Here is a 70913-nt window from a genome sequence, read left to right on the forward strand (position 1 = left end):
TTCTGTGAGGTGGGGAGTAGGGCTGGCCTGGTGTGTGTTGGGGGGGTGCTGCCGGGAACCTCTGTCCTGTCCAGGAAGGGGAGAAATCTTTCAGTGTCCTACTTTTACAGCTTTGGGGTTTTGCTTTCCCCAAGGGTGGGAGGTGGGAGAAGTGGCAGTGGGAGAACCTGGACCTTCGAGACATTTCCGTGCCACAGTTTTAGCTTTTAGCTTCCATTCACACACTTTCCCTGCTGAGGGGGCCCCTCCTTTAAGTGTGTCCCCCCAAACAGCTAAGACAGTCTGGGCCCCCTGGACAGCTCTGGAGGCAGATGGGGAACTGCTTCTGGGGGAGGTTGTTTCCCAGCCATATTGGCTAGCAGCCCTGATTGTCTTAAAAGGCTGCCTGGGTGAGCGCTGGAGTCCCAAGGTCTAGGAAAGGCTGGGCGCTGTGTGTGGTGCAGGAGGAGCCCCTCCGAAGCCCCTGGGCCACACTCCAAGGCTGGGTTTTCCCTGCTTGCCTGGGCAGCCTCAGCACTCTGGGTGCCTCTCTGCCCAAGGCGTTCCTGGGGCCCAGCCCCTCCCTGGGCTGCTCCAGCGCTCTGGTGACTTGACACTACCCTTTCTGCCGCTGCTCCTTTAACCTCCTAAAGCTCCCCTCCCCCGCCTGAATTGGGAATGAGGCTTTGTTCAGGGGTGAACTCAGCATTTCTCGAGAACCTACTGTGTGCATATCCCGGGCTTAGTGAAGTGAAGTCCTAGGCGGGCTCTGGCACCACCAGGTGCCCAAGACACAGCTCCTTCCCGCACCTAACAGGGACTTCCCATCTCTCTCTGTGCCCTCAGCCCGCTGTGCCCACCCACCCCACTGACCCCGCGAGCGTGCTCGGGCTTGGGAGGGCACGTCTGTGGGGGTGAGAGACGGAGCCACAGCATTTGGTGACTAGGGGGAAGCCAGGTAAGTGTCTACACTTGGTTCTCCCGTAGCTTGGGGACGCGAGGGAGGGAGTCCAGCCGCTCCTGTCAGGCTGCCCGCCCCTTTCTCCCTCCCCCGGAGAGCTCTGATGTTCCCCGCGGTGGTGGAAGAGGGTGTGTGGGTGTCAAGGACTCACAGACCAGGCTCTGCTGTCAGCTGGAAATGGATGAGGGCTCCACACTCTGCTTCTGAAGAGGGTGAATTAGGAGCTGGGGTTGGGGGCGGTAGGTGAAGGGCAGAAAGAGGAAAAAGAGATGCGGGTGAGGGGTTACCGAGCCAGGACCGACCTTGCTGGAAAGGAAAGGAGACGTGGCAGGCAGGGAAGTCGGAAAGATGAGGCAAGGGCGGGAGGGGCTTCTCAGCAGTCGGGGCCCTTTTGCAGGAGTCTGGGGCCCTTTCTGCAGGAAAGGGGGGTTGTTCTCGCTTGATTTTCGGCTGGTCTTCCCGAAGCTTTGCCCTGGGGGCAGCAGCCTCCGGCGAGGATGGGGTGTTCCTCGGCCTGCAGTTTTCTCCAGCGCGTGCTGGGGAGGATTTGGGGGAAAGGGGATGCGGAGGGGTGATGGCCAGGGCGGGGGGAGATAAGATTTTTCCGGGGGGGCTAGCAGCTGGGGGATTGGGGTCGAGTCACCGTGGGATACGGGCTCAGGTTCTGAAGACGAAGAGAAAAATCCAAGAAGCCGGCAAAGAAAATCACCCCTTGCCACCACCCTTGGCACCGCACCCCTCCCCCAAGGCCCCACCACTCCCCGCACCGCCTCCCCCGGCCGCCTCGTGCTGCCCCCTGCGTTGGGACGACCGACCCACGGTTCTGATTGGTCAGAGACCGGGAGGGGGAGCCGAGGGCCGGATTGGCTGGCGGAGCCAGCGCAGGGCGGGGCGGCTGATTGGCGGAGCTGGCCGAGGGGCGCGCTGCTGATTGGCTGGGGACGAGGAAGCAGGAAGGAGGGCGGCGGAGGCTCCGCTCTCGGGGAGTTTGTGGGGGAACCGCGAGCGGCGTAGCGGATCCCGGAGCCCGGCCCCCGCCGCCCGCCCGTCCGGCTGCCTGCCCCGCCCGTCCGGCCCCCGCCGTCCGCCCGCCCCGGCCAGGCGCGCCCGCCCCCCCCGACGGCCCCGCCCGGCCGCGGTCCCCGCTCCGCCCGCCCGGCCCCGGCCCCCAGGAGGAGGCGCTGACGCAGCAGCGTGGAGCCCGGGAATTGAGCGCCCCCGGGGGGTTCCAGCCGCCGGATTCCAGCCCGGCCGGGGCCTGCGGGCGCCCAGAGCCGCGCCGTCCGCGCCGCCCGTTCTGGTGAGTCAGGAGCCGGGGTCGAGGAGGGGGAAGGGGCGAGCTGGAGGGAGGGAGCGAGCGAGGTAGGCAGAAGAGCGAAGGGGGAGAGCACCGGCCGCCCGTCAGCGCGCCCCACCGAGCGCGCCGCGCCACCGCCCCCGCCAGCCCGGGAAGGGACGGACGGACGGACGACGCGAAGCAGGTGCGGCCGCCCGCCCGCTCGCGCCACCTCCCTCCCCTGGGTCCAGCACCACGGTCCCGCCATCGGGGAACGCGGCGCGCCTCGAGGTGACAGCCCCCGGGGGCCGCCCGCCTTGCAGGCCGGGGGCGGGGTGGGTGGCGGCCGCAGGGTGGCAGCTCGGCCGGGCGGCGGCGGCGCGGGCGTCCCGAGCTGCGGAGGGCGGGAGGACGCCGGTCTTTCCTCGCCGCGGCGGAGCCGGCTCGCCTCCGAGTGCGCGGGCGGCGAGGCCCCCGCCGCGCCCCCTCCCCCATCGCGGTCCCCGAGGCAAGGGGCCGCGGCCGGGGGCGGCGCCGCGGGATCGCCCGCTCAGGGTGGGGGGCGCCCTCCCGCGCTGGGAGCTGACCGGTTATTGCTGGATGGGGGGCAGGGGATGAGGGCCGCGCCGGGCCGGGGGCGGCAGGGGGGAGTAGTGTAGACCCGACTCGATCGGGCTGAGAGGAAGGGAGGCGCCGAAGACGGAAGGGGACCGGTTCGAAAAGCGAGTGTGGGCCGCGGGAGGCCCTGCGGGGACCTTGCGGGGCGGCGGCCGAGTCCGAGGTGTGGCGGGGGGAATCGAAGTTGTCAGACCGCCTCCAAGTGACAGCGGGACCCTGTGCTCGCGGCCCGGCCTGGTCTTGCCCTGCTCGCTCCGCCGCCTCTCTTCTGGGGCTGGGGGCCGGGTCAGGTCGGGCCCGAGGGGCTCGCTTGGCGGTGAAGCGCCGGACAAAGGCGGCGCCGGAGCGGGCGCAGGTGGTGGCGTCGGGGAGGGGAGCGGGTCCGAGGCACCCACTCCGAGGGGCGGGCGACGGGGCCGGACTCTGCCCCGGGGACTGCGGGGGCCGGGGCGCCCGCCGGGAGGAGCTGCGGCACTGGCTTGCCGCTCTAGCCGCTCGCTGTTGGCCTCGAGGCTCTGGGAAGTGGGGTCTACTTGCCGGGGGCCGAGGGGCCGGGGTGGGGGTGTATGCTTATGATGTGCCTTGGCTGGTGGCGACGGAGCTGCTACTCACCGAGGCGACAGACCCAGTGAGCCGCTGTAGAGCCTGTCAAGAATGAGGGGTTTTTCTACAGGCAGAAGTCTAACCCCACCTGGGACATCTCCTAGTCGCCCATTGTCGACAGTGTTAGAAGTGCAGAAGACTAGTTTGATTAGGACAAGAGACACCCCACCCCATGGGCTCCCGCCAGCCCTCCGCAGCTGCCTCCAGCACTTTTCCTTAGCCACAAAGGTACCCACTTAGAAAAATGAGAAGCTGAGTTTATAAATCCAGGCAGGAATTTAATAATGAAATAAAAAGCTTTCCAGTCCTTTTACTTTGTGCCACCTGAGACTTTCCTCCCTACTCTCTTCACCTCGCTATCTTCCACAAAAAAAAAGAAAAAGGGCCCAGAGGGACCACATGTCTTGGAGGGGCACCACTGTCCTTGGCCAGCTTGGAGGATGCTTAGGAACCACTGGCTTAAGCTGTGAGTGCCTCCATCTCCACCGGTGACCAGCTGTGAGCTGGATGTTGTTTACCTGCTTGGAAAAACTCATTCAGAGCTCCCATGCCCTCCATGTGAACCCCACACCCAAAAGAAGAGTTGGGATCATAAGGACAGGGAAACTCAGGCTGTTTTAGAATGTGGATTTTGCTGAGAATCTGAGTTCGAGTCCCACCTCAGGTAGGGCTGGTTAGAAGCCGCTCTCAACTGTGGTTGGCTGTAATCCCACCTGGGAAAGCTGCTTGTCTGCCACTTCAGAGGGTAGCATGGGCATGGGAGTTTATTCATGGCCACCCCCCCATGGACCTCCCTGGAATGATCTAGACCCCAGCCTGGATGGAGCTGAGGCTTGTGAGAAAGGGAGGTATTACCTCACTCAGGAGGCTAAAGTTTGTTCTGAGATAATTTAATTGCATGTCTAAAATCCAGAGAGTGATGATGAATCTCAAGGCCTTTGTGCCTTCTGTGAGGCTACACGGCATGTGATTTCTTTTGGTGGCAATCAGAAGGGGATGACGTGGTCTGGCCACTGGAATATGAAGGGGAGTTGCCCAAATAGCATTTCCCTCTTTGGTAGGGCTCTTACCTGGCAGGAGACTCATGCCGGTCGGATCTGGTGTTAAGGAGGGTTTGCTCTGGAGAGTTTAGCCAGTGATTAGGTTCTTTTTGATATCTCCCTCTCTTTCTTCCTTTCTGTTGCCCTGCTGTCCCCATGTCAGGCCTGTGTTGTTGTTACAGCCTCCCTTTCCCTCCTGCTTCCTTTGGCCTTTCTGATCCAGTCTGTATGCAGCTACCAGGTCATTCTTCCTAAAACACCCCTTCCCGGTGTCACTCCCTTTCTCACAGACTTGCAATGGCTCCCCATTCCCTGCAGTCTGACCCTAGACAGTGTCCCCTCCAGCTCTTCCCTAGCCATACCATGCACATTTTTTCTTCCTGCATCTTCACTGCTGCCGCTCCCCTTCCTTTACTCCCACTTGAATCCCACTTGTCCTTAGTCTGGTTGTTGCTCAGACCACTCCAGGCCAACATAGTCATCCCCGCCTGAGCTCATGACTCTGGATTTTCTAACGTGGTATCCTCTTGAGTGGTTTTGTAGGTTGGAAATTTCTTAAGGACAGGAACAATATGAGTGTTAAACCTCTGTGTGTGTGTGTGTGTGTGAATATTCTGGTATTTCTTGTACAGTGCTGTGCACATCATTTTTGTTGAGTGAATAAATGTGGTTGGTTGCTGAGTTAGGCAGGAACAAGGGGGAGACCTTCCTTTCAGCTTCTCCAGAAATGCTCATATTGGAGTCCTTGGAGATTTCCAGCCCTTTCTGTCAAAGGCATATGGATAGGGCATGTTTGGGGTGCTGTAAATGGGAAATTTAACTGCTGTTTCTGATATTTCTGCTGGTGAAGAGTCCTATGGATTGCTTATGTGATACCATATAGACATTGGAAAAGGGCTGTAATCCTGTTTTCCTCCTACCTCACCGGACCACCATTCTTTCTACCCAGCTTTGCTGCTCTTACGCAGTTTTCCTTGTTGTTCATGCTAAATGAATCCATATGTTTTATCTCTTCTCAAACCGGGTGCAAATGAGGGAGAAAACACAAAAAGAAAAATACTCCTGGGTCTGGCCCATAGATGGGACTTTTGGGGCTGGTTTGGAAGAGGTGTTTATGGGGGCATCACCAACATAAGAGGCACAATCAGCCCCACATTGGACCCCTCATAAAGGAAAGCTACAATCCCTGCTCTCTCAGGCTTCTGTTTTGGTTCACCATCAACCCTGGACCATGGGGGAAATGGGAAAGAGGACTGGTGACTGGTTAGAGGCTAGATAGTGAAAAAATATATTCTGCATCCATCCCCTTTCCCCCAAACCTCCCTTTTGTGCCCCAGTTTGATGATTAATGGACCAGCATTTCCCTTCTACGCGGGAAGGCCACCCCTCACAGTTGCCATGGCAATGCAGACCGCTCCCCCGTCAATTAAAAAAAAAAATCCCTACTACTTCTCTCCTCCTTCTACTGTAGCAGGAGAAAAGCTACCTCAGAATGCATCTCCTGGGCTCTCTTCTCAGCTCCTTTAGCTGTGTTTGCTGTGTGTCCTAGAACACAGTCCTTCCTCTCTTTCTGGGGATTGCCTGAGTTTCTTCACTCTGAGCAAATTGTGCCCCTTCTGGAGCCAGCAGCCCCTGGAACACTTCTATCAAGAAACAGAGAAAATTTCTGTTTATTTATTCATCCCCGGTGCAAATTAAAAACTAGAGAGAGCTCCTTTTGGGTAAAAAAAAAAAAAAAAAAAAAAAAACCCTTTCACACCTTCTCTGGTTAGAGGTATAAGTTGGGGCGCATTTGACATCCAGAAAGGAAGTTTTAGTAAACCTGGAAGGAATTCAGCCTCCTAGCATACATACTTCAAATTGGAGTTCTATGGGGAATTCTCAAAATTATTTTCATTCCTCCTCACCTCTCTGTTCCAGCATCCAGGAGGACTTGTGTGTTTTCATTTTATCTGTTCTTATTCCTCTTGGCCTTGCTCCGGCAACATCTGGCCTCAGCACCCTGTCGCAAGGTGAGTCATTAAGGAGAATAAAAACCTTAAGGAAAAAAAGTCTCTGGAGTTGAGAAGTAGCCTGTGTTGAACTAAGGCTGCCAGGCGAAGCTGCCGAGTTTATGGAGCATTATACGAACAGCCCCGACATTAAAGGGCCTCCTTTTTATGAATGGGTTGTGAAGAATGTAAATAAAGCAGCATCTCTCAATGGGGAAGCATTTTACATAAGCAGTACTACCCCGACCCAAGTATTTATGGGAATTTGCTAGCACAGTCTGGCAAGGCTCACTTCCTTTGTGAACTTGCCATTGTGCTGGGGACTTTGGAGGGACAAGGAGAGTGTGCTTCGGTTCTGAGGGCAGCCCCAGCACTCCCACTCTGCAGGTTTCCTGGCCTTGACTTGATGGGCCAGCTCATGGCTGGAAATGCCTGTTAACCCTGAAGTGACAGAAAATACCATGCGCAGTCAAGAGCTCATGATAATTAGAGATAGAGGCTCCTGATCCTGGGGTCTGGAGATGGTGTAACTCCTGACCCCTCAGGCTGCTTAGACCTCCACAGGACAGAGGACAGGGAGTTCTTGGATGATGAAATCTTGCCCGGTTTTATGGGAGGCACCTAAGTGGTGTAAAATGGGCTGGTTTGAATTTCAGCTCCTTTATGTTCCCCTGCCCACCTCCTGGTACTGCCACTAATGAGCAGTAAAATGGCTAAAAAGGAGGAGGAGAAAGAGCACCAGCAGCAGTGAGGCTGCACGTGGTCTGCTCAGGGCCAGACGGCCTGACAAGCACCCTCACTGAACACCGGCCCAGCCCTGGGGTTCCAACGGGGGTGTTGGTGTCCTGCCCCAGGTGACTTGGTAAGCAGGCCCTGGAGTACAGTCACATCCAGGACTTTGTGTTGTGTCCCTGTGGGTGGGAGTGGGGTCATCAGATTTCATTTTTCCCAGTGGGAAACACCTGCAAGGATGGTTATTCACTTGACTCAGTGTCCCCCCAACACAAAAAAATAACATTGTCTTTTAAGATCCTCTGCAGGCCCAATCCACCAGGAGAAAAAAAGGGGTTTGTCTCTCAGCCTCGCTGATTTGAATTGGAAACTTATTTCTAAGCACTATGACCAAGTTAGCTGAATGAAAAAAAACAGGTGACTTTCTTAGTTTTGTTATCAATGTCAGGCAGGAACTTGGGTCTCAATATTTTTTCTTGCATGTGTTCCTTTTCCAGTGGGTTTGGGGAAAAGAGGTGCTTTGACCTCCTGTCTTTGGGTAAGGAGGATGGGACCTGTCTTTCTGCCATTCTCTTGACCCCAGGGATCTCACCTGGAGTGGTGTTGATGGCTCCTACTTTTATTCCATCTCCAATGCCTTTTGGGGACTCCTAGCCTCCATCGGTGCAGCTTTTTCAGCTTCCTGCGTGCAGTGGAGAGGGGCAGCCCACACAGACCCTTCTCCAACTCTGGTTACTTGTCCACAATGTTTAGGAATAATTGTTAATCACATTCTCTTGTGGCCAGGTGGTTGAAAGGTGAATTACTGTTTTTTAGAGGACCTATGTAGAAATCATGGGAAAGGTATTATTAGGGTGCCGCTTGATGCCAGGAGATCCTAACAAGTACGCCAGAAGGAGGGGTGAAGTCACGTTTCCACCATAGTCAGGGCCAGCAGGGCCTTCCTCAGTAGTGAGGGGTGTCTCCTGCTTTGTGCCTGGAGGGGTTTCCACATTGGCTAGAATGTAAAAAAGAATTATAAAAATGATTGAGGCCACGTGCCGTGGCTCACACCTTTAATCCCAGCACTTTGGGAGGCTGAGGCGGGTGGATCACTTGAGGTCAGGAGTTCAAGACCAGCCTGGCCAACATGCTGAAACCCCATCTCTACTAAAAATACAAAAATGAGCCGAGTGTGGTAGCATACACCTGTAATTCCAGCTACTCAGGAGGCTGAGACAGGAGAATTGTTTGAACCCAGGAGACAGAGGTTGCAGATCGCGCCAGTGCACTCCAGGCTGGGCGACAGAGCAAGACTCTGTCTCCAGAATAAATAAATAAATAAATAAATAAATAAATAAATAAATAAATAAATAAAATAAAAATGATTGAATAACTGAGAGATGATTTCCAGAGAAATTGAAAGGACTTGAATTTATTTGGCCCAGAGGGAGGTAGACAAGGGGCAGTTAATATGTCTTTGCATGTTAAGATGACAGTTTAGAGCATGATGACCAGTTTTTAGTCTTCATTGCAGTCTGGGCTGGAGGAAGGGAATTTCACCTGAGACAAGAGATATTGGGTAGATGCATGGTTGGGGGTTACCTTTTTCTGGATTTACTATAAAATCAGGACAATGTTTCTTTGAAGCTCTCTCATTTATTCATTTATTTATTTAGCCCAGACTTCTTAGCATCTCACCCTTTTCTAGGATATAAAATGTTTGTTTCGGCCAGGTGCGGTGGCTCACGCCTATAATCCCAGCACTTTGGGAGGCAGGCGGATCACGAGGTCAGGAGATCGAGACCATCCTGGCCAACATGGTGAAACCCTGTCTCTACTAAAAATACAAAAATTAGCCGGGCATGGTGGTGTGCGCCTGTAGTCCCAGCAACTCAGGAGGCTGAGGCAGGAGAATCGCTTGAACCTGGGAGGTGGAGGTTGCAGTGAGCCGAGATCGCGCCACTGCACTCTAGCCTGGATGACAGAGCAAGACTCCATCTCAAAAAAAAAAAAAGTTTCTTTCAAAAAAAAATTTTTAAATTGTATTTACATTCTAGCCCATAGATGCCATTTAATTGGGGTACATCTTCAGTTCCTCTGTGGTGGGAAAACTAATGTGTGGTAATGCCAATAATTAAAGCACAGAAAAATAAAACTGAATGTGCAAGTTATCTTGCATCTTGGTCTGTGATCCAGCAGCCATCCTGTGATGCCCTAAGTAGAGGCAGTGTGTTGCAGTGCAGGAAGTGTGGGCCTTGGTGTAGACGCCGGGATGGCTCACCTCTGTCCTCAATCCTAGCAACTTTTTATTTTTTAAGAGCCAGCTCTGTCACCGAGTCCAGAGTACAATGGCATGATCATGGTTCATTACAGCTTCCACCTACCAGGCTCAAGCGATCCTCCCACCTCAGCCTCCTAAGTAGCTGGGACTACAGGCACACACCACCATGCCCGACTAATTTTTTATTTTTGTAGAGACAGGGTCTCACTATATTGCCCAGGCTGGTCTCTTTAACTCCTGGCCTCCCACAGCACAGGGATTCTAGGTTACAGGTGTGAGCCACCACACCCACCCAGCATCTCCTTTTAACTCTTTTTTTTTTTTTTTTTTTTTGAGACGGAGGTTCACTCTTGTTGCCCAGGCTGGAGTGCAGTGGTGTGATCTCGGCTCATCGCAACCTCTGCCTTCCAGGTAGCTGGGATTACAGGTATGTGCCACCACGCCCAGCTAATTTTTGTATTTTCTCCATGTTGGTCAGGCTGGCCTTGAACTCCCAACCTCAGGTGATCCACCCACCTCGGCCTCCCAAAGTGCTAGGATTACAGGCGTGAGCCACCGCGCCCAGCCTTCCTTTTAACTCTTTGTACCTGTTTTTTTTTCCTTGTTAGGATGAAATGGTAACAACTAGCTCATAAGGCTGTTGGGAAGATAAATGAGATAGTGAATGCAGTGTGCTTAGGACCTTGCCAGGTGCATAGTGAGTGCTTGACAAACATTGACCATCCTTTTACAGTAGTCACCTCTGCAGTGAATCAGAAATTTCCAACCCTGCACACTTAGGGTGTCTGGGGACTGATAATGCTAACTTTAGTTCTTTGCTCCTGATTTCACCTATCTGTGACATTCTTTGTCTTGATACAAGTGTCTGTAGTACTACATTCACTTGCTTAATGGTTTAGGGGCAGCCACAGCCAGTGGAATGCTTTCCAGAGGTAGCTGGGCAACTTGGGAGAGAGAAGGAGGAGGATGAGGCCAGGCATGGTGACTCATGCCTGTAATCCCAGCACTTTGGGATGCTGAAATGGGAGGATCACTTGAGGCTAGGACTTTGAGACCAGCCTGGGCAACATAGTGAGACCTTGTCTCTACAAAAATAAAAATAAATTTAAAAATTAGCCAGGCATGGTGGTGTAGGCCTGTAGTCCCAACTACTCGGGAGGCTGAGGTAGGAGGATTGTTTGAGCCCAGGAATTCGAGGCTACAGTGAGCTATAATTGTGCCACTGCACTACTACTGCAGCCTGGGTGACAGAGCAAGACCCTGTCTCAAAAAAAAAAAAAAAAAATGAAAATGAAAATTGATGGTAATGAAGGAGGGTTGTGCCATGAAGATACAAGAGATTTCCTATTGTAACCTTGTTGCACTGTGGATTAAATTGAAGATGCACAGTGGACTCCTGGGGATGGAGGAGAGTTTGGAGGTCAGAGGGCTCTTGTCTTGAGCTCCAAGTGGTGCTCTAAGTCTAGGATAAAGATTTTATACAGGGTGGGGCAGGTGGACAGCCAGATCTTCATTTATTCTTACTAAGCTCTTATTAAGTCATGTGGGTGGGATTTACTGTTAAGGAAGGCAGAGCCTACCTGTCCCCATAGGGCTGGCATCCTATTGGAGGTGGCACTAGCCACTTAACTAGTTAAGTGAGTGATATTTGGGTAGGGTGCCCATAACTCTGATAGGATCTGCCTTGCGATTCTGCTCCTGCTAGTGGAGTGTGGGGGAGGCCTGGTCTTGGATCTTGTTCCTCACAGCTGGTTCATTCAGGAGGTTAGTGCTCTGCTGAGGAGGCTGGAGGCAGAGCTCCATCTTGGCCTGGCTGGCTAGTTTCTGTTCAGGACTAGAGCTAGCACCTGTAGTCTTGGCAAGCCGTTTTAGAAATCTAAGTTGTTGGTCCATGTAATGTCCTGGTGGTTGAACCAACACTCGTTCTTTGCCATTCCTGGGCAGGTGCTTGGAGAAGGCTGGTGAGCTGTTCATGTTTTTTGAAGAATGGTGCATCAGTAGCACAAGGTTTTCCCTGGTTCTGCTGAGGCCTGTTGCTGAGCTTTGGGGTGCCCTGTCCCCTGTTTTATTCCTGTTTTATTTCTCCCACATTGTTAGCTGCTCAGAGCAAATGGGTTTTGCTGCAGGTGTAGGTTTGCCTCTGGCTGATCCTGGGCAGTATGGCATCTGGATGGGAGGGTCTGAGGGAGCCTTAGCCCAGAGTTAAGGGGTGCCCCCCAACCCCTGCCTGGAGTCATCCTACATGGAGCTAATAGGGGCGAGTCTGGGAAAAGTTGCATTTGTTTCCTGCTTTAAGACTTTAGCTTTTGGGCCGGGCTCAGTGGCTCACATTTGTAATCCTAACACTTTGGGAATCCGAGGCAGGCAGATCCCTTGAGGTCAGGAGTTTGAGACCAGCCTGGCCAACATGGTGAAAACCCATCTCTGCTAAAAATACAAAAATTAGCTGGGCGTGGTGGTGGGTGACTGTAATCCCAGCTACTCGGGATACTCCTGCTGAGGCAGGAGAATCACTTGAACCCAGGAGGCGGAGGTTGCAGTGAGCCGAGATCACGCCATTGCACTCCAGCCTGGGCAACAAGAGCATAAACTCCATCTCAAAAAAAAAAAAAAACTTTAGCTTTTGTTTGTCACCCTTTCCTGCATCCAAATATTTATGAAATGAATTTCTCAGAGTGCTGCCCACTCCCTACTGGGCTTTTGTTCCCACGGTACACGTGGCATAAAGTAGGCCCTCAGTAAGTGTCTAAATGCCTGGCTCATATGTACCCTCTGAGAAGCTGCCTTGGGGGGACCCCTCAGCCAAGCTCTGAGCAGTCCATTATAGCCCTTGTCACACTATCTTGTTCTGTCTTCCTGCTAGCCCATGCTCCAACTCTTAGTCTTTTGCATTTTTTTCCAGCACTTAGTCTGGTGCTTGTAGGGGAAAGAGAAAACAAATGAGCTTGTATTGAGAACCTGCTGTATTCCAGGAACTCTGCTAGGCACTTTACACACATTCTTCTTTAACTTAATCCTCACAGCAACCTTGCTGTGTAGACAAGGAAACCAAGACTCAGAGTTCAAGCCATTGACTAAGGCCACACAGGATTAGCAGTGGCATGAAGTGGCTTCCAGCCCCACATGGGTCTCCCTCTGCTGTGGGGGGCCAGCAAATGTTGGCTGAATGGGCAAAGGTCACAAGAGGTGCTGTGTGCCTGAGAATGAGGGGCAGGCTTAGCTGGGCTAGCACCTGTGGATGCAGGTCTACCTTATGCACACATGAGTTGTGTACTGGGAAGAAGCTGGGGGAAGGCACATTGCCTAAAGTAGGGACATGTGCCTTTTAAGAAAGCCTCTAAAGACTAGTTTTTTATTGCATGTGATTACCTTCTAATTTGTCAGGTTAAAGTTCGTAAGGCAGAACACTGGTATGATTAAAACACAATGCTCTCTGCCCACTCTCCTCACTCAGGGATCTGTGTGTTGTATAGCAACTTCTAGATATGAGAGGTATACTCCTGTTTCTCTTGTCCTCAGCCCCTGCCACCAGACCCGAGGGCAGTCTAAAAGCAAGCCTGTGTCCAGATGGATCAGGCCAATTCCTTTCAGCTGCACTTCGTGCTTCTTGCCCAGGTGTTTTTAGGCTCCCAGTCTGGTTGCAGAATGAATTGAGTGCCCGCAGCAAGTGAGGCTGTATGGGCACTGAGGAGGCAGGGCTGGTGGCTGAGGCCCCTGCTCTCTCTCTCTCTTTGAGGACAGTGCTCCTTGCAACTTTGTGCTGTGGAGCTGAGACTTCTGCTCTGCATGGGTGCCTGCACTGAAGCCTCATTCAGGTGGCACAGACAGGCAGGACGCACACCTTCTGACCTCACGTTGTGGGTCTAGCCCTGCCGTTAGCATCTGAGGAACTTGGCCTTTCACTGTAGAGTTGAGTATTTCTCAGAGACACAGAGCTGTTGTTCAGGGTCTGTTGGGATAGTTTCTGCCCCGGCCCTCTTGCTCAGTTGTGGCCCACAACTGAGGGCCACTTCCTGCCCCAGGCAGCCTCTGCTTGTGGGAGTGATCTGGGCTGTGACCTGCCCTTCCAGGCCCTCACCCTTGTTTCCCCAGAGCAGTGCCAGCACCCCGTGCTCCCCTTGGGCCTCTGACTCTCCCTTGAACCTTCAGCCCGGCGTGAAGCACCTTGGTTGTGCTCTGCTCGTGCTGGTGGGGTTGGTGTATGGTGCTGCTGCAGCTTGAGGGCCAGAGCAGGGCATCTGTCTGTCCCTTTCTGCTTCTGTGGAGATGACTACACCCGGCCCTCTTGCTGAGTTGTAAACTGAACCCCCCACAACTCACCCCACACTGGGTCCTGCAAGGGAAAAGGAGTGTCATCATCATTATCTTTCCTTGGGGTGGGCACTTAGGTGTTTTTAGTGGAATAGTGGCAGAGCAAAGTTCAGGTGCAAGCTTGGGTTTTCAGATTTCTCACTGGGGTAGGAGGAATCTGTCCCGGGCTCCTGCTGTGGGGAATGGCCAGCCAGGGCCAGCTGCCCTCCTCTGTCGGGTTGGAAGGATGGGGGAGGTTGGCCTGCCTGCCTCTGCTTACCACCGCTCCTAAGGAAGACTCTTTTTGGTATATCCATCTTAGATGAGGGATCTGGAGTTTGGAAAAGCTAAATACATTGCTCAGGAGGGACAGAGCATTTAAATCTAGGTCTGCCTGACTCAATGCTTTGGTTCTTTCTGCTGTACCAGCTCTTTAAGAGATTCACTACCAGCTGTGTCTTTACCTGGCTTTACCATAAGAATTTCAGCAGCTTCACCTGTTTCTCCATAAAGTGACAGCAACTAACTTTAAGTGAAAAGGAGCCTAGTTTTGTGCTCTTGCCACATTTCTTCTCTGATAGAAGATTCAAGAAATTCAGTGCTCATGACAAGTGTTTTATTCCTTTCATGGATGGGAGGGGTTATTCCAAGAGAGAATGCAGAGGAGGACAATGCTTAACTCAGCTCCAGTTGTGGTTTTAGCTGTAATTGGAAGGAGGTGGCTTCTAATGGGGCAGGGTCCTTCCCAGCCCTCACCTGATCTACCCTTATCTAAGGCTCCCCTGAATCCCTCCCTCTCATTAAAAATAAACCGGGCTAGGTATGGTGGCTCATGCCTGTAATCCCAGCACTGTGGGAGGCCAAGGTGGAAGGATTACTTGAGCCTAGGAGTTTGACACCAGCCTGGACAACATAGTGAGGCCCTCTACCCCCGGCCCCCCCCAACCCCCTGCAGCCTGTCTCTACCAAATTACCTGGGCATGGTGTCACGCGCTTATAGTCTCAGTTACTCGGGAGGCTGAGGTGGAAGGATCACTTGAGTCTGGGAGTTCGAGGCTACCATGATCCATGATTGCGCCACTGCACTCCAGCCTGAGCAACAAAGCAAGACCCTGTCTCAGACAAAAACAAAAAACAACAAAAAAGAAAAACCAAAGAAGCCTGAAAAGCAAAATTTAAAGTGTAGTCCTGAAACCCTCAGGATGGTGTGCGGGGTGCAACCCAGAGCTGGGTGGGTAAGGGGAGAGCAGCAACCACAACTGAGGGCCACTTCCTGCCCCAGGCAGCCTCTGCTTGTGGGAGTGATCTGGGCTGTGACCTGCCCTTCCAGGCCCTCACCCTTGTTTCCCCAGAGCAGTGCCAGCACCCCGTGCTCCCCTGGGCCTCTGACTCTCCCTTGAACCTTCAGCCCGGCATGAAGCACCTTGGTTGTGCTCTGCTCGTGCTGGTGGGGTTGGTGTATGGTGCTGCTGCAGCTTGAGGGCCAGAGCAGGGCATCTGTCTGTCCCTTTCTGCTTCTGTGGAGATGACTACACTCAGACCCTCCTATGACAGTTTAGCTGGGCCTGACCTCCCCCTCGATTTTGAGATCCTGATGCCCCTGAGGTGAAGGTGGCCTGTTTACTGTCTTTAGAGTACACTTCTGAGGATTTGGGATTCAACCTGTGGTTCTCTGGGTCTTTGGCCTGGATGTCCACCAGCCAGCCACTATCCTTCCTGGCAGCTGTGTCAGAGCTGGAGACAATCAGACTGGTTTTCTCCAGTGAGAGCTTTCTTGACATCTTTTAAGTGTCAAGAAAGTGCCCTGGGAATCCCTCCTAGAGACCTTCCCAAGAGGGCATGGACCACCCGTGTCTGGGAGGACAGAGCTTCCCAGAGAGGAGGGGATAGTGCTGAGAGAACCCAGCGCACCTTGTGCCCTAGCAGTGGTTGAAAGTTTCTGGGTGGCTAGTGCGTAAGTGGGAGGGGCAGCAGGAGGATTGGTGGGGCTGGGAGAGGGGAACCAAGCCTACTACTTTGCTGGGATCCCCTCTCCCCAACCAGCCCTGTAGCTGGGCCATCCCTTGTGGTTTGGAGGGGCCCTGGCAGGCTTGTAGCCCCTCCACCCAGCCCCACCCCAGGGAAAAAGTTGCAGCCGAGCTTCTTGCTTCTTCATCTGACTTCAAAGCATGACTCACACATGCTCTCCCCAGAATGGAGTGCAGCGAGAGGCAGGCAGCAGAGACCCCAGCCTCTCCTTAAGATGCTGAGTGGCTGGACTTTGCACCACAGGAAAGCTAGGAGCTGTTTTGCGACGTGCTTTTGATGGCCTTGGGTGTTTTTAGCGAGTGACAGGGGATTTGGCAGATTTTAGGGAGTCTGGCAGGAGGCTGTTCTGCTCAATTTGGAAATGTGACTCGCACCCTGTGATTCAGAGGCTTCCTGGGATCGTCAGCACCCTACCCCCCAGGGGAGTAGTGGGTGTCCCTGAGGGACTGGAAAGCTGAATAAGAGGTTAAAGAGCAAGATTAGTCCACAGGGAACAGATTCTCAAAGGTTCTGGGCTCAGACTCCTGAAAGTGGAAGCTGTGTAGTCAAGGCACTGACTCCCTTCCCACCTCTCTCTGCTTGGGACTTCTGTGTGTCGAGAGGGGAAGACTGAGTGGGGACAACTATCCAAAGATCTAGGACCATCTGCCCATGCAGCCAGTCTCCCAGCCAGCTGGAGGTCAGGTGTGGCCAATCATCCCCCTGCTAAGAACGCTTCCAGTAGCCAGGCCTGACAGCACCTCCCTGTGCTGTCTTTCCCAGCCGCCTTCTCCTTACTCTGTACTGTGTCCTTATCCTCAAAGACGACAAGCCCAGGTGATCTCCACCTTGGCTCCCAGCCGTTCCCAGGCCCAGCCCCTCTGGTAACTTGGGGCCTGTTGAGGGGCTTTGGCCCGTGCTCAAATGCATGGTCTGTTCACTTATCCATCATCTCCAGGCCATTTGGGAGTTGGGGAGGGCTGGACCTGGGCTCCCTAGGAAATACTGATGTGCTTCTGCTGCTTCTCATTGCATGCTCCTCCACCTCCAGCACAGGGGTGCCTGGATATGAGAGAAGGGCCTGTGGGTTATAAGAAATGGGATGATATTGTTGTTGTTGTTGTTGTTGTTTTGAGATGGAGTCTCACTCTGTTGCCCAGGCTGGAGTGCAGTGGCACGATCTTGGTTCACTGCAACCTCCACCTCCTGGGTTCAAGTGATTCTCCTGCTTCAGCCTCCCAAGTAGCTGGGACTACGGGCTCACGCCAGCACGCCTGGCTAAATTTTTTTTTTTTGTATTTTTATTAGAGACAGGGTTTCACTGTATTAGCCAGGATGGTCTTGATCTCCTGACATCATGATACATCCGCCTGGGCCTCCCAAAGTGTGGGGATTATGGGCATGAGCCACCACGCCCGGCATTGCCAATAAGCCTGCTGAGCAGACAGGGACGGGTGGTCACCCTGATTAGAAGCAGGAAAGAGACCTACGGAGCCTAGCAGATGCCTGGGATTTTTTAGGAGCTCTCCGCCTGTGCTTCAGGAATGAATGGGTTTGCCTTCTGTGACTCTGTCTTGCCCGGGGCCTGGTCTCTGAGCAGTGGCAAGTCCCCGCACGTGGCCAGAGCAAAGCCTGGCACGCTGCCTCTCCTTTCCAGTTTTCCGTGTCCTTTCTCAGGGGTGAAGGTTGCCCACACCACCCTCAGCCTGGTTTTCTGAGCACTCTTTCTCAATTAATGCAGCATGTCTCTGGAGAGGAGGTGTCCAGTGACCCCACCCACTGGCCCAAGGCCATGGGAGCTAACAGGGAAAGATTCAGGAATCCCTGGGAGCCCTCAGGCTTGAGACTTTCAGGGTTAAATCCTGGCCCAGCAGGGACTGCTCTCAGTTCCTCTGTAGAATGAGTGTGAACAGCAATAGCAGTGGGGAAATTAAGCTGAAAAACCTGGGCCTGCTGGGTGGGGATGGGTCGCAGGAGTACCTGGTGAGGGACAGAACTTGTCTGGCACCTTACTTGCCAGCCCCTGTGCTTTGGGTTGAATGGTAGGAAGTGAACAGCTCCGTAGTCTCTGACCACCGCCCTCTGCAGTTCTTCATTGTCTTGGCCATGCCAGCTTCCAGTGCACAGCCAGCTCTGGCCTCTCACTCAGAACTGGGGCCCAGGCTGCCGCAGGTGTATGTTGGAGTGTTTTGCCAAGCAAAGTTAGGGGATGATGCCTGGTCATATGCATTTTCTGTCAGGGGCTCTGGGCTTCTCCCACCTCCTTGCATCCTGCCCCTGCCTACAAAGAGGGAGAACCGAGCACGACTAACAAGGCAGCTCATTTGTCTCCTGTGTTAGTGCTTCTCTTTGATACTTTCTTTTCCCAACTGTTTGTGGCCGGCAGGGGTTTAAAGCTGTATGGCAGATCTACGCACAGTCCCTGGGTTTTCTCTACCCCCAGCAATATGCTGATCCTGGCCTTACTGTTACCCTTGCCCTGGGTACTGGCACCCTTTGGGCTGCTCTTGCCTGGAATTTGAACCAAAGTTCAAATGAGACTTCTCCACCATGGGCCCCTCAAAGCCGAGACCTCTCCACCATGGGCCCCTCAAAGCTGAAACTTCTCCACCATAGGCCCCTCAAAGCCAGGCCTTCACCCTTGATAGAGCTTTTCCAGCTAGACCCAGGTTGTGGCAGTCTTGCTTTATGTGCCAGGGGAGGAGTCCTCAGAGACTGAACTTTGCCTTCATGGCCCAGCAGGCAGGTTCCTCATCTCAGCTCTTCACTGTCTGTCTTCTTGTCCTCCTGTGGCCAACCTCAGAAGCCCTGCGTTTGGGGAGGGGGTTGTTAATGCCTTGGTTATACTTTTGGAAGAATAGATGGACTCCTGGCCGGGGGCAGTGGCTCACGCCTGTAATCCCAGCACTTTGGGAGGCCGAGGTGGGCAGATCACGAGGTCAGGAGATCGAGACCACCCTGGCTAACACGGTGAAACCCCCTCTCTACTAAAAATACAAAAGAAAATTTAGCGGGGCGTGGTGTCGGGCACCTGTAGTCCCAGCTACCCGAGAGGCTGAGGCAGGAGAATGGCGTGAACCTGGGAGGCGGAGCTTGCAGTGAGCCGAGATCTCACCAACGCACTCCAGCGAGACTCCGTCTCTCAAAAAAAAAAAAAAAAAAAAGAAGAAAGAATAAATGGACTTCTACCACCCAGTCCCCCATCTTGGGAGGCTCTGTCTTCAGAGCCTCTTCCTATCCTGTGATGAATATCTAGTGAGAGAAGGACAGGGGGAGAGAACAAAGAGCTTTGCCACCAGCTCCTCCTATCCCCTGTCCCTGGGGTCTGCCTTGCTCCCTAGGCTCTTCTGGGGCTTAGTTCAGAGATACCCTAGGCTAAAAGGAAAGAGGAGGAACCAGTCCTTGCACAGCTGCTGGTAGCTTGATTCCACTGCACCTTCACACTCTGGAAAGGGAGTCCCGGGAAAATCCATACTGGAGACAGGGTAGTTGTAGGCCAGGATCACTGCACCTGGGGCTGGGTAGGCTGCAGTGGGAGAGAAAGCAGGCAGGAGCAGGCCAGAGAGGGCTTCTCTCATTGCCCACCTTCTGTCCTGCAGGTTGGAAGTACTCCATGACACACACTCGGAGAAAGTCCCTTCCCATGCTGAGTTCGGGCCTCACTGGCCGCCGAGAGCCCCTGCAGATGGAAGACAGCAACATGGAGCAGGGGGTTGAGGGTGTGGAGCCAGGCATGCCCGAGAGCCCAGGTCACCTCACAGGGCGCCGCAAGAATTACCCACTTCGTAAGCGCCCATTGGTTCCTGAGAAGCCCAAGGCCTGCAAAGTGCTGCTGACTCGCCTGGAGAATGTGGCCGGTCCCCGGAGTGCAGATGAGGCTGATGAGCTACCGCCTGACCTGCCCAAGCCCCCCAGCCCGGCCCCATCCAGTGAAGACCCTGGCCTTGCCCAGCCCCGCAAGCGGCGCCTGGCCTCCCTCAATGCTGAAGCTCTCAATAACCTGCTGCTGGAGCGAGAGGACACCAGCAGCCTGGCAGGCACCCGCCGCAGTCGAGCGGGGGATCCCCACCGCAGCCGTGACCGTGATCGTGCTACTGGGGGCTGGTCCTCCTCCAAGAAGCGGCCCCGGCTGGGGGACCTTGGAGGAGGAAGTCGGGACCTGTCTCCAGAGCCAGCACCCGATGAAGGTCCCCGCCGAGATGGAGACCCAGCTCCCAAGAGACTGGCTAGCCTGAACGCAGCTGCTTTCCTAAAACTGAGCCAGGAGCGGGAGCTACCCCTGCGGCTGCCTCGTGCCCATGCAGAAGTAGATGGGCGCTCCACTGAGCCCTCAGCACCCAAGGCCCCGAGGCCAAAGTGGCCCAAGGTCAATGGCAAGAACTATCCCAAGGCTTGGCAGGGGGCCAGCTCTGGGGAGGCTGCAGGCCCACCTGGCTGGCAAGGCTGCCCTGATGAGCCATGGCCATCTGCAACTCCTTGTGGGCCATCCGTCCAGCCATCTCATCAGCCCCTGAGCAAGGCTCTGGAGAGCCCTTTGGGGCTGCGCCCTCACCTGCCCCTGCTGATGGGTGGACAGGCGGCTCTGAAGCCGGAGCCTGGGCGCCCAGGCGAGGAGTCACCTGCCCCTAAGCAGGAACTGCATCAGCCCTCTTTCCCCACACCTCAGCTGTCGCCGCTGCCGATGCCTGGCAACCCCGCCGACTACAATGGCCTGTGTGTTGGGCCTGAGCTCACTGCACTAGGCAGCTTCTACCTGTACTGTGGCCAAGAGGGGCTGCAGTGTGGGGGCTACTCGCCCTGCCCCATGCTTCCTGAGGGCAAGCTGTCCCCAGTGGCTGCACCTCACGAGGAGGGGCTCCTCTTAGCTCCGAGCTCAGTGCCCTCAGGCACCCCTTTCCAGCACCCTCCCTGGGGCTCCTCTCGCTACTGCTCTAGCGAGGACACTGGAGTGAATGGCTACAGCATCTGCGGAGTGTTGCCCCTGTCTGTTACCCACGCTGGCACTACCTGTGGCGGCTGCCCATACAAAATGCCTTTTGCAGCAGGTGAGGCTTCCTGGGCCCAAGATGTACTGGGGAGTCTCGGAGACATGGCATCCCAGGAGGTTGGGCTGTTGATCTGAGCAGGGGTCTCCCTTGGGGTCTGGCTGCTAACTGGAAGGTAGGGGGCTTTCAGAAGTGAGAACTCCCATAGTCTGTGCCCCAAGCCGAGGAGCATTCCCAAGAACAGGGCCCGTATAGCTCTGGACAGCCTTGCTCTGCCCAGGCTACCTTTGGAGATTCTTGGCCTGGCAGTTAGGTAGCATTGCAGTGGTACAGGCCACAGGAAGGCCTCTCTTCTCTCCTCATTGGGATACCCATTCTTAGACTCTGAAGAGCAGGTTAGATATTGGAATTAGGACTTTTACCAAATTGTTCTCACGGCCCTTCTACCCTCCTTGAGGAAAGCTAGAATTCCCTAGTTTCTAGAAACCAGTACTCTCTGCATGCTGGCCAAGTTCAGCATTCATGGGAAAGGTGATAGGTACCAGGCTCAGTAGGTGGTACCTACTGCACAGGGCAGCTTTGCCCTGGCTATAGAGGCATTGAAAGAGAAGTGCCCAGACTGAGCATCACTTTGCTGGGTGTGGATAGAGAGGGTGCACCATGAGAACAGACAAGCAGAGTTCCCTGACATGGATGGAATGCGATCAGGGCCCACAGCTTTGGTGTCTGCCTGCCTGACAAGACCCAGACACCTGAGAGGCCCATGCTCCGGCTGTTGAGACACTCCCAGAATCATTTCTCTTCCCTAAACTGGCAGAGGTATCCTCACCTGCCTCTTCAGGCTCCCTGCCTGCCTCCTGGGTGGAAATGAGACATGCTGGCCAGCAGGTCTGCCCTGCTGCTGGGGAGGTGAGGGCTGGACCTTCCAGATCTCCCTTCCCCTGACATCCTTTCTTGTAGGGGTCTATAAAACAACTTTATAGACCAGTTGGCCCTGGCCAGACTGGTTGTTTCAGGTTGTGGCTTGAGTTAGAGTTCTTATGACATGAGAACAGGCTGCTGCTTGGGGTTTTCCTTCTTTTTTTGTGCCATTCCCCAAGTCTAGACCCTTATCCCCTCTCCCTAATAATAAGGATACCAGTAAACACCATGTACCAGGCACTGTTCTGAGTGCTTTACATATGGGAGGCTGCTTGGCATGTAATTGAGCACAGACTCCGAAGCCAGACTGCCTGGAGTGAAATGTTCTCCCCCACTTCCCTAGCCAGGTGACTACGGGCGAGTCAGTAACTGCTCTGTGTCTCAGTTTTTTTAACTATAAAATGGGTGTAATGATACCTATCTCACAGGGTTTTTGTAAGGATGAAATGAGTTAATGTGTTCGTAAGAAGACCAGCCAGTTGCTCTGAGGGGCAGAGTGACTTGCCTGAAGTCACATGGCTAGTAAGTGGCAGAACCCAGGCTGATTCTAGAACCCCTATTCCCAAGCATTATGAAAGCCTTAGAAAATTAATATCAGGGCCAGGCGCGGTGGCTCATGCCTGTAATCCTAGCACTTTGGGAGGCTGAGGCGGGCAGATTGCCTGAGCTCAGTAGGTTGAGACCAGCCTGTCTAACATGGTGAAACCCTATCTCTACTAAACATACAAAAAAATTAGCTGGGTGTGGTGGTGGGCACCTGTAATCCCAGCTATTCAGGAGGCTGAGGCAGGAGAAATGCTTGAACCCGAGAGGCGGAGGTTGCAGTGAGCCAAGATAGCACCACTGCACTCTAGCCTGGGCAACAGAGCGAGACTCTGTCTCAAAAAAAAAAAAGTTCGGAGTTAAAAAGGATGTTCCAACCACCTCTCTTTCAGACTAAAAGGGGAGATGGCCAATCTCCAAGATCAGGAAACACCCCTGTCCCCTTAGAGAGTCACTCTGACAGTCCACCATAAAAAGGCCTCTGATCCCATCGGCCACCTCAGTGGCCTTTGGTTGCACAGTTAGAATTAAGACAGGAGCAGGCTCTGAAAGCAGATGGGTGATGGGGGTCACTGCTTGTCCTGTCCTGACCACTCTCTCCCTTTCCTAGAAGGCTGCAGATCCCTGGGCCAGTTGGAATTTCCTCTCCCGGAAGCTGGCCACCCAGCCTCACCCGCCCACCCACTCCTGGGGTGCCCTGTACCCAGTGTGCCACCTGCAGCAGAGCCCGTCCCCCATCTTCAGACACCCACCTCGGAGCCCCAGACAGTAGCCCGTGCGTGCCCTCAGAGCGCCAAACCTCCCAGCGGTTCTAAGTCAGGTCTGCGCACAGGCTCCAGCTGCAGGCACACTGCAAGGAGCAAGGCTGCCCGCAGGCCTAGCCACCCCAAGCAGCCACGTGTCCAGCGCCCACGCCCTCGCCGCCGCCGTCGCCGCCGCACTAATGGCTGGGTACCTGTTGGGGCTGCGTGTGAGAAGGCTGTGTATGTCTTGGTAAGTGCTAGCTCTTAGCTGATGACGAGAGGGAGGGAGGCAGTGGGGACACATGACCTGCAGTGAGGTAGGTGCTAGAAGCACCTGGTTCTAGCTACTCTGAGAGCTGACAAGGGACTCCAGTTTACAGTTTACTTGTACCCCAGGAACCAGTCATGCTGGCCCACCCAGCTTGCTTCCCTAGCCCCCTACTGATCCTGTACCAGACACCCCAGGGAGGTCAGGAGACACACAGTCATAGCTGGTGGCTGCCATCTCGGTGAGTGTCTTCCCCTCCCCTCCCTGCTCACTCTGTCCCTTACACCCTGGATTGTAAAGTGGAGGACTTTCAATGGAGAACTTTTCTGGATAAGTCTATATAGGGGGCGTTGGAATGGGCAGAGAAAATTAGTGACACAGAGAACATCTCGGATGATGAAAAGAGGCCAAGTGCGGTGGCTCACATCTGTAATCCCAGTACTTTAGGTGGTGGAGGTGGTAAGATCGCATGAGGCCAGGAGTTCAAGACGAGCCTGAGCAATATAGACCTCATCTCTACAAAGTAAAAACATTAGTTAGCCAGGCATGGTGGTGTGCACCAGGAGGCTGAAGTGGGAGGATTGCTTAGGTCCAGGAGTTCAAGGCTGCAGTGAGCTGATTGCACCACTGCACTCCAGTCTGGGTGACAGAGACCCTGGCTTTTAAAATTAATTAATTAAAAACAAAAAGAATATTAACTAAAATTTATTGAGGCTGGGCAAGGTGGCTCATGCATATAATCCCAGAGCTTTCAGAGGCTGATGCTGGAGGATTGTTTGAGCTCAGGAGTTCAAGACCAACCTGGTCAACATAGCAAGATCCTGTCTACAGAAAAAAAATTTTTTTAATTAGCCAGGCATGGTAGCATGCATCTGTAGTCCCAGCTACTTGAGAGGCTGAGGCAGGAGGATCACTTGAGTCCAGGAGGTTGAGGCTGCAGTGAACTATGATTGCACCACTGCATTCCAGCCTGGGTGACAGAGTGAGACCCTGTCTCTAAAAATAAATAAATACATAAATACATAAAATTTATTGAGCACTTCTTAGATGCCAGAACTGAGCTAAGCATTTTGTAAGTATTATGCCCTTTAATCCTCACCACTACCCTATGTGGTATATATCCCATCTTCCTATAATTAATCCCATTTTACAGATGTGGAAGCTGAGGCTTAGCAATACTTTAAATAATTTGTCAAAGGCTGTGCCCCTTATAACAGTGGTTTAAGGGTTCAGACCGAGACTTGTTCCATTAGGAAGCATGAGCACTTACCCAGCACTGGGGGTCTTGGAGTGAGAGTCAGCTGTCAAGGGTATGGTGGTCAGAGCTCAGCCCCAGAAGCTTCAGGCCACTTTTCCACCCCTATTCCCTTTTCTCATCCTTTCTCCAACCATGAGAATTCCCCAGCCCCATCCAAAAAAGGATAGTGGTTTGACAAAACCAAGGTGTAGTGGTTTGACTACCTTGAGGAAATCGTGGAAAGGATGTCATTCCCTCTCTCTGTCCTTACTCTGAGTGTGGCTCTGCAAGCCTATTTGTGTCATTGGTTTGTTGCCTAGGATGAGCCGGAGCCAGCCATCCGAAAGAGCTACCAGGCAGTAGAGCGGCATGGGGAGACAATCCGAGTCCGGGACACCGTCCTTCTCAAATCAGGCCCACGAAAGACCTCCACACCTTATGTGGCCAAGATCTCTGCCCTCTGGGAGAACCCCGAGTCAGGTACCTCTCCCTCTGGCTGGGGACCCAAGGGGCAGCTGCCTTCAGCAGAACTGTAGTCCCCAGATTGGCCCCTGCCTGGAGTTTGACCTGGCATGAGTCTCCCCGTGTTCCTGGCACAGAGTCTGCCTTCCACTCGGCTGGGGTCTGTCTGCTGCCGAGGGCTGTAGGTGACCTTGTGGCTTGGGCTGGATCAGCTCATTAACCTTTCCAGCCAGCAGAGCCTGGGCACCTGTCCCCCCACCTCACCTGTCAGTGCCTTCTCCCCCTTCTCCCTCCATGCCTAACAGCATTCCAGGCCTCTGAATGCTTGGCCTGGGGCAGGGGACATGGGTTGCCGGAGCCTGCAGGATTGAGGTTGGATGAACCTCCAGGACAGCCAGCCAGCCTCTCTGCCTGTCTAAGTAACTCAGGTTGCCAGTTCAAGCCATAACCACTGTGTTGTCCCTCCAGGAGAGCTGATGATGAGCCTCCTGTGGTATTACAGACCTGAGCACTTACAGGGAGGCCGCAGTCCCAGCATGCACGAGGTGAGCTGCCTGGCAGATGGGTCAGGGAGGGCAGGAGAGACAGAGGGAAAGGTTATGGCACTAAGACGTGGTAGGGGGAGGGCAGCCATGGGCTGTAGTCAAATCCCTGCGCTTGTCACTTTGGACTCCAGAGAACCTGGGAAAGGGCCCAGGATTTATTCTCTTTTCCCAACACTGCCCCAATTCATGTTTCAAAGGGAATAATAACCTTTGTCTTAAAAAGAGGAACAGAAAGGGAACCCTTGAGGTAGCAGGTGCCAATGGGAGCAAGTGGATGTGTTCCCCTGGCAACAGGAAAGGTGAGGTGGAGCTGCATACCTGGTCACTTTTGGTATTTTCTGTAGTAGGGGAGGGGAGGGGAGGAAAGACTCCTCCTAACACCCCATAGGCTCTCCACCAAGCTGTGTGCTAAAAGAGGTGACTGCCATCTGTGTGTGCCCCGGGCTCACCTTTTATTTCACTTTCCCTTGCAGGGACTTTCCATCTAACTGGAAAGATGAAGAACATTTCCCCTCTCCTACGCTAGGCAGGGCTGGGGTTTGGGAGGTCAGTGACAATCAGGGGCTAGAGCAGATACCTGGCTATTCTGGAGAAGGGGGGGACCTAGAAGGGACTCAGGAGGAATGCCTGGAGGCAGTAGGTGAGGCATACTTAGGCTGAATTTCCAGGGAAGCTTGCTGGAGTCATCTCAGGTCAGCAGGCCCAGCAGAGGGGTTAATGTCTGCCTTGCTCTGGGAATGAGGTGCTTTCCAGCCCTGGTAACAACCTCCACCTGTCTCCCTTTGAGCCCTTGCAGAATGAAGTGTTTGCATCGCGACATCAGGACCAGAACAGTGTGGCCTGCATTGAGGAGAAGTGCTATGTGCTGACTTTTGCCGAGTACTGCAGGTGGGTGGTTCCCTGCACCCTCTGGCTGGCCTCTTCCCTCAGGCCCCCCAGGCATATTTGGGGCTGCTTGGAATTCCCCGAGAGGATCTCATTCTGCTCTCTACCTGATCTTACTCACTGAGCCTAATCTCCCAGAACTTACTTCCCTATTGCTTGCCTCTACCATCTGATATTTTTTGGAAGAAAGAAGAAAAATTGTGTTGCCACACTGAGGTAGAATGGTTGGAGCAGAGTTGGGGGGTAACATTACTGCTCTTGGAAAAAATTTAGGCGAATTGGCAGGCAAATGGAGAGAGGCCCTGGCAAGTGTGGTTCTCCAGTGACAGAGAAGATAGCCTGGTGGTTGGCAGAGCAGACATCATCCCTGGGATGGGTGGAGACAGTACCACCCCTTGGGGAGCTAGGATAGCCTAGCTCTCTGGGTAGGGTAGGGTAGGGTAGGGAAGGAATTGGTCTTCCTGCAAAAGTGGCTGGAGTAAAGACAGTGAATGGTATCTCTCTACAGGTTCTGTGCCATGGCCAAGCGCCGAGGTGAAGGCCTCCCCAGCCGAAAGACAGCACTGGTTCCCCCCTCTGCAGACTATTCCACCCCACCCCACCGCACAGTGCCGGAGGACACGGACCCTGAGCTGGTGTTCCTTTGCCGCCATGTCTATGACTTCCGCCACGGGCGCATCCTTAAGAACCCCCAGTAGCCTCCTCATGCCCATGCTGGGGCTACCCATGGGCAAGTGGGGCTCGGGGTAGGGGGCACTGCTTGAAGCACAGCACTTGGTTAGGGGGCCACAGAGGCCTAAGTTTGCTGGCCTGTGGTTTTCTTGGGGGGGAGGGCAGGGGCCTCTGTGGGTTCTGGGCTCCAGGGGAGGGAACTGGGGAGGCCAGGGTATAAGAAAAGCATCAGAACTCTCAGCTTGGCCCAAGGTACCTTCTGTGGTTCCCCTGGGTGGAGATTTCCGAAAAGTAGTCTTCTCTGAGGCTGGGCCAAACCTGAGGGAAATGGGGCCCTAGGAGGGTGGGGGCGGGAAGGAGGGGCAAGGTCTTTCAGGAACCAGACCCAACAGGCCCTTCTGTAGCCTCCCCCTTGCCCTCAAAGGGGGAGTAGGGGCCAGCTTTACCTCACCCACTGTGACCCGCCACTTCCCCTTCAGCCTGGGACCAGGCTTTCCTAGATCCCAGCACAGCTCTGAGCTTGTTCCTTTGAGGCATAGAGAGCCAGAGTCTGGCTTCCAGAGCATTGACTTCCTCTTCCTAGACTTGAGGCCTTTTCTCTGGCTTTCCTTCTTTGCCCTGCAGTAGCAACTGGTGCTGGGACAAGTTGACCCACCTCTCACAGTCATGGATGTGGCCCACTTGTGGGAGTCTCCTGTCCACCTCCCAGAGACGGCCACCCAGCGGGTCTGGCTTCCCAGAAAGTTAACTGATGATTGTGGGGTTTGTCATATCTGGGAGGGAAGATGGGTGCTGGGAGAGGGTTGGGGGCAGGGGGCAAGGAAAATTGCTACCTGATTTGTTGAAGATTTTTCCTCTTGCCTTACACATGGAGGTTCCAGGAAACCTCTTGCAGAACTTCACACGTGATTCTTCAAGCCACACCCACCTGAAATCAAACCAAAGGAGTGCTGTGGCTCCCCTTGCCCTGCCACCCTTTCCCTAGTCTTTTGTAGATTGCACTAATTTACATCCTAGCAAGAATCAACACTGTATCAGTCCACAGACCTGCTGAGCTGCAGCCACTTGCTCTAGGAGCTAAGGACTTGCATTTTCAGTTTGTTCCTGTTGCCCAGAGGCCCTGTTCTCACCTCATGCTGCTCCCCAGAGTAGACTAACAGGCTCAGTCCCCTGTTGTCCTTGTGGAGACTAGGCCTTGGCCCTGGCCCTGAGACTCTGTGAGGGGGCTGGAGCAGCCTGGTTATTTCCTATCTGTACCAAAGAGGAGTATGGTGGGAGAGGGAGTGGAGTGCAGTGTGGCTTGGGCCTGGCGCTGGGAACCTGCTAGCTGAGCACTTCCACAAGGGCATACCCCTGGGGGCAGGGGCTGGGGCTGAGAACTGCAGCCCTGGGTCTTCCCTTAGGGAGGAGGGGCAGATGAACCCAGCAGGCTTAGGAGGTGGCACTGGGTGAGGACAGCTGGGCAGGGGCTGCAGAGGGAGGTGGAAATGAACCCTGAGGGCTCCCCCAACTTGCCATGCCCTGTCCCTTAGTAGATGAGTTGCTCCTGATTGGTCATTGGGTTTGGGTGAGGCCTGGAGGCTTCAGAGGTGAATTTATGCTTGGGAAGCCTGATCCCAAACCTGAAGGGAAGGGACTTGGATCTCCTTATATTGAATAAGCTGTTTGGAGGAAGGTGTCTGTCTGGGAGGATGGGGCAGTAAATGAGGTTGGCAGAGTGGCAGTGGGGGCTCTGCAGAGCCAGCCTTGGAGCCTGCTCATTCTGGGCCCTTGCTGCCAAGGAGCCCAGCCTCACCTAGCAGGAAAGGAGATCAAGGCCCTCCTCCCAGGAGGTAGGGTCTTGGCCGCCCCGAACTTAAATGCTTTTGAAATCTCTTAGATGTGGAAATATTTTTTCGAACCTGAAAATGCAGCTGGTAGAATTTCAATGGAAGCATAATCCATGTAAAATATATTTTAGTTGATATTTTGTAAAATGCACTTTTTGTGTGTGTTGATCCTGGTTTCCCAGATCTGTATTTCAGTGTTTACAAGGGAGGAAGGACCTTTCCTCACCTCCCTTTTGACAGAGATTAGAAGTACTTCTTTAAGAAAAAAATAAATTTGAGAAATTGTATTGATTTAGAAAAGGATCGTTTCCTGTGTGTCCTGTCATCTTTTGGTGTGTGGGTGTGGAGAGACCCACTATTCTTATTTCAGAGGTCCCTCTTAACCCCTGTGGCATGGATGCTCACCAAGGCCAATGAGCAAAGAGGGCAGGGAAGCAGAGGGAAAAGAGAGTGAGGGAAGGAGACAGAGGGACTGGGAACTTGGAGTTGACTTCTTGATTTCATGGTGGTCACAGCTGCCTGCTTAGGTCTGTGTGAAATACTTCAGTTGCCAGCCCTCACCTGACCAATGACCTGGAAGTTGGTCCCCAAGTAGGTACATGGCAAAGATACCTTCTTATCACTGGCCTCATGCAGTGGCTCCTGCCTGTAATCCCAGTGCTTTGGGAGGCAGAGGCAGGAGGGTTACTTGAGCCTAGGAGTTTAAGACCAGCCTAGGCAACATAGACCATGTCTCTCGAAAAATTTAAAAATTAGCCTGGCATGTCAGTGCATGCCTATAGTCTCAGTCAGGAGGCTAAGGTAGGAGGATTGCTTGATCCCAAGAGCACGAGGCTGCAGTGAGCCGTGATCATACCACTGCAGCCTGGGTGACAGAGTGAGATCCTGTCTCAGAAAAGAAAAAAAAAAGCATCCCTCCTCATCACCTTGGGTAACTGGCCAGCACTGTCCTAGGGCCTCAGTGTCTTGCAGCTGGTGCTTCTTGCTTGCTGAGGAAGGCCACATCATGGGGCCAAGGGTCTGCGGCCAGCTGACCCCTGCTTCAGCCCAGCCCTGGTCCCAGCCTGGAAGCCTCAGTGTTGACCATGTTCCAGGTGGGGCAGCTCTAAGGCCATAGAGGTTCCTGGGAGCCACAGCACCGCCACCCCCCCCCCCCCCCGCCTCCACTTCTGCATTTTGCTAAGGCATGGTGCATGTGGGCAGGAACATTTTTTCAGAATTTATTGGTGGCACAGACACCACCATGGATTTTTCTAGCTCTGCCTTCAGTGTGCTGTCCACAAGACTCCCTTGAGGCGAGTGGTAGCTTGTCCTTATCTTACAGACAAGAAATTGGTATGGAGATAAGTACCAGGCCCAAGGACTCCCCCTGCCTCACCCTGACTGCTAACACAGAAAACTACCCTGTAACACAGAAGGGAGCACACGTGGCCACATTATCAAAAGATTTTTAAAGGTCTAAGGCCTTTTTTTCCTCTCCTGGTTTAAAAGACATACTTACTGGAAAATATGATTTTAATAGAAATTTTAATAGAAAATCCTATCACCAGAAATGTATACCTTTAGGATTATTGGAAGCAAGGAGCAGCGTAGACAAGGCAGAACCTTCACGCAAACTTCTGGTGCAGCAAATGGACAGGTGGTAGCCTGCAGATGCACTGGGGCAATCAGATGTGGAGAGCCTGCCCTGGAGAGCTGGAAGGCTGCAAGGCTTTACTGTTCCTTCCCCTGGCTCATCTGTGTGCTTTTCGTGTTGCTGGGATTGTGGGGTCATCAGTGAGCCCTCTAGTATCACCTCATCCCTCAAGTCCCCTCACCCTTCTGAATTCATCTGATCACTGGTAGCTCCATTCTCCCACTGGTATCTTCTACTTTCCATCACCTGCTCTGTACAGTCTGCCCTCGAGTCAGCTGCTTCCTCCCTTCTAGCCATTCCATGATATGCTCCTTTAATCTCTGAAGGGCCGTGATTAGAAATTTAGGTTTTAGACTCAGAACCACCCATACTGAGTCACATCTTCCCTGAGCCTCTGTTACTTCAGCTGTACAAAGGGAATGTCCACACTAGCTCCCTGCCAGTGTGGCTGTAACAACTAAAGGAGATAATGAATATAAAACACTTAGTGGGCGCTGTCCTCAGTACACTTGGGCTCTAATCATATTCCTCTGCTGCTTCAGAGGCTTGCTGGCTCTCTGCAGGCAGCAAGCACATAGCTGGACGAAGTCTGGCTACTGAGCCAGGTTCCCAGTGGGAAATGGTGGTTGCTGACATCCAAAGCACTTCGGGTCTGCTGTCCGCCCAAGTGACCAGCCTGGTGCCATGGAGCACACATCTAGCTCCAGGCAAGGAGACTACGTGCTGTTTCCCTGCTGTTTTGTGCCCCCAGCTCCTCACCCTTCCAAATGTGTGTTGGCCACACCAGCAGCTGATGGACCAATGTGTCAGACCCTCCCCAGAGTGCCCAGTTATCCCACTGCCTCATGAGGAGAAGGCAGAGGAGGGGAGACTCCATTTCCAGACATTTCAGCATTACCCAGTGGACAAGCACTGTAGTCAGTCCCCAGGTATTGCTAAACACAAGGGTCACCATGGAGACACTGGTCAGTGTCTGACAGTTCTGCTTCTCCTTCCTGGAGTGGCCACGACCTGCAGGACGGAGGGAGTTAAGGGTGGCAAGGGGGAGCACACCGAGGGCTCCGCTTCTAGCTGGAAAGACCAGCCTCCGGCATGTCTGGACTCGGAGAGAGCGCTGCCCGCCTCCCTGCCTCCAGACCCGTTGCTGGAGGAAGGGCTAGGACAGGCCTGAGTTTGTGGCGAATCCCCCTTGTCCACTTCCCTGAGGACACACGCTGCACGAGAGCAGCCTCGAGTCTTTTCTGCCTTCGAGGTCTCAGGAGCTTTTGTCCCCAAGCCCAGAGGACAGGGGTGGCCCTGACTCAGGCGCCCTCTTCCGGGTAGGGGTCCGCGTGCGCCCTCCCAAGCCCGCGCCCCGCAGGGGCACCCGCCCCTCTCCCCGCCCCCGGCGTGGGCCCGCCCCCGCGCCTGTGTCACTGCGAGGCCGGGGGTGGAGAGCGGCCGGGCGGGACATCCGGCCCGGGTCCCTCGCCGCGCCCGCCGCCCGCCGCCCGCTTCGGCGCCGCAGCCCGGGAGCCGGCCACCCCTACACGCGCCAGGGCTGTCCCCTGCCCTCTCCTCCCTAACTCCCCCCGGTCCCAGACCCTCCTCCCGCCCCCAGCCCGAGCCCGCCTTCCAGGCCGCCCTCGGATCGACCGGGCCCGCGCAGGCCCCCACCCCTTGAGCACCATGTTCCCCCGCCCGCTGACCCCGCTGGCGGCCCCAAATGGCGCCGAGCCCCTGGGCCGGGCGCTGAGGCGGGCCCCTCTGGGCAGGGCCCGGGCGGGGCTGGGGGGGCCGCCCCTGCTGCTGCCGTCCATGCTGATGTTTGCGGTGATCGTGGCCTCCAGCGGGCTGCTGCTCATGATCGAGCGGGGCATCCTGGCCGAGATGAAGCCCCTGCCCCTGCACCCGCCCGGCCGCGAGGGCACAGCCTGGCGCGGGAAAGCCCCCAAGCCTGGGGGCCTGTCCCTCAGGGCTGGGGACGCGGACTTGCAAGTGCGGCAGGACGTCCGGAACAGGACCCTGCGGGCGGTGTGCGGACAGCCAGGCATGCCCCGGGACCCCTGGGACTTGCCGGTGGGGCAGCGGCGCACCCTGCTGCGCCACATCCTCGTAAGTGACCGTTACCGCTTCCTCTACTGCTACGTCCCCAAGGTGGCCTGCTCTAACTGGAAGCGGGTGATGAAGGTGCTGGCAGGCGTCCTGGACAGCGTGGACGTCCGCCTCAAGATGGACCACCGCAGTGACCTGGTGTTCCTGGCCGACCTGCGGCCTGAGGAGATTCGCTACCGCCTGCAGCACTACTTTAAGTTCCTGTTTGTGCGGGACCCCTTGGAACGCCTCCTCTCTGCCTACCGCAACAAGTTTGGCGAGATCCGAGAGTACCAGCAACGCTATGGGGCTGAGATAGTGAGGCGGTACAGGGCTGGAGCGGGGCCCAGCCCTGCAGGCGACGATGTCACATTCCCCGAGTTCCTGAGATACCTGGTGGATGAGGACCCTGAGCGCATGAATGAGCATTGGATGCCCGTGTACCACCTGTGCCAGCCTTGTGCCGTGCACTATGACTTTGTGGGCTCCTATGAGAGGCTGGAGGCTGATGCAAATCAGGTGCTGGAGTGGGTACGGGCACCACCTCACGTCCGATTTCCAGCTCGCCAGGCCTGGTACCGGCCAGCCAGCCCCGAAAGCCTGCATTACCACTTGTGCAGTGCCCCCCGGGCCCTGCTGCAGGATGTGCTGCCTAAGTATATCCTGGACTTCTCCCTCTTTGCCTACCCACTGCCTAATGTCACCAAGGAGGCGTGTCAGCAGTGACCATGGGTGTGGGGCCAGCAGCTGGTGGGGACTGGTTTCAACGCCAGCTTCCTGTGCTTCTGCCTGTCATTCGGAGAAACTCTGGCTCTGGGGCTTGGGGCTTCTCAGGATCCTGGATGGCAGAGACTGCCCTCAGAAGTTCCTTGTCCAGGGTGGGTACCCACAGTGACTCAGAGGACAGGGCTAGGCAGGAGACCTGCTGCTCCTCATTGGGGGGATCTCTTGGGGGGCAGACACCAGTTTGCCAATGAAGCAACACATCTGATCTAAAGACTGGCTCCAGACCCCAGGCTGCCAGGATTATGCAGTCCACTTGGTCTACCTTAATTTAACCTGTGGCCAAACTCAGAGATGGTACCAGCCAGGGGCAAGCATGACCAGAGCCAGGGACCCTGTGGCTCTGATCCCCCATTTATCCACCCCATGTGCCTCAGGACTAGAGTGAGCAATCATACCTTATAAATGACTTTTGTGCCTTTCTGCTCCAGTCTCAAAATTTCCTACACCTGCCAGTTCTTTACATTTTTCCAAGGAAAGGAAAACGGAAGCAGGGTTCTTGCCTGGTAGCTCCAGGACCCAGCTCTGCAGGCACCCAAAGACCCCCTGTGCCCAGCCTCTTCCTTGAGTTCTCGGAACCTCCTCCCTAATTCTCCCTTCCTTCCCCACAAGGCCTTTGAGGTTGTGACTGTGGCTGGTATATCTGGCTGCCATTTTTCTGATGCATTTATTTAAAATTTGTACTTTTTGATAGAACCCTTGTAAGGGCTTTGTTTTCCTAATAGCTGACTTTTTAATAAAGCAGTTTTATATATAAGGCGAGCATTTCTGTGATTTCCCTTGGAGCTCCTGTGGGCCCAGCAGATCTCCTCGATGTCTGTCTTCCCATGTCAGGGGAGGCAGCCTGTAGATAGAGAAAGTAAGGTATAACTTGGTTGGGCTGGTCCAATGGGCTGTTGCCATTCCATGGAGACTTTGGGGGCTTTCTAATAGGCTATACCAGATCATAGACTCAGATCCTGGGATGTCACCAAAGGGCAAGCCCAGTTAGGAATGGCCTCACGTCCAGAGCATACCTACATGTATTATTCCCTAAAAAAGTAGGTGGGTAGGAGATACGGGATCCTCCTCTTATTCAATAAGAGTTGAATGAGAAGTTCCCCCAGAGCATTTTCTTTCTTTTTTTTTTTTTTTTTGAGATGAAGTCTCGATCTGTCACCCAGGCTGCAGTGCAGTAGCACCATCTTGGCTCACTGCAACCTCCACCTCCTGGGTTCTAGCGATTGCCTCAGCCTCCCAAGTAGCTGGGATGATTACAGGCACGTGCCACCACACCTGGCTAATTTTTGTATTTTTAGTAGAGATGGGGTTTCACCATGTTGGCCAGGCTGGTTTCGAACTCCTAACCTCAGGTGATCCGCCCACCTCGGCCCCTCCAAAGTGCTAGGATTACAGGCGTGAGCTACCACGCCTGGCCCCGGACCATTTTCAAATGAAAAAGAAAATTTTTGTGTGAGCAAGGAGATTTTTTTCTGGCACTACAAGGAAGGCAGGCAAGGAGGTTGAGTGAGGGTCAGGCTCTTGTTGACTTAGGTCCAGAGAAAGTTGTGGAAGGAATACAGTTGGAGCAGCAGAGGACAGACTTCAGTATGGCCCATTGCCCCCACTGCTCTCCAGGGATCCCAGGCCCATCAGGAGTTGCTGGGCCCAAGGGAGAGTTGCAAGGCCAGAGCTGGCCCTTCTCTGTTAGCCCTATTTCACACACCCCCAGTTGGAACTGCTGTACTTTATAGAGACCTGAGGCTATGGTAAGAGGTGGGGCCCAAGGAAGGGAGGCAGGGAGGGCCCCCTTGCAGGTGCTACCTGTCGCTAGCTTTGCTATTGATTGGACTTTGGAGAGGAAAACTATTTCCCATATTTGGGATAGGGGGCTTCTATGGGCACTTATGGCTCTCCACTATGACTCATCAGGCCATGTTGCTTCCAGAAGGCCTTACCTGACCCCCTGTCTGGCTCAGATGTCCTTCTTCAGAGTCCCCTTGGCTCTGGGAACTTTACCTAGACCGATCAAGTCCCAGCCCTATTCCTCACCAGCTGCCTATCTCTCAGAGCCTCTGTTTTCTCCAATGTGTCGTGGGAATAAAAACACCTATCTCATGTAGATTGCTAGGAGAGGGGAGGATTAATGAAGACAAAATGAATAAAAGGGCCCATCCCCGCACCTGGCTCAGTGGATGTTCTTTTGGATGCTGGTTCAGCACCTGACCCCTCAGAGGCCTGTGGGGACAAGGGAGAAGCCAGGACACTGTGTCTGGCCCAGCACTGGATATCACTGCTACCTCTGGGCAGGGCCCCTTTGACCTCTGGGTTTACTTCCTGTACCAATGAGTCAGTCCTTCTCTGAGCTTCCGACCCCTCAGGACCCCCCTACTGCACCCTGTTTTTCCTCCTTGCCTGGGACTTTAAGCGGCTCCAGACCTACAGCAGCTAATCAGTCCCCCTAACTGGGGCCTGCAGCACGAACCGGAGAACCTGGAGAACACTGGGGCCGGCTGCTGTACTCACTCCATTTAATCCTCACAACAGCCGCGTGCCGGTGGGGTCATCCTGTTTTACAGACGTGGAAACTGGCACAGAGAGGATAAATAACCTGCCCAAAGTGTCCAGCCCAGGTCTGTCTGCCTCCCAAATGGGAGGGAGGAAAGGAGGAAGGCTTATGGAAGGTAGGGGCAGAGAGAAGAAGGAATAGGAAGGTGAAGTTAGAGGAAGGGTAGGTGGGGTTGTAGTCAGGGGTATTTGCAAACATTCTCCTTCCTCAGTTCTTTCGTTCATTTGCAAAGAACCCAACTGAGCCCAGCTGACTTTTACCAGTTCCTGCCCTGGAGGACTGGGAGACAGATAGTGCTCTTGATGTGGTTAATTTATTGGCTACTCTCCTCCCAGGCAGAAAAGGGGTGCTGGGCCTTAGAGTATCCTGACAGCCACAACTGGACACCTGTGGTGTGGGGAGGAGGGTGTGAGGAAGAGGAGAGGAGAGGGACAGGAGAGACAAATGCTACCTTCTGGGTCATTATTTTTCCACTAGTCAGCCCCTGAGGAAAATAATTTGTCATGTAGCCTTCCTTTCAGGAAAACAGACTTCTTAAAAGAAGCTGCCAAGGAAGTGGCATAGAATTGTGGGGTCCAGCGGGCCCTAGTGGGACCTGCTTTATGCTGGGTACTGGAGGCACTACCGGCTGTGGGTCACCGGGGCGGGGATGGGGGCATTCTCAGGACTGGATGCCTGGACTGTGTCTTCTGGGGATTCCTCCTTTTCTTTTCTTTTTTCTTTTCTTTTCTTTCTTTCTTTCTGTCTGTCTGTCTGTCTTTCTTTCTTTCTTCTTTTTGAGATGGAGTCTCGCTCTGCCACCCAGGCTGGAGTGCAGTTGCACAATCTCGGTTGACTGCAACCTCCACCTCCTGGGTTCAAGCAATTCTTCTGCCTCAGCCTCTCGAGTAGCTGGGACTACAGGCGCGCGCCACCACGCCCAGCTAATTTTTGTATTTTTAGTAGAGACGGGGTTTTACCGTATTGTCCAGGCTGGTCTCAAACTCATGACCTTGTGATCTGCCCGCCTCAGCCTCCCAAAGTGCTGGGATTACAGGCGTGAGCCACCGCACCTGGCGGATTCCTCCTCTTCATTGCTTCTGCTGTGGTTCCCTACTCTCTGGAGCCAAGCCCTACCCTACCGCCTGGCCCCTCAAAAAACAAGGGGCCCCTTTAAAACTTACTCCCCGGACAACCCAACCCAGGTCCCCTAGGCACAGGGGCAGTTAACTTCTCTCACAGCTGAGGCCTATGAACAAAGGAAGGGGAGGAGCCCGAAGCAGGCTGGCCTTCCTGTCTCCACCCTGATTCCACTTCCAGGCTCCACTTCTTGTCCATTTCTCATCCCATCTGAAGCTACTGCCCAGAAACCACCTTAAATTTGGAGGCTCTTCCCGCTCCTCTTCCCACTCTCGCCTCTGCCCCCACACCCCAGGAGCATCACACCACACAGGGCCCCTGCAGGACACAACAAGGGCGGAGTGGGGCAGCTGACCCACCCCCCGGGGTGGACACTGAACCCTCACCTTTCCATGGGCCTATCACCAGAGGGCCAAGCTCCCAAGACCCCACTCAGGATGGATGTTTCTTTTCTTTTGCTTTCTTTTTTTTTTTTGAAACAGGGTCTTGCCCTGTTGCCCAGGCTAAAGTGCAGTGTTGCAATTATAACTCACTGCAGCCTCAACTTCCCAGGCTCAAGGAGTCCTCCCACCTCAGCCTCCTGAGTGGCTGGGACTACAGGTGTGCACCACTATGCCCAGCTAATTTTTTCTATTTTTTGTAGAGACAGGGTGTTGCCCAGGCTGGAAGGATCTTTCTTTTTGAACAAGCCCCTGCCTGGCTCTAAAAAGAGGAAGGCATTTTTTCTCTTCCTAAAGAGAAAGACTAATAATGAACAGTAACTACTGTGAACTGAGAGTACCCGTGCTGGTGCTTTACATGCCTCATCCTCTCCATTCTTACAACCCAGCAAGGTAAGTAACATTATTTCCATTTTCTAGATGAGGTAATTGAGCCTAAGTGACTTGCCCAAAGAGATGGCAGGGTTGGGATTAAAAGTCAGCTCCAACTAAGGTTTTTCTTTTTCTATTTTTCTTTCTAACTTTTAGGTTCAGGGGATACACGTGCAGGTTTGTTCCATGGGTAAATTGTGTATTGCAGGGGTTTGGCATGCAAATTATTTCACTGCCCAGGTAATAAGCATAGTTCTCACTGGGTAGTTTTTGCATCCTCACTCTCCTCCCACCTTTCACCCTCAAGTGGTCCCAGTGTCCATTGTTTTCTTCTTTGCGGCCATGTATACTCACTGTTTAGCTTCCACTTATAGGTGAGACCATGAAGTATTTGGTTTTCTGTTGCTGGTGTTAATTTGCTTAGGATAATGGCCTCTAGCTCTATCCATGTTGCTGCAAAGGACATGATTTTGCTCTTTTTTATGGCTGTGTAGTTTTCTATGGTGTATATGTACCACATTTTCTTTACCCAGTCCACTGTTGTCCATTTAAGGTTTGTTCCCCTCAAAATGAATATGCATTATAAACCACCCAGCTTATTGGATTTGTGATGTGCCTCATGTTCCTCTTCTCTGATTCATGTCCCCTTCTCCAGTCCTCCTTCTGAACACTGCACAAATGATTCTGTTCACAAGTCTCTCCAGCTATTATAAAATCCCCTAGGTTTGCCTACCTGAAGATCAACTTTCCAGTACTGTTGGACCCAGACCATGAATGTACTGGACTATCAGTTCAGATCCTCTGAGAAGTGGATACAAAGACAGAATTAGATGTGCAAGAGATTTATTGGGGAAAACACCTGTGGAGGATAAAGGAGAAGGGAGGAGCAGGAGGCAGAAACAGCCTACACTTGTGAAAGGAGAGAAGGAAGGAAGCATTGGGTAGGAAGAGTCTCAGATTACAGTGCAGCTCGAGAAAGTCTCTGAAAGGCCAGTGGAGAATCGCAGGCAAACATTGCCTATTAGAGGGGCTCTCTGTGGGCAGAAATGTTGCAGCGTTAGCACCCCAGGCATGTTCAGGCGTTGGGTAGAAGCAGCCAGGGGAAACCTGAATATTGAGCCAGACAGAAAGGTGTGGCAGCTGGAGGCTCTCAGCCAGCTGCACTTCTCCCAGCAAGTTCTCTTGAAGAACAAGCTGAGCAGTGCACCTCTGCGCAGACCTGGCATGTCTGCTGTGACTTATAGGTGTTGGCCCCCAGGGGTTTTGTTGACACAGTGACCTTTCAAACAACCAGAAAACAGCTGTGGGCCTAGCAAGAGCTCTAGGTGTCCTGGGGGTACTGAACTAAACTCTCCCCCATGGCCATCTCCTGGCTTTATAGCTGGACCACTGCCTCTGCCCTCCTTCTTTTTTTTTTTTTTTTTTTTTTTTTTTTGAGACTGTCTTGCTCTGTCACCCAGGGTGGAGTGCAGTGGCATGATCTCGGCTCACTGCAATCTCCGCCTCCTAGGTTCCAGCATTTCTTGTGCCTCAGCCTCCCCAGTAGCTGGGACTACAGGTTTGTGCCACCATGCTCGGCTAATTTTTGTATTTTTAGTAGAGATGGGGTTTTGCCATGTTGGCCAGGCTGGTCTTGAACTCCTAACCTCAAGTGATCCACCCACCTTGGCCTCCCAAAGTGCTGGTATTACAGATGTGAGCCACCGCACCCAGCCTCTGCCCTTCATTTGAGCATGGAAGACATGCGCCATCACTGTGCCGAAATGCTCATGCTATAATTTTCAGGACATTTTCTCTGCAATTTACCCAACTTGCTGCAGGTTTTGATTATGTTTGGTTTGTGTCTTTGTCGATAGTTGGTGGATATTGATGCTCACCTTTGTCTACTTTCCTCTCTCATAGGCTCATATCCTTAGCTGGGGTGGAGGGAGCAGACTCACCCAGAGGCTGAATCTAGATGCTAGTGTCACGGACCTTTCCGGGATATCATCCAGTCTTCCTCTCAATGTGATTATCTGGCTGGACTTAAACTCCAGGGGCAGCCTGAGAGGGAAGGGAAATTCCCTCAAAGAGAGTGTCCAGGGACCTGCATGCATATGAATGCCAGATTTTCTGTAGCGTCCTTCTACTGAGCTCTTCAGCTCATCACTGCCTGATCCTTGCTTCAACAGAGGATTCATCTACAGAGGAGAACTCATAGAGGCACAGGGAATCACAGGATCAGCCCTGATCTGTCATTGTGACGGGGCAAGGAGGACCAAGTTCAGGCAAGGTCATTTACTGCCCCCTGAACCCTCTAGCAGGAAAGCTGTGCCAGCCTCAGCCTTGGGGTAGGGCATTAGGGAGCAGAGAGATATGAGGAGCTTCAAGGGTTCAGGAAGGAGGAGCCTGTGGTGCCATTCCTGCCAGTGGCCCAGCAGTGTCCCCAGACTTGGCTGGGCTGCTGGCTCACTGCTGGGTTGCAGATGGAGAAAAGCAGATATTCAGCCTCACAGCAGCCCAAGGAGCAGGAGCCCACAAAACATCACCTGATTATGTTTCTGTTCTCAGTGCTGGAGAGATAGAACTGCCTCTGTGACTCCCGCCAGAGCCCAGGGGCAGCAGAGTCCTCAGAATCCAAGCACCATGGCCATAGGGGCCACCAGAGCAGAGAAGTCCACGGGAGGTGGAGATCAGGCTGGGCTCTTAATGTGCTGCTTCGAAGGGCCACAGGCTGCCTGGAGGAAGGCACTGGAAGCAGGCCCAAGAATAGTGGGGTTGGTTGGGTGGGGCCAGTCTTTCTGGTTGAGGAGCTAAGCAGAGTTGGGGGTCAGCTGACTCCTGGCAGCACAGGCATCCCTCTCTCCCCCATGAGAATTTATAATAAGCCTCTTCCATAGAAGCTGACAGACACAGTGGCAGGCCAGTCTCCTAGAAGTTCTGCTGCCTGGGTACAGGTGTCCAGTAATAAAAAAAAGACAGCTGTTCTGACAGATGAAAGAGAATGAGCTGGCCTAACTATGGCAGGAAAGCCAGGAAGGAAAACGCTAGCCCCTGTGCAACTTTTGGGGAGGGGTCTTTGATTTTTGCCCACTGAGACTATCCTCAGCCCAGGTACCAACAGATAAAAAAATGACTAGATGGAGGACTGGGGGAACGGTGGCCACAGAGGAGGAAGAGAAAAGGAAGGAGACTCATAATTGCAGCTCAGATGCTGGCCCTCCCTGAGACCTTTCTCAGCTACTAACTAGTTAGCCCTTTCTTCCTCTGAAGTCCCATGGTTCCTAGTGCATACTTCTAGGAGAGCTTTCAACCCATGCTGTTACATGTCTATCCTACAAACTGAGGCTTTCCAAAGGCAAGAGCCAGGTCTTGTTCCTCTTTGTACTTGGTACATAGTAGTAGCAGGTGCTTGATAAATGTTGAATCAGTGGAGGTCCTGATGATTGATCGGATGGAGGGAGAGGTATGTGTGTAACACGTGTGAATGGAAGGACAGATGACCAGGTAGATAAGTAGTTGGAAGGATAAATGGATGAATGGAATGATGGATGGGAAGAGGAACTTCTGCAGGAAGAGAAATCACAAATCTCAATGGACATCTGGCGGTTGGCACATTGCCTCTTAAAATGAGACAGCTGGAAGGAAGGAGAGATGTTCCACTAAAGAAGCAATAGCAGGGGCTTGGGGTCCAGGATGGAAGAAGTGGTCAAGGCAGGGCTGGGTCCTGGGCTTGGCCTCTGATGGTTGTTAGAGTCTCTTGGTTATAAAGGAGACAGAACAAGCAGATTCTGGCATTCTAGTCCAGGCTCTGCCACAAGCTTCTGATGATCTTGAGCAAGTCCCTTCTCTGAGTCTCAGTCTCCTCACTTGTCACCTTCACCACCTTATGTGATCTTGCGGACCACACGAGGAAGGGAGTTTTGCACAGCATAAAACTCCACACACAGAAGAATGGAGTGCAGCACTGGCATGAGAGCTTAGGACTCAGGAAGTCCTAGATTCAGATTCTTGCTCTGTTGCTCCGGCACTTATTGGCTGTGCCGGCTGAGCAAGCCTTTAAACCTTCTGTTTCCTCACAAGTGAAATGAGCAAAATAATATCTATCTTGACGAATTGTTGTGAGGTTTCAAAATAAGTCACAGAAAGTGCCTGACATTCAATAAATGGAAGCCAATATTACATACAATGGATTGATCAGGGCTGCTGTGTGTGTCTGTGCAGCTGATACCAGGACACAGGCTGGGTCTCCAGAGGAAGGAAGGAGCACCTCCTCATTCTCACAAAGGTACTATCTGCTCTCTGAATTCTGCACCTAGGGGGCTGCCTCCAACAGGGCTAGGATGCAAAGCATCATCTTCAGCTCTAATTCCTTACCTTCCACGGAGAAGTCTGAAGGCCAGACTCTGAACTTGGCTGATGACCTAATCTTGCTGGGCTCAGACATCTTCCTCCCACAGTGTGAAGATCATGATGCCACCGTCTGAGGCGGGGGAGCCCTCTGTATCTGGGAGTACTGTTCACACTCCTTAAAGAGCCAGGCAGAGTGGGAAGGCTCCAGCACCCAAAATCCTGCCACCATCCCATGCCAGAAGCCTGTCATTCCACTGTTCTATGGCATTGTTCTCTTGGTTTAGGAAATCATCCCCATGTAGATGCAAAAGTCAACTCATCATAGTAAGGAGCCACCACTTGCCGATTACTTCTTTGTGCCAGACCCTGTGCTAAGAGGGGTCAGTACACCTTTTTCCTTTTCTTTATTTTGAAGATGCCCATTGAACTACTTTTATAACTATTTTATGACAGTGAACATCCACGACCTAGATTCACCGTTGAACATTTGCCGTATTTGTTTTGTCTCTCTCTATATGTATGGTAGGCTAAACCATTTGAGACTCCATTATAGACATCATGATGCTTCATCCCAAAAAACTTCTGCATGTGTCTCCTAAGGAAAAGAACACTCTGCTATCTAACTGAATACCGTACTCAAAACTACGGCATTTTACATTAATACAATAGTATTATATAAGTCCACATTCAGATTTTCCCAATTGCCTGAATAATGTGTGTTACGACTTTTTAAAAAATCCAGGAATTAGGCAGGGCGCAGTGGCTCATACCTGTAATCCCAACACTTGGGGAGGCCAAGGAGGGCAGATCGCTTAAGGCCAGGAGATAGAGACCAGCCTGGGCAACTTAGCAACACCTTATCTCTTAAAGAAAAAAAAAATTCAGCTTTCAATCAAGGGTCCTCCCTTGATTGCACTACATTTTGTTGTCATGGCTTCTCAGCCTCTTCTAATCTAAAACAAGCCTTCATTTTATTATTATTTTTTTTGGTCTTTCATACCATTGCCATTTTGAAGCATTCAAATCTGCTGTTTTGCAGAATATCCCTTAATTTAGATTTTCTGGTGGCTTCCTCATGTCAGATTCCGGTGGACCTGCACATTTCATCCTCATAGTAACTCTGATAGGTTTTTTGACTTCATTTTATGGAAATGGGGGCTGAGGCTCAGAGAGGGCTGCCCCATAGCTATTAAGAGGCTGCCCTGGGACTGGATGCTGGTAGTTTGCTTTGTGCACTCATATCTCATGCAACTGTAATGTCTTAGCAGATGGGTTCTTTTTATGATGGCTTCATTTATCAGCCCCCTTTAGCACCTTCAACAGCCCCCTTTAGCCACAAATGAGCAGCAGAGCTTGACAGGGTCTGGCTTGGGAGAAAGAAGGGTAATCCAGGGGAGAGGACACCTGCAACATACTATCTGCAGTGAGCCGTGGCCTTCATAGTCAGCCCTGTCTGGAACCCCTCCACCCCAAGTGGTCCTTTTAGGCTACCTTAGAAATACAACTTTTTCTGCCCCTTCTAGACCTCCAGGGAAAGTGATGCATCACATCACACACACACACACACACAACTTAGGATGTAACAATCCTCTGGGTACAGTCATCACCGAATTCTGTCCCGTTGCCTAGCAACCCTAGGACATTTCCGCCCTTTCCAGCCAGAGAGTGGGTGGAGGGGGCAACCACATGGCTGGCTGGTACTTCTTACTCTGGGGGGTCTCCTCATGATCAGTTGCATAACAGCCACGGTGGTCCTTGCACTCTGGGGAGTTACCCTCCTACTCCCAGGGGATGAGCAATCTCTTTAAGGTCTTTCCTCCTGGGCTGGGAGCCACACAAGTGCGCCATGGAATGTGGAGCTCCTCCCTGGGCAGAGTGCCTGAGAGCTAAGGAGAGGATGACACCTCCCCCTGCAGTGACTCTTTAAGAGAAAAGGGTAAAAGAAGAAAATCCAGGTAAGAACCTGATCATGCCAGGAGAGTTAAGCTTCTCATAGAATGGTTCCACAGACGTTCAGAGACCTGCTGGCCAGGAGTGCTGGGTTTGGGGCCTGGCCATGCTTCTCCGTGAAAGTAGAGAGATGGACGGTCCATATGCCTGGGCAGATCCTAATTATCCAAGCCTGCAGTTACTCTTGAATACATGTGTACTACTTTAACCATCTTATTTGGGTAAGGTTTAGGCCAAGCATCATTACCTGGGGTGTTCAGGACCCCTTAGGGGTCTGTGGACAGAATTCAGGGCATTGGTAAAGTTGGGGGAAAAGTTACCTATTTTCACTAACCTCTTCTGAAATATATAAAATATTTTATGAAATAGTAAAATCTGTGACTTTGTCATTTATAGAAATCATAGATACTTTTATATCACTTTAAAGTTGTTGAAATGTCAATTATACTCACCACCACTTAGAAAGTATGGAAATTATTAAATCTGTTGCTAGATCCTTAACGCGTTCATAGGTATAGTAGTCCCCCTCTGCCCACGAGGGAAATGGTTGCAACAGCCCCAGTGGAACTGTGACTAGTACCAAACCCTACATATACTATGTTTTTTTCTATACATACATATGTAACTATGATAAAGTTTAATTTATATATGAGACATGGTAAGAGACTGACAACTATAACCAACAATAAAATAGAGAAATTATATATATAATACATATAATATATATTATATAATACATATATAATATATATTATATATAATACATATATAATATATATTATATATAATACATATATATTATATATCATACATATATAATATATATTATATATCATACATATATAATATATATTATATATCATACATATATAATATATATTATATATCATACATATATAATATATATTATATATCATACATATATAATATATATTATATATCATACATATATAATACATATACATATACATATATAATACATATACATATACATATATAATACATATACATATACATATATAATACATATACATATATAATACATAATACATATATAATATATATTATATATCATACATATATCATATATATTATATAATACATATATCATACATATATATTATATAATACATATATCATACATATATTATGTAATACATATGTATTATATAATACATATAATACATATATAATACATATGTATTATATAATACATATAATACATATATAATACATATGTATTATATAATACATATATAATACACATGTATTATATAATACATATAATACATATATAATACATATGTATTATATAATACATATAATACATATGTATTATATAATACATATAATACATATGTATTATATAATACATATAATACATATATAATACATATATAATACATATGTATTAGATAATACATATAATACATATATAATACATATGTATTAGATAATACATATAATACATATATAATACATATGTATTAGATAATACATATAATACATATATAATACATATGTATTAGATAATACATATAATACATATATAATACATATGTATTAGATAATACATATAATACATATATAATACATATGTATTAGATAATACATATAATACATATATAATACATATGTATTAGATAATACATATATTATATATATTATATGATACATATAATACATATATAATACATATGTATTATATAATACATATATAATATATATTATATGATACATATGTATTATATAATACATATAATACATATATTATATAATACATATGTATTATATAATACATATATAATACATATAATATAATACATATAATACATATATTATATAATACATATAATATATTATATAATACATATGTATTATATAATACATATATAATGCATATATTATATAATACATATGTATTATATAATACATATATAATACATATATAATACATATATATTATATAATACATATATAATACATATATAATACATATATAATACATATATAATACATATATATTATATAATACATATATAATACATATATAATATATAATACATATATGTATTATATATTATATATGTATTATACATACATATTATATAATACATATAATATATGTATTATATATAATATGTATGTATAATACATATATATTATATATGTATTATATATAATATATAGTATAATACATATATATGTATTATATATAATATATAATATGTAACATATATAATATATTATAGATAATACATATAATACATTATATATAATACATATATATTACAGTATATAATACATACATAATACATATATTATAATATATAATATATATAATACATATGTAATAATATATAATATGTAATACATATATAATACATATATATTATATATTATATATAATACATATATAATATATAATACATATATAATATATAATACATATATAATATATAATACATATATATTATATATAATACATATATTATATATAATACATATATTATATATAATACATATATTATATATAATACATATATTATATATAATACATATATTATATATAATACATATATTATATATGTATTATGTATTATATATATATATATATTTTTTTTTTGAGACGGAGTCTCACTCTGTTGCCCAGGCTGGAGTGCAGTGGTGCGATCTTGGCCCACTGTGAGCTCCGCCTCCCGGGTTCACACCATTCTCCTGCCTCAGCCTCCCAAGTAGCTGGGACTACAGGTGCCCGCCACCACACCTGGCTAATTTTTTGTATTTTTAGTAGAGACTGGGTTTCACCATGTTAGCCAGGATGGTCTCAATCTCCTGACCTCGTGATCCACCCACCTTGGCCTCCCAAAGTGCTGGGATTACAGGCGTGAGCCACTGTGCCTGGCCCCAGAGAAATTATATTGTAATAAAAGCTATATGAATGTGATATCTCTCTTTTTCTCAGAATATCTTATTGTACTGTATTCTTGTGTACTTTTCTTCTTGTGAAGAGAAAGGGACAGTGCGGGATGGTGCCAGGTTCCATCATGCTACTCAGAATGGTGTGCAATTTAAAATTTATGAATTGTTTATTTCTGGCATTTCCCACTTAATATTTTTGGACCATGGTTGACTGCAAGTAACTGAAATTGCAGAAAGCAAAACCACAGATAAGGGGATGGAGAATGCTGTACATATCAATATTGTATTATATAAAATATTTTTAATATTTTGATAACTCAATTTCAGTATAATTAGTTTCATTTCAATATAATTAGTTTCATTTGCAATCTGATGTATTTTTTATGCAAAGCATTTTTCTGACGCTTCAAACCACCAAAGGGGGCTGTGGTATAAAAAAAGATTAAGAGCCTTGGGTTTAGGCTATGGAAGTTTTTGTCAAACGAGGACTCAAGGAAGTATTTTTGGAGTCTTCTAATTTTGAACTTTAAATATTGATGGTAATTAAACAAATTAGTATATAAAATTCCTAGTGGCTGGAATGACTGCCTTATACAGAGCACCGCCACTCCATTGCAGCTTCTGAGTTTACATTGACAACAGAGGTGGTGCCAAGCAGCTCCACCCAAATTGTTCCTTTCTGATTAGGAAAAAAACAGGCTGACCTAATAAGTAATGGTGATGATATATTTAAAAAATGGTGGAGAAGTTGAGCCCTTACTAAAATGAAGTTGCTAAACTCAAAAAACCTGTACTCTAGCAGTCGGCACCATAGTCAGGTGGGTAGAATTCAGTTGCAGAAAACACAGTAGCATTTGCCATATAAAGTTAATGATGTTAATTTGAATTGTTTCCGTTGTAATTTTGTTTGAATTTGTAAGTTTTGGGTTTTTTTACTTAGCATATGTGTCCTTAGCTTCATGTTTGTGCTTGCTTGAGTACATGCCCAGAGATCTAGGCATTTTTTCTTATTATTTAATTGGGGGTACTTTACTCACGCACGAGAAATGTTGCGCTCTGTTACTTACTGATAGCTCTTTAGTTTTTCCTCTTTATTTATTTTTATTATTATTATTTTTTTGAGACGGAGTCTCGCTCTGTCGCCCAGGCTGGAGTGCAGTGGTGCGATCTCGGCTCACTGCAAGCTCCGCCTCCCAGGTTCACTCCGTTCTCCTGCCTCAGCCTCCCGAGTAGCTGGGACTGCAGGCGCCTGCCACCACGCCCGGCTAATTTTTTTGTATTTTTAGTAGAGACGGGGTTTCACCGTGTTAGCCAGGATGGTCTCGATCTCCTGACCTTGTGATCCACCCGCCCCAAAGTGCTGGGATTACAGGCGTGAGCCACCGTGCCCGGCCCATGTTTCCCTCTTTAGTTCACCCGTTTCTTTTGAATGACTGAGTTCAGGTCTCAGACATTAGAGTGACTTGATTTTCAAGTCTTCCCAGACAGGATTAAGTAGCAAATTACCTAGTAATTTCTGGAGATGTCAAGTGTGTGATTCCTGGGTTTGTCCCAAGTCACTTTTCCACATTATGAGAACAGAAGCTTATTGGTGGTTTTATTACAGTAAGCCTTGTTGGACTGCTGTTTGAATTTCTCAAGGTATGGCTTCTTTGTCCTGTAAGCACCAAGCATGAGGTGAAGGGACCACAACGTCATGCTGCCAAGGGGACAAGTTGGACTGAATATGTTGTACATAAATATTTCCCTTTCCTAGTCTACTTCTGGGAAAGCATTTATGTTTTCTATTATTATATTCATATATATAATATATATAAATATAATATATAAATGTGCGTATATATACATATATACATATATACACATATATACATATATACACACATACACATATATACACACATATATACATATATACACACATATACATATATACACATATACATATATACACACATACACATATATACATATATACACATATATACACATATACACATATATACACATATACACATATATACACATATACACATATATACACATATACACATATATACATATATACACATATGTATATATACATATATACATATATACACATACGTATATACATATATACACATATACGTATATACATATTACACATATACGTATATACATATATACACATATACGTATATACACATATATACACATATACGTATATACACATATATACACATATACGTATATACACATATATACACACATATATGTGTGTATATATACACATATATACACACATATATGTGTATATATACACACATATGTGTATATATATATACACACATATACACACATATACACACATATGTATATATACACACATATACACACATATGTAGATATATACACATATATACACACATATGTAGATATATACACACATATACACACATATGTGTGTGTGTGTATATATATATATAGATATATATTTTGAGACAGAGTCTCACTCTGTCGCCCAGGTTGGGAGTGCAGTGGCACAATCTCAGCTCGCTGCAAGCTCCACCTCCTGGGTTCAGGCCACTATTCTCCTGCTTCAGCCTCCCGAGTAGCTGGGACTACAGGCACCCGCCACCACTCCCGGCTAATTTTTTGAATTTTTAGTAGAGATGGGGTTTCACTGTGTTAGCCAGGATGGTCTCAATCTCCTGACCTCATGATCCACCCACCTCAGCCTCCCAAAGTGCTGGGATTACAGGCATGAGCTACCACGCCCAGCCAATATATTCTTTCTTAAATCTGTGGCCAGGCCTATAATTGTTGTAATGAAAATTAGAAAACCTACAAAATGTCACAGGATTAAACTTTAAAGTCTGTCTCAAAGGACTCACAAAGTAGTGATTCACTTTGACCCCCCTCAAAGATCAAATATCAAGCAATTTACCAGTTAGTGTTTTTAAATGGTGTGTAGCCCTTATTGGACTTTAAGTTCCATTCAAGATGGCATTGTCATTCCCAGAACTGCAGACTCCTCTCTGTCCTGCTCCCCAACTAATCTTTTGAACATCCCAGCTGCTCACATTGTCCCTCCACAACACAATAGCTTTTCCAATTGTTCTGGTGACCTCACTGTATGTTTCCGTGCTACTCAACAGCCTGTGGAATGGCGGCCAGCCTTGGACAGGGCTCTAGCCCCATGGCTGTGCTCTTCTTTGGGAGCAGCTTCCTCTTGGCATTGCCTCCTCCCTGCCCTCAGGAGACACTCTCTTCTCTGCCATCTTCCTCTGTGGTGTCGTGTCCTTACTCAAAAATACAAGTCCGTGTATCACCACACCTGACTCCTTGATATCGGGTGGTTTCTCTTCTGTCATTCCAGCTCTTGAAGTGTCTAGAAAGCTCAGTTTTACATTCCTTTTCTAGAAGAAACCTGGAAAATAAGTCTTCCAGGACCTGGCTGGAGGATACAGCTTGAGGAACATCACCCAGAGCAGCATTAAAGGATGTTTCTTTTTTTTTTTTCCCAAATCAATAGGTCTTTTATTGCATCATTTAAATATCACAAGTAGGTTTTAGGAGTCATCTGACATCTTGCTTCTGTAGCTGGACAACTCTTAGATCTTAGTCATCAGCCTGCTGAACAGTTCATTTTTCAGAGACATATATGCCATCCAAAAATTTCCTGATATCCTTGTTTTTAACTGTTGTGGCTTGCTGAATTTGAAACAAGCTCAATGTCATTTCCTTCAAGGATTAATTCATCTTTCTGGGCTTGAGATACTGAACAAGCAACACCTGGTCTCATCTGAACCCTGCGGATGTATTTTTCACCCAAGAAATTTCGGATTTCAACAAGAGAACCATTCTCCTGGATAATGATGTTGATGGGGAAGTGAACATACACAGACCTCATCTTGTAACAGAAGCCCAGTGTCACACCCTTGATCATGTTCTGTACGTGACTACAAATAGTCCGAATGGTAACCAGTTCCTTTCTGTTACTGCACCATTTGTCAACCAGGAGCCTCTTTCTTTTTCTTTCCGAGAAGATTGAGTTCTACATTGATGTGCTTGAAGTTCCTCCACAGGGTTCCTCTGGGGCCTTTCACGATAACTGTGTGTCCTTTCAGAGTAATGTCGACATTTTCTGGAATGTCGATAGTCTGATTGCTGAAAATGGTCTTCATTCACACAGTAGATGCGGCAAAGAAAGAAAGGATGTTTCTAGACCATAGTTTTGTTTTTGTTTTAATTGTGATAAAAAACATGTAACATCAATTTACCCTCTTAACAATTTTAAAATGTACAGCACAGTATTAACTACACACACACTGCTGTACAGTAAAGCTCCATAACCTTTTCATTTTGCATGACTGAAACTCTATTCCCATTGAACAATTCCCCATCTCCCCTCCCTCCCCACCATCCCCTGGCAACTACCACTCTGCTTTCTGTTTCTATGAGTATGATTACTTTAGATACCTCATATAAGTGGAATCATACAGTATTTGTCCTTTTTGACTGGCTTATTTTGCTTAGCATAATGTCCTTAAGGTTCATCCATGTTGTAATATGTACCTGAATTTCCTTCTTTCTAAGGCTGAATAATATTTCTTTATTACACCACATTTTCTTTCTTTCATCCAACAATGGACATTAGGTTGTTTTCACATCTTGGTTATTGTGAATAATGCGGCAATGAATGTGGGCATGCAAATATTTCTTTGAGATCTTTATTTCAAGTCTTTTGGCTATATTCCCAGAAGTGGGATTATTGGATCATATGGTAGCTCTATTTTTAAGTTTTTGAGGAACCTCCATAGTGTTTTCCATAGTAGATGCGCTATTTACAATCCTACCAACAGTGTGCAAGGTTTTCAATTTCTCTACATCCTCATCAATACTTGTTTGTGACGGGGTTTCCCTAGGTTGCCCAGGCTTGACTCACCTTCCTGGGCTCAAGCAATCCTCCTGCCTCAGCCTCCTGAGTAGCTGGAACTACAGGCATGTGCCACGGTCCCTGACTAACACTGTTTTTCGGTTTTGTTTTGTTTTTTATAGTGGCCATCCTAATGGATGTGAGATGATAATTCACTGTGGTTTATGATTTGCATTTCCCTAATTAGCCTTTTATAGGCTTGTAGACCATTTGTATATTTTCTTTGGAGAAATGTCCATTCAAGACCTTTGCCCACTTTTTAATCAGGGTTTTTTGTTTGTTTGTTTGCTACTGAATTGTAGAAATTCTTCATATATTCTGGGTATTAACCCATTATCAGATATATGCTTTGCAAGTATTTTCTCCCATTCCATAGGTTGCTGCTTCACACTACTGTTTCTTTTGCTGTGCAGAGGTTTTTAAGTTTGATGTAGTCTCATTTTTACTTTTGTGGCCTGTGCTTTTGGTGTTACATCTAAGAAACCAGTGCCCTTTCCAATGTCATGAAGCCTTCCTCCTATGTTTTCTTCTTGTAGTTTTATAGTTTAAATCCTTATGTTTAGGTCTTTAATCCATTTTGAGTTAATTTTTGTATATGACATAAGGTAAGAGTCCATCTACATTCTTTTACATGTGAATGTTGTTTCTCAGCACCATTTGTTGAAAAGACTGCCCTTTCCCCATTGTGTAGTCTTGGCATCTTTGCTGAAGACCATTTGACCATATATGTGTGGGCTCCCTATTTTGTTCCATTGGTCTATATGACTATCTTTATGCCAGCACCGTACTATTTTGTTTACTATAGCTTTGTCATGTTTTGAAATCCAGAAGCGTGAGGCCTCTAGCTTTGTTCTCTCTCAGATTGTTTTTTTTACTATTTGGAGTCCTCTTAGATTCCATATGAATTTTAAGATGATCTTTTCTATTTCTGCAGAACATGCCATTGGTAGACCAGGATTCCTTAACCTGTGGTCTCAGAACCCCTGGATGGCATTCAGGGTGCTGAGGGCCCCTGACACTTTGTGTTTCTGCTGCTAAGCATTTTTATCTGGTCTCTGCTGAGACATATGAGGGTTCACGGGAGCCTACAGTCTAGGCTCCTAATTCCACCCTTCAAAAAGTCAAGAGTAATGGCCATGGGCAGTGGATTTATCATGATGCAAGGGGAAATCACAAATAAGCATCAAATTCAAAGGAGCTCATGGAATACATATCTAGCTTTTTTTTTTTTTTTTTTTTTTTTTTTTTTTTTTTTTTTTTTTTTTTTTTGAGACAGGGTCTCTTTGTCACCTGGGCTGGAGTACAGTGATATGATCATAGCTATTTTTTTTTTCTTTTCTTTCTTTTTTTTTTTTTGAGACGGAGTCTTGCTCTGTCACCAGGCTGGAGTGCAGTGGTGTGATCTTGGCTCACTGCAACCTCTGACTCCCTGATTCAAGCAATTCTCCTGCTTGAGCCTCCCAAGTAGCTGGGATTACAGGCACACGCTACCACGCCCAGCTAATTTTTGTATGTTTAGTAGAGACAGGGTTTCACCATGTTGGCCAGGATGTTCTCCATCTCCTGACCTCATGATCCACCCCCCTCGGCCTCCCAAAGTGCTGCGATTACAGGCGTGAGCCATCGTGCCTGGCTCACACTTGGCTAATTTTTTAAAATTGTTTTGTAGAAGTGGGGGTGTCTCACTGTGTTACCCAGGCTGGTCTTGAACTCCTGGCCTCAAGCATTCCTCCCACCTCAGACACAAAGTGTTGGGATTACTGGCGTGAGCCACTATGCCCAGCCAATCTGACTTTATTATTACTTACTACTGTTGCTGTTGGATTCTTCAGTTAGCATTGTGACACTCTGGGGAAAATACTGCTGTCTTAATCTATACACTCATATAAGACTTTATTACATAGAGAACATTAACTGATTATTGCAATGGATAGTATTTTGTCCTAAAACGGATGTCCACTTTTCTCAAAACTTGACCTTTTCTGTTTGGCTCTCTGGTGGTGTATCATCTTAGGCTGTAAGTCTCACAGGAACTGGACAGTATCATTTTTATTTTTTTGTGTTTGTTTTTGAGATAGGATCTTGCTCTGTTAACAGCCCAGGCTGGAGTGCAGTGGCACAATCACCACTCACTGCAGCCTCAATCTCCCAGGCTCAAGCAATCCTCCCACAGCCTCCCAAGTAGCTGGGACCACAGGCATGCACCACCACACCAGGCTAATTTTTGTATTTTTTGTAGAGGTATAGTCTGCTATGTTACTCAAGCTGGTCTCGAACTCCTGGACTGAAACAATCCACATGCCTCGGCCTCCCAGAGCACTGGGATTATAGGTGAGCCACCTCTCTGGACCGCTAGTATCTTTTTTTTTTTTTTTTTTTTTTTTGAGACAGGGCCTTGCTCTGTTGCTCAAGCTGGAGTGTGGTGGCACGATCTCAGCTCACTGCAACCTCTGCCTCCCAGGTTCAAGAGATTCTTGTGCCTCAGCCTCCCAAGTGGCTGGGATTACAGGCGTGCATCACCACGTCCAGCTAATTTTTGTATTTTTAGTAGAGATAGGGTTTCACCATGTTGGCCAGGCTGGTCTTGAACCCCTGGCCTCAAGTGGATCTGCCTGCCTTGGCCTCCTAAAGTGCTGGGATTACAGACATAAGCCACTGCGCCTAGCCCTGACAGTATCTTTTTTTTTTTTTTTTTTGAGATGGAGTCTTGCTCTGTCGCCCAGGCTGGAGTTCAGTGGTGCAACCTCCACCTCCCGGGTTCAAGCGATGCTCCTGCCTCAGCCTCCTGAGTAGCTGGGACTACAGGTGTTTGCCACCATGCCCAGCTAATGTTTTGTATTTTTTAGTAGAGACGGGGTTTCACCGTGTTAGCCAGGATGGTCTTGGTCTCCTGATCTCATGAGCCGCCCACCTCAGCCTCCCAAAGTGCTGGGATTACAGGCGTGAGCCACTGCACCTGGCCTGACAGTATCATTTTTGTCCTTGCTCTAATCTTGTTAAGTGTAGGTGTTTGTGATGAAAATGTTACTTGTGTCTATGTTCCCTGGCCATGTCCAGCAGGTTAGGAAGCAGCTTCACAATGTGTTTACACATTTTGCTCAGTAGCTTGTATTCTTAAACTGCTATTGGAACAGTAACATTTTTAAAATAATTGTTAATTTAATAATTGTTAATGAGACTCTTGCTGGTTAAAACACAAGTGAAATAACAAGATCTTATGCTTTACTTTTCATAATTGAAGGCATTCCTTTCCTCCTGGAAAGCACCACCTGAAACATTAGGATAATGTTGCAAACATTAGGACGATGCCTCCTTGTACCCACAAAGCAAATTTGCCAATCTTGTGTTGGTTTTCCCCCTCTGCCCCTCTCTTTGACTACAGTGCTATGGCTTTGTCCTCATTCCTTTTCCCTCTGGAGCCACAACTTTTCTCAGGGGTGTAGAGATACTTTACCATTCAGAGTGTGCTGTCACGAGCATCACTGGTCAGAAAACCATTCATGCATTGCCAGGGTCATTAGTGAGTGCCTACCTTGAGCCAGGCAGGTGCTAGCATTTCCCCAGAGGAACAATACAAGTTGCATTCTGGTGACAGGTCTCGTGAAAACTTTTGGTGGTCAAATATGTTAGGGAAATCCAGAGTTACACAACATTTAAAAGATGACTGCAGAATGTTTCTTTTTCCTAATACGTTAATGTGTCTCCTATATTTGCGTCAGAGGTGTAGACAACAGAACATACGCTGTTCTTCTTCCCAACTTGTTTGACCAGGTAATCTCTTTTTCACAAGTGTGGAGTTCCTCTGAATCCGCTTTGGGAAAGACAAGTTTCTAGAAGACTCACATCAGCTCTTAAACCAGCTTTGCCATTTTTATTGTTTCCTGTAGATAAACACATGTACTAAATGTTCTCACATACTTTTTCTTTTTCTGGTGAGACAGGGTCCCTATCTGCCACCCAGACTAGAGTGCAGTGGCGCAATCACGGCTCACTGCAGCCTCGACCTCCTGGGCTTAAGCGATACTCCCATCTAAGCCACCCGAGTAGTTGGGATTACAGACGCACGCCACCATCTGGTTAATTTTTGTGGAGACAGGGGTCTCTCCACGTTGACCACGCTGGTCTCGAACTCCTGCCCTCAGGTGATCCTCCCGCCTAGGCCTCCCACATCGCTGGGATTCCAGGTACGAACCCCGTGGGCGCCTCCATCTTCTAATTTGTGGCTGAGCCAGATGATGATTCAGGGAAAAAAGGGACTTCCGGTTTTAAAATGGCGGCTTGACTTCCCCGCCCCCCCAGAAAGCCAAAAACAAATATGCAGCCCCGAGATTTTCCCCAGCAACAATCCGGAGCTCAAATTTGAGGATGAGACAGATCCCGGGGGCACGGAGAAGTGAAAAATCTTCCGAGCAGGCGATAAGAAAATCGGGTTTTCACATCCGCCACGCCCCTCCCCATCACTGAGCCCCACACCAGGCGCGGGGAAACTTTCCCTCCGCGCGCGGATTCCGTGGTGAGAAAAGTGAGGCCCAAGTGCCAACCAAGTTTCCCACCATGTTGGGTTTCCTGGCAGGAGGCGCGTCCTTGCCTCAGCCATGGAAAACGTGGTGCCTGCTGAGGGGAGCCACATCCCCAGGACTAGCAGAGACAAAGGGGACGGTGGGCGGACCACCATCCCCAGCCCTGGAAACTGCTCTGTAGCCAATCAGAGCAGGTACTCAGCAGCACCGAACTGGAGGAGGTGCTTGGGCGCCAAGCCCTAGGCGGCCTTCCCCCCAGGTAGACGGAGGGGGTGGGTACTGGAGCATTTATTGTATTACTGTTCGAACTGTGCGTTTATTTTATGTGTACTCCTTTGATTTTTTTTTTTTTTCCCAAAAGTTAGGTTTTCGGCCGGGCACGGTGACTCACGCCTATAATCCCAGCACTTTGGGAGGCTGAGGCGGGCAGATCACCTGAGGTCAGGAGTTGGAGACCAGTCTGGCCAACATGGTGCAACCCCGTCTCTACTAAAAATACAAAAATTCGCTGGGCACCATGGCTCACGCCTGTAATCCTTGCACTTTTACTTTGGGAAGCCAAGGCTAGCGGATTGTTTGAGTCCAGGACTACAAAGATCAGCTTGGGCAACATGGCGAAACCCCGTCTCTACCAAAAAAAAAAAAAAAAAAAAAAATTAAATAAAAAAAAAATCCCAACAACAACAACCCAAAACTAAAAATTAGCCAGGCGTGGCTGCCCACACCTGTGGTCCCAGCTACTCGGGAGGAGGGAGGATTATTTGGGCCCGCAAGGCGGAGGGTGCAGTGAGCTGAGATCATGTCACTGCATTCCAGCCTGGGTGACAGTGTGACCTCGTCTACAAAAAAAAATTGTTGGCCGAGCGCGGTGGCTCACGCGTGCAATCCCAGCACTTTGGGAGGCCGAGGCGGGCAGATCACAAGGTCAGGAGATCGAGACCATCCTGGCTAACACGGTGAAAACTCGTCTCTACTAAAAATATAAAAAATTAGCCGGGCGCGGTGGCGGGCACCCGTACTCCCAGCTACTCGGGAGACTGAGGTAGGAGAATGGCGTGAACCCGGCAGGCAGAGCTTGAAGTGAGCCGAGATCGCACCACTGCGCTCCAGCCTGGGCGACAGAGCGAGACTCCGTCTCAAAAAAAAAAAAAAAAAATTTTGTTTTTGTAGAGGTGAGTTCTCGCTATGTTGTTCGGGCTGGTCTCGAACTCCTGGGCTCAAGCTATACTCCCATCTCAGCCTCCCGAGTAGCTGGGATTACAGACGCGCGCCACCGTCTGACTAATTTTTGTATTTTTTGTAGAGATGGGGTGTGAGGTCGGGGGGTGGAGGCTGGTCTCGAACTCCTGCCCTTAGGCGATCCTCCCGCCTGGGCATCCCACATCGCTGGGATTCCAGGCATGAACTCAGTGGGCGCCTCCGTCTTCTAACTTCTGGCTGAGCCAGAAGATGATTGAGGGAGAAGGAGGACTTCCGGTTTTAAAATGGCGGCTTGACTTCCCCGCCCCCTAGAAAGCCAAAAACAAATATGCAGCCCCGAGATTTTCCTCAGCGAGAATCCGGAGCTCAGACTTGAGGATGAGACAGATCCCGGGACCACGGAGAAGTGAAAATCTTCCGAGCAGGCGGTAGGAAAATTGGGCTTTCACATCCGCCAAGCCCCTCCCCACCACTGAGCTGTGCAGCAGGCGCGGGGAAACTTCTCTCGGCGCGCGGGTTCTGTAGTGGGAAAAGTGAGGCCCAAGTGTCAGCCAGCTTTCCCACCATATTGGGTTTCCTGGTAGGAGGCCTGTCCTTGCCTCAGCCATGGAAAACGTGGTGCCTGCTGAGGGGAGGCACATCCCCAGGACTGGCAGAGACAAAGGGGACGGTGGGCGGACCACCATCCCCGGCCCTGGAAACTGCTCTGTAGCCAATCAGAGCGGGTACTCAGCAGCACCGAACTGGAGGAGGCCAGTCCCCAGGTGCTTGGGCGCCAACCCCTAGGCAGCCTTCCCCCAAGGTAGACGGAGGGGGTGGGTACTGGAGCGTTTATTGTATTACTCTTCTGTGGGTATATTTTATGTGTACTCCTTTGAATGTTTTTCTTTCCCCAAACGTTATGTTTTTCGGCCGGGCTCGGTGACTCACGCCTATAATCCCAGCACTTTCGGAGGCTGAGGTGGGCGGATCGCCTGAGGTCAGGAGTTCGAGACCAGCCTGGCCAACATGGTGCAACCCCGTCTCTACTAAAAATACAAAAATTTGCTGAGCACCGTGGTTCACACCTGTAATCCTTGCACTCTGGGAGGCCAAAGCTAGCGGATCGCTTGAGTCCAGGACTACAAAGACCAGCCTGGACAACCCGGTGAAACTTCGTCTCTACTCAAAAAAAAAAAAAAAGAAAAAAGAAAAAAATCCCAACAACAACAACCCAAAACCAAAAAATTAGCCAGGCGTGGCTGCCCACACCTGTGGTCCCAGCCACTCAGGAGGAGGGAAGATTATTTGAGCCCTCAAGGCGGAGGGAGCAGTGAGCCAAGATCATGCCAGTGCACTCCAGCCTAGGCGAAAGCCTGGGTGACAGAGTGAGACCTTGTCTCCAAAAACAAAATTGTTTTTGTAGAGGTGAGGTCTCGCTATGTTGTTCGGGCTAGTCTCGAACTTCTGGGCTCAAGCAATCCTCCCACCTCAGCCTCCTGAGTAGCTGGGATTACAGACGCGCGACACCATCCGACTAATTTTTGTATTTTTTGTAGAGACGGGGGAGAAAGGAGGGGGCGGGGGCGGGGGTCTTTCCATGTTTCCGAGGCTGGTCTCGAACTCCTGCCCTCAGGCGATCCTCCCGCCTGGGCATCCCACATCGCTGGGATTCGTCGTGAGCCAGTGCCGCCTCCATCTTCTAACTTCTGGCTGAGCCGAGATGATTCAGGGAGAAAGGGAACTTCCTGTTTTAAAATGGCGGCTTGACTTCCCCGCCTCCCAGAAAGCCAAAAACAAATATGCGGACCCGAGATTTTCCCCAGCGACAACCTAGAGCTCAGATTTGAGGATGAGACAGATGCCGGGGGCACGGAGAAGTGAAAAAATCTTCCGAGCAGACAGTAGGAAAATCGGGCTTCCACATCAGCCACGCCCCTCTCCGCCACTGAGCCCTACACCAGGAACCAGGCACAGGGAAACTCTTCCCCGGGCGCTCGGGTTCCGTGGTGGGAAAAGTGAGGCCCAAGAGTCAACCAGGTTTCTCACCATGTTGGGTTTCCTGGCAGGAGGCCTGTCCTTGCCTCAGCCATGGAAAACGTGGTGCCTGCTGAGGGGAGCCACATCCCCAGGACTGGCAGAGACAAAGGGGACGGTGGGCGGACCGCCATCGCCGGCGTTGGAAACTGCTTGTTTCCAGTAGAGGCTCCAGGGAGGATCGCCTGAGGGCAGGAGTTCGAGACCAGCCTGCGGAGAGGCTCAATCAGAGCGGGTACTGAGCAGCGCCTCGCTGGAGGAAGCCGGTCCCCAGGTGCTTGGGCGCCAACCCCTAGGCAGCCTTCCCGCCCAGGTAGAGGGGGTACCTTTACCTCTACCTAAAGTAATACAATACCTTTATTGTACTACTCTTCGAACTGTGCATATATTTTATGTGTACTCCTTTGAATGTATTTTTTCTTTTTTCCAAAAGTTACGGTTTTTGGCCGGGCGCGGTGCCTCACGCCTGTAATCCTAGCGCTTTGGGAGGCTGAGGCGGGCGATCACCTGAGGTCAGGAGTTCGAGACTAGCCTGGCCAAAATGGTGAAAACCCATCTCTACCAAAAATACAAAAATTAGCCGGGCCTGGTGGTGGGCGCCTGTAATCCCAGCTACTTAGGAGCCTGCGGCAGGAGAATCGCTTGAACCCGGGAGGCGGAGGTTGCAGTGAGCCGAGATCGCACCACCGCACCCCAGCCTGGGCGACAAAGCAAGACATTATCTTAATTAAAAAAAAAAAAAAGTTTTGTTTTTCTCTTGCTTTAATATTAAGCACCGCAGCTTTTACAATCCACATGCTATTATTTGTTGACTTCAGAAATGTAGAACCAGGAGGGCACGGTGGCTAACGCCTGTAATCCCAGCACTTTGAGAGGCCGAGGCGGGTGGATTTCTTGGGCCCCAGAAGTCTCATTTTTTTGTAGAGACACGGCAAAGCCCCATCTCTGCAAAAAATACAAAAATTAGCAGGGAGTGGTGGCGGACATCTGTAGTCCTAGCAACTCAGGAGGCTGAGGCGGGAGGATTTCTTCAGCCCGGGAGGTCGAGGCTGCAGGGAGCCATGATCGTGCCACTGCACTCCAGCCTGGGTGACAGAGCATGACCGTATCTCAAAAAATAATAATAATAAATAAATAAATAGAAATGGAGAATCAACTTCCTGAAGTTTGTTTTTGTTGTTGTTTTGAGACGGAGTTTCACTCTTGTTGCCCAGGCTGGAGTGCAATGGCGTGATCTCCGCTCACCGCAACCTCCACCTCCCGGGTTCAAGCGATTCTCCTGCCTCAGCCTCCCGAGTAGCTGGGATTAGAGGCATGTGCCACCACTCCTGGCTAATTTTGTATTTTTAGTAAAGACGTGTTTCTCCATGTTTGTCAAGCTGGTCTCGAATTCCCGACCTCAGGTGATCTGCCTTCCTTGGCTTCCCAAAGTGCTGGGATTACAGGCGTGAGCCACTGCACCCAGCCTCAAGTTTTAAATTATAATAAACATTGACCATTTTTGGTTTGCGCTAAAAAAAAATCCTTTCTCACTTATCTACTATTTTAAATTTTTTTCAAACTATGCATAAGAAGATTTTGATGCTTGGAATGCCTGTAAATATTACTCAGTTTAGCTGTGTACCACATAATAGAACACCTCCTCCTCTATCCTTGTAAAGACATAATCTCCTCGGGGTGCTTGGCATAGTGGTTAACAGCACAGAGTGGGAAATCAGGCAGACTTGTGTTCAGATTCACAGTTCATGACTTGTCTGTATGACACTGGGTAAATTGCTTCACTTCTTGCAGCCTTGGTTTCTGGATGTGTAGAACGGGGTTTGGAGACTTAGATTGGGATAATGCATGTCATACTCTATAAATTGCAGCCATTTGTATAAAGTACTTACTAGCACTATTGTTGGATGTAATCTTGTGAACTAGCAGGTAGAATGAGTGACTGTTGGTTTTAGGTGCAGCAGCAGGTCTTCCTGTGCTCTACTTTTGTAATGGTTAATTTTGCATGTCCACTTGGCTGGGCCACGAGATGCCCAAATATTTGGCCAAACATTATTCTGGGTGTGTCTGTGAGAATGCTTTGAGAAGAGACTAACATTTGAATGAGTAGACTGAGTAAAGCAGATTGCCTTTCCTAACGTGAGTGAATCTCATTGAATCAGTTTAGAGCCTCAATAAAACCAAAATGCTAACCTTCCTTCCAAAGTAAAGGGATAACTCCTTCAGCCCGACTGCCTTGAGTGGGATCCTGGTCTTTTCCTGCCTCAGACTTGAACTGAAACATAAGCTCTTATAGGTCTAAAGCCTGCCAGCTTTCAGACTAGAATTTACACTGTTGCCTCTCCTGCTTCTCAGGCTTTTGGACTCCAACTGGAGCTATACCTTTGATACTCCTGGGTCCCCAGCTTGCCAACTACAGATCTTGGGACTTCTCTTTAGGATAAATCTTTCTATGTTATGTATATATCCCATTTGTCCTGTTTCTCTGGAGAACCCTGACTAAAACAAACTGGGTCCCACTCTGTCACCCAGGCTGGAGTGCAGTGACACAGTCTCGACTGACTGTATCCCTGACCTCTTAGGCTCAAGCAGTCCTCCCACCTCATCCTCCCAAGTAGCTGGGATCACAGGTACATGCCACCATGGCTGGCTTATTATTATTATTATTATTATTATTATTATTATTTAATTTTGGGCCAGGCACGGTGGCTCATGCCTGTAATCCCAGCACTTCGGGAGGCTGAGGCAGGTGGATCACTTGAGTCCAGGAGTTCGAGACCGGCCTAGGAAATATGGCAAAACCTGGTCTCTACCAAAAAAAAAATATATATATATATATATATGTATATGTGTATATATATATTCAGACGTGTTGGCTGGAATATGTGGTCCCAGCTAGCTACTCAGGAGACTCAGGTGGGAGGATTGTTTGAACCTGGGAAATGGAGGTTCCAGTGAGCCAAGATCACCATTGTACTCCAGCCTGGGCGACAGTGAGAAGGCCTTTGCTCAAAAAAAAAAATTTTTTGTAGAGAAAAGGTCTTGCTATGTTGCTTGGGTGGGTCTCGAACTCCTGGGTTCAAGTATCCTCCCACCTCGGCCTCCCAAAGTTGAGATCACATGTGTGAGCCACCCCTGGTGTGTTTCTTAAACCCAAAGAGGAGCTTACAGATAGGGAGAAGCAAATACCTGATGTATGAATATAGATAGCTGTCACTGTCAAATAACTGTCTCTGAAAACCCTTCCCTTTAATATATGCTCAGCCTATGAGTAAATATGTTTCAAGCATGCCCAAAGCCGTTTTTAAGTACCAACGCTCTTAATGCAAGGCATTGCTGCTGTCAATATGATGTACCAGTGAGATACTTGCCTTAAGGAACACCAATTTGAAAGTTTCAAACACTCTCTATTCTGCTGACATGTATTTCAACTTTTCAGGATCTGCTTTCTAGGTAAAAAGGATAAAATAAAAGGAGGGGTGCCTGCCGCCGAAACCGAAACTTCAGATATCAGCAATTAGGGTTAGGAGATTTTTGGTATATGCACACAGATCAGAAAAGTGTGCTGATGACTGTTCAGTACCAAGTGAATGTTGTCAGTGTCTTCAAATGGGTCAAAATGTCTCAAGTATTGAGATCCAGAATGAAATAATCTCCTGCTTCTAACATGATCAGGTATCAAAGTGTGGGTTTTAGTGTGTTTCAGTCCCCAAATCTCCCATTCCCTCGTAGTTCTCATTTGTGGATTGAATGAATGCCGCATGCTTGTGTTTCCATAGCAGACCTTGCCTTGTGGTTTTGAAGTGGTCTCCGTGCTGTTTGAAGTGCCACAGGCAATGGTGGCAAGAACTGGGTGCTGATACATGCTGTGAGTCAGTAGTTCTGATGAAACATCCATCACTGTGATTAGTCTCTTTTTCTGCCACTTCCTGTTCCTAGTAGATCAAAGGGCTAAAAATGCCCCTGTATCAGTAATTGTCTACCAAACCATCTGTACATATAGATCATGCTGTTTAGGTTTACAGGTACGTACCCAAAATGAAGAACATTTGTCTTGTTGGTGTCAGGATATATGTAGCAGTCCTACCAGAATCAGTGCTCCACATATTCATCAAGAGGGGCACCAATTCTATTTTAGTATGTGGGTTTCCTATTGACAAACAGTGGCTCTTTTTCCATTGAAATATGTTATTTGCCTCAGTGAATCCTAATACAGTGGTTTCAACGTCACAATTGCGTGTGCTAATAGAATACCCAAGCTTCTAGAAAGAGTTATTTATATGCATTGTCTCCATTTCTGAACTTCCTATTCATTCCTCCACTCCAGCCCCCATCACTCCATAGAATCATTTTCCCCACAGTCACCAGTGACCTCTGTCTCACTGGATTCAGTGGGCATCCTCAGGCTTCTTTCTTGACCTCCCAGCAGGATTCAGTCCTGAGAATCACACTCTCTCTGCTGAAACACCCTCCTCCCTTACCTTTCTGGACAGCCCTCTCTGCTAGTGTTACTCTTCACTCTCTGACCCCTGCCTACTCTTCTGGCTCTTTTGTGGGTTATTTCCTACATTCAGTCACTGAATGTTGAGGCTTGTCAAGGTCTTCCCCAGTCCTCTTTCTCTTACGGTATGTTTTCTCCCAACTCTCTCATTCTTGCCCAATGTTTCCTTTTTCTTCTCTTTTTTAGAGATGGGGTCTCACTTTGCCACCCAGGCTGGAGTGCAGAGGTACAATAATAGCTCACTGGAGTCTCCACCTCCTGGCCTCAAGCAGTCCTTCCTCGGCCTCCTGAGTATTGGGACCACAGGTGTGCATCACCACACCTGGCTAATTTTCTTTTTCTTTCATTCTTTTTTTTTTTTTTAAGAAATGGGGTCTTGCTTGGTTTCCCAGGCTGGTGTCAAACTCCTGGCTTCAACCAATCCTCCTGCCTCAGCTTCCCACAAAGTGTTGGAATTACAAGTGTGAGCCACCATGCCTGGCCAAATGCCTGATGTTTCAAGTACCATACATGCCAGTGATCTCAAATACAGATCCCTAGCCCAGGGCTCACCCTCTGTGTTACAGAGTCATGTATCCAGATGCTAATTAGCACCACCATTTAGGCATCTCAAAGGTACTTACAATTAGACATGTTCAAAATTCATGCTTTTCTCCTCAAGAAAAAGGAGAAGAAGTGTGTTAGTCTGTTTTGCATTGCTTATAAAGGAATACCCGAGACTGGGTAATTTACAAAGAAAGGAGGTTTATTTGGGTCACAGTTCTGCAGGCTCTACAAGCGTGGCACCAGAATCTGCTCAGCTTCTGGTGAGGTCTCAGGAAGATTTTACTCAGAGTAGAAGGTGGAGGGGGAACATGCATGTCACATGGTGAGAGGGAGCAAGGGAGAGAGGAGAAGGTGCCAGATTCTTTTTTTTTTTTTTTTTTTTTTTTTTTGAGATGGAGTCTTGCTCTGTCACCAGGCTGGAGTACAGTAGCTCGCGATCTCGGCTCACTGCATCCTCCACCTCCTGGGTTCAAGCAATTCCCCTGCTTCAGCCTCCCGAGTAGCTGGGACTACAGGCATGCGCCACCACACCTGGCTAATTTTTGTATTTTAGTAGAGACGGGGTTTCACCATGTTGGCCAGGATGGTCTCGACCTCCTGACCTCATGATCCACCCGCCTTGGCCTCCCAAAGTGCTGGGATTATAGGCATAAGCCACTGCACACAGCCTAAGCCTTGCTTTTGTACTCTATTCCTGTCATGATGAACAAGACCTCTATTCATGCAGTTTCACAGGCCACACACCTGAGAATCTTGCTTAACCCCTTTTTCTCCCCATGTTCCAGTCAGTCGTCAATCTTGTTTTATCTTCAAGATGCCTCCACTTCTCTGTATCTCTACTCCTTCTCTAGTGCCACAATTAAGGTGATGACTAATACTGTCTTGTGTCTGAACTATTGCAATAGCCTCCTTTCTAGCTTCCCAAATCTCCATTGTCCCATTCCAGCCCAGTCCGCTTACATCCTTCAGTAACTTCCCTCCACTCTTAGGATAAGGACCCATATACTCAGCACAGCCATAGAATAAAGACCTACATACTCAGCACAGCCATAGACCCTGCATGGTCCACCCTGTCTTCCTTTCTCACCTCCACTTCCTAGAACACTTTTTCTAGCCACATAGGCCTTTCAGGTGTCAGTTACACCTGCTTCCCTGCCTACCACAGAGCCTCTGCACATGCTGTTCCCTCTTAAATGCTTTCCCTCCTCTGCTTCTACCTTGCATTGTCTGTCATCCTTCAGACCTTCCCAGTTGTCACTTCCTCAGGGGAGCCTCCTTGACCCCCTCCAGTAGATAAGTTGGCCTGCTATAAGCTTTCACAGTGAGATGCACCTCATCTTTATGGCCCTCCTGTCTATGTGTGATTATATATCTCCTAGGGCAATTATTTAATTAATGGCTGGCTCCCAATTAGCCAATGAATTTCAAGCAGATAGACACCATATATCTACTTGTGCTTACCTTTGTGCCTTCAGCTTAGCTATTGCAAATACTAAGAATGTTAAACTGTTGAACAATAAAAGCGGTTTTTCAATTTTGTTTTAAAGTATTTTAGTGGCTGTGCAAGGTGGCTCATGCCTGTAATCTCAGCACTTTGGGAGGCAAGGTAAGAGGATCGCTTGAGTCCAGGAGTTCAAGACCAGCCTGGGCAACATAGTGAGCCCTTCTCTCTACAAAAAGAAATTAAAAAATTAGCCAGGTGTGATGATGGCATGTACCTGTAGTCCTGGCTACTCAGAAGGCTGAGAAGGGAGGATGGCTTGAACCCAGCAGTTAGAGGCTGCAGTGAGCTATGATTGCACCACTGCACTCCAGCCTGGATGACAGAGTAAGACCTTGTCTCTAAAAAGATAAAAATAAAAAATGTTTTAGTGGGTTTGTATTTGCATTTCCTTAAATAACTATAAATATAAAGGTTTTCTACTTGCCTCTTTTGATATATTTCTCAATCATGAATGGATCTACAAAAAGGGAGGAAGTGGTAGGCACCCAAAGAGCCAGAACCTGCAGTAAATGAGGTTTTTGATGTCCCTGGTCTTATTTAAATCCTGAATGTCGGCCGGGCGCCGTGGCTCATACCTGTAATCCCAGCACTTTGGGAGGCCAAGGCGGACGGATCACGAGGTCAGGAGATTGAGACCATCCTGGCTAACACAGTGAAACCCTGTCTCTACTAAAAATACAAAAAATTAGCCAGGTGTGGTGGCGGGTGCCTGTAGTCCCAGCTACTTGGGAGGCTGAGGCAGGAGAATGGCGTGAACCCGGGAGGCAGAGCTTGCAGTGAGCTGAGATCGTGCCACTGCACTCCAGCCTGGGCGACAAAGCGAGACTCCGTCTCAAAAAAAAAAAAAAAAAAATCCTGAATGTCACAGGTGTTATTGCACTTCTGACTCAGTGCTGTTGAAAATGTCCCCCAGGAGACTGCCACTTGTTTCAAGGGACTATGAGCCATGTTACCTCCCAATTCTGGACATTTTCTAAGCTGTAACATCATGTTTTCGTAATCTGACAACCTGCAGCTCAGTTAATGACATAAAACAATTCCATGATCTCTAAGACAAGCCCCCAGCACATTGAAGTCACTGGATGAGACCTCAGCACCATGGGCCCCTCCTCTCCACTGGGCTGACTCTGCCAACTCACTCTCAGCTGAAACTGCCCTTGCTGCTCCTGCCTCTGCCATTTCTACCACTCTGTATAGCTGCCCTTTTCTTACTGCTGTGGCCTCTGGCTGCCAAAAAGAGACAGGGCCACTACCCTGGCCCTCATGACATTCAACTGCAGCTGCCATCTCTGCTAATGCAAGAGGAGGGATGGTTTCTCCACTGACATCAAGCCCAGCTCTCTTGAGTCTGGGCCAGACCTTGAATAGTCTGGCTTGTGAACGAGACACCAGCTAGTTCTTCCAGATGGTGTTCATGTGGCCCAGCGCTCTCCTACCTTAGGACGAGTTCCTGCCCACCCAGCTTGCTTCTCTCAGAAGTTTGGGGCAGCATTTTTCTACCTTTCTTATTTAGGATCCCAACCTTTTTTTTGAGACGGAGTCTCGCTCTGTCACCCAGGCTGGAGTGCAGTGGTGTGATCTCGGCTCACTGGAACCTCCACATCCCAGGTTGAAGTGATTCTCCTGCCTCAGCCTCACAAGTAGCTGGGACTCCAGGGGTGTGCTACCACACCTGGCTAATTTTTGTATTTCCAGTAGAGACGGGGTTTCACCATGTTGGCCAGGCTGGTCTCGAACTCCTGACCTCAGGTGATCCACCTGCCTTGGCCTCCCAAAATGCTGGGATTACAGGCGTGAGCCACTGCGCCTGGCCCCCAGAGCCCAACCTTGAATCCCAGCATCCTCTCTGCCATTTCCCAAGACACCCAGTGGGCCTCTGGATAAAAGACGTTTTTAATAGAGAGTTCTGTTATCCCAGACCCCGAGGTGACCCTAGCATAATCCCTGGACACTCCCCTATGCTGAGGCTTCTCCCCTAGACCCCTATTCTATTACATAGTCTGTGCCCCCTCAGCTCAGTCATTACTTTTCTGGGCAGCCTCCTTTGACCTGCAGACCAGATCAGATCTCTGTGGTTTGCTCCCTGATCACTGTGTCCCTCTCCTCTGTAGCTCTTACCACAGCTTGTAATTCTGTATTTGATGCATGTCTATATCCCCCTCTATAAGGTGAGGTCATCAAAGGCAGCAGTTCTGTCTTTCTTGCCTACCACTGCATCTCCAGCATGCTGCTCATCTGGTCCGTGGTAGGGCTCAGTATTTGTTGAAGGAGTGAATGAACTATGATTCACTTCATTATGTGTCGGTCTTTTAAAAACATTTATCTTCAATAAACCCGTTTCTCTGTGATGGCAAGTAAAACATTTTTGGAGGCAGTCACTAACCAGCATGCATTGCATGTGTGAGCACCACAATATTTTTATACTTGTGGGTTTGATAATCCAACCACATGCTTTATTAAAGTATTTCTTTCAGGGTTGTAAAAAACACTTCATTACTGGCTTGTGGGCAACCTGGCTCTGGGGGAAAAGGGTCGTGTTACCACACTGCAGATAGGTGAGGATACCAGTGCCAGGCAGGGAGGAGGCTGTGAGGATGCCCAGCCCCTGCTTAGGGATACTGCTTCCCCCCCCTTCACTTTTGCAGATTGCAGAGGGCTGGAAGAAGGGATGCAGGCAGTTTGAGCACTGAGTGGCACATATTCCTGCAATCCCCAAAGTCATGAGGGGGCTCTTTGGAGGGGGTCTCAGAATTGGACTGTATGGTTTGACTTCACATATTTCTGGGTTTGCTTTGTAGTTTGTCAAGTCATCATACTGTATGCTACTGGCAGATGATAATATGTTAACCAAAAACGACAACAAAGCAGTTGTGATGCGAAGGATGAGGCTAGACTTGGAGTCAGAACCATCATCCAGTACATTGGTTCTTGGCACATAGTGAGAAAGAACCCTTGTGGAATGGAAGGAGAAGCTCCTGGGAAGCAGCGTGTGAAGGTGGAAAGGGTCTTGTTGCCAAGGCAATAACCATTCACTTCCATGGAGCACTGGCCAGGGGCAGGTGCTGTGCTGAGCACTTTGCATGCATGATCTCATTTAACCCCACAGTAATCTATGAGGTTTTTTTTTCTCTTTCTCTTTTTTCTTTTTTAGAGACAGGGTCTTTGTCACCCAAGCTGGAATGCAGTGGTGTGATGATAGCTCATGTGGTCTCAAACTCCTGGGCTCAAATCATCCTCCCACCTCAGCCTCCCAAGTAACTGGGACTACACGTGTATGTCATCATGTCCAGCTAAGTTTTTTGTTTTTTGGGTTTTTTTTCTGAGACAGAGTCTTACTCTGTCACCCAGGCTGGAGTGAAGTGGTGTGATCTCGGCCCACTGCAACCTCCACCTCCTGGGTTCGAGCAATTCTCCTGTCTCAGCCTCACAAAAAGCTGGAATTACAGGCGTGCACCATCACACCTGGCTAATTTTTAAATTTTTAGTAGAGACGGGGTTTCACCATGTTGGCCAGGCTGGTCTCCAACTCCTGACCTCAGGTGATCCGCCCACCTCGGCCTCCCAAAGTGCTGGGATTACAGGCGTGAGCCACCGCGCCCGGCTTTTTTTTAAAAATTCTTGTAGAGACAGGTCTTGCTATGTTGCCCAGGCCGGTCTCAAACTCCTGGGCACAAGTGATTCTCCTGCTTCAGCCTTCTGAGTCCCTGGGATTACAGATGAGAACCACTCACCTGGCCAATTAGGGTTCTTATTATCAACATTTTCCATAATGAAACCATGTGTCAGAGTGAAAAAATGTGCCTGAGGTAACACAGCTAATAAATGTCAGAGCCAGGATTTGAAGCTAGTTCTGTTGGACTCGACATCAATCCACGTAACCCTGGGATACACTGGTTATCAGGTAAGTTGCTTTCAAGCCCTTGCTCTTCCATTATGGCTGTGTCTTTACCTTATTTCTGTGAAAACATTATGTGCAAAATGTGAATAATAATACCTATGGCAAAATATTTCTGCAAAGATTAAATGAAACTGTGGATGAATACTTTAGAACTATACTGTCTGATACAGCAGCCATTAGCCACATGTAGCTATTGAACTTGGAATATGGCTAGTCTGAATTGAGATGTTTTATAAGTGTAAAAAATACACTGGATTTTGAATACTTAGTGGGAAAAAATGTAAAATTTCTCAGTTTTTCTGTATTGAATACATGTTGAAACGATAATATTTTGGATATACTGGGTTAAATAAAATACATTACTAAAATTAATTTCACCTGTTCCTTTTTACTTTTTAAATGTGATTACTAGAAATTTAAAATTATATATGTGACTCACATTACATTTCTATTGTACAGCACTGCTCTGGAGCCCTATAAATATGATTTATTATTGTTATGGTAATTTCACTCAGAACAATATTCTATTTCATCACTGAGGTCATCACCTAGACTGAGTCTGCCATAGAATGAGTCCCCATTTTTCTATAAATGTGAGTTTTAGTATATAAAAAGATTATAAGTATTCATCTTTTGAATCCAGTCTTTCTCGTATGTATTTTATTGTCGTTTTTCAAATACACAGAGTCTTCTAAGGAGACAGAAGTCCCTATGTCTGGAGAAATTAACCCATTCAAATATATAAATGACAATTTAAAACATTCTGACCCACATACTTTATTCAG

At 49.1% G+C, this 70913-nt stretch overlaps 2 protein-coding genes and 1 pseudogene across 13 annotated transcripts; 2 read left to right on the forward strand and 1 right to left on the reverse strand.

The window, feature by feature from the left end:
• The first annotated feature begins 731 nt into the window (after positions 1-731).
• BAHD1 (bromo adjacent homology domain containing 1) lies at positions 732-29150 on the forward strand. Of its 12 annotated transcripts, none has more exons than XM_003826577.5 (7): positions 732-937; positions 19360-20805; positions 22820-23202; positions 24778-24937; positions 25388-25464; positions 26252-26352; positions 26858-29150. In XM_003826577.5, the coding sequence occupies exons 2-7, from the start codon at positions 19374-19376 to the stop codon at positions 27045-27047; spliced, it is 2343 nt and encodes a 780-aa protein (XP_003826625.2). In that variant the 5' UTR covers positions 732-937; positions 19360-19373; the 3' UTR covers positions 27048-29150. The 12 variants fall into 12 exon arrangements, with proteins under 12 accessions (XP_003826625.2, XP_063452620.1, XP_063452617.1 ...); XM_063596550.1 differs by having other exon boundaries at positions 22823-23202; positions 26261-26352; XM_063596547.1 differs by lacking the exon at positions 732-937 and adding an exon at positions 1102-1152 and having other exon boundaries at positions 22823-23202; positions 26261-26352.
• A 2774-nt stretch (positions 29151-31924) lies between these two features.
• On the forward strand, positions 31925-34099 carry CHST14 (carbohydrate sulfotransferase 14). Its single transcript, XM_003826578.5, has one exon. It carries the CDS (start codon positions 32155-32157, stop codon positions 33283-33285), a length of 1131 nt encoding a protein of 376 aa, XP_003826626.2. The 5' UTR covers positions 31925-32154; the 3' UTR covers positions 33286-34099.
• A 16256-nt stretch (positions 34100-50355) lies between these two features.
• Positions 50356-51194, reverse strand: LOC100974502 (large ribosomal subunit protein uL6-like; annotated as a pseudogene).
• Between the last annotated feature and the right edge of the window lie 19719 nt (positions 51195-70913).

Source organism: Pan paniscus, chromosome 16 (assembly GCF_029289425.2).
Source record: "Pan paniscus chromosome 16, NHGRI_mPanPan1-v2.0_pri, whole genome shotgun sequence".
In the NCBI taxonomy this organism is placed as follows: Eukaryota; Metazoa; Chordata; class Mammalia; order Primates; family Hominidae; genus Pan; species Pan paniscus.

Bases quoted from the DNA above. Each gene is read 5' to 3' on its own strand.
- BAHD1 (XM_063596547.1), top strand. From the start codon at position 1,122: ATGAGGGCTCCACACTCTGCTTCTGAAGAGG. The intron at 20,806-22,822 runs GTGAGGCTTCCT...CTTTCCTAGAAG, and splicing joins CAAAATGCCTTTTGCAGCAG to GCTGCAGATCCCTGGGCCAG. The intron at 23,203-24,777 runs GTAAGTGCTAGC...TTTGTTGCCTAG, and splicing joins AGAAGGCTGTGTATGTCTTG to GATGAGCCGGAGCCAGCCAT.
- CHST14 (XM_003826578.5), top strand. From the start codon at position 32,155: ATGTTCCCCCGCCCGCTGACCCCGCTGGCGGCCCCAAATGGCGCCGAG.